The sequence below is a fragment of the Papio anubis genome, chromosome 4 (genome assembly GCF_008728515.1).
Source record: "Papio anubis isolate 15944 chromosome 4, Panubis1.0, whole genome shotgun sequence".
NCBI lineage: Eukaryota > Metazoa > Chordata > Mammalia > Primates > Cercopithecidae > Papio > Papio anubis.
This window is the reverse complement of record NC_044979.1, coordinates 115,638,290-115,710,378: the sequence shown is the minus strand read 5'-3', so window position 1 is coordinate 115,710,378 and position 72,089 is coordinate 115,638,290. Positions and strand designations below refer to the sequence as shown.

Sequence of the window (72,089 nt, the reverse complement as noted above, 5' to 3'; positions counted from 1 at the left end):
CTTCTTCTCCTGGTTGAGCAGGGCAACAGTCATCTGTAGCTCCAGGCATCTACACACTATCGTTAGTGTAGACTTCTGCAGGAGCATCCATCCAGGTAAGAGGTCAAATAAGTGGAGGAAAAGGTACATAAGCCAAATAAGAATAATTATGTGTAGCAGGTAAATCAGTGTGAGAGGAAACTGGTGAGACAGAACGTATAAGGAGGAGAATCATTAAATAAAACCCATTGTAAGCGAGATTGAGTGCTGAAGGAAGAAGAGAAAAACAGAGGGATGTTATTTTCAGGCTAATATAAATGGTGAGATTTTTAGGTTTGTAAAGAGAAAAAGAAAGGTAATTAGAAGTGAGATTAGTTAGATGGATCTCCATCGCTACCAGGGAGGACTGAATCAAACCCGTGTGCCAGCTTCTAAGGAGTTGGCATAGATCTCACCACGTCTGAGGGCAGTCTCTGACACAGATGTCTTTTCCCTGTGGCTTTCTTTTGATGCTCTCCTGGTGAAACACAAGCATATCCTCTTCCCCACATTAAGTAGAATTAGAGACAATATTTAAAGGTTTGGGGAAATCCTGTAAGGCAGTAATCACAGCAATTAACTCTGCCTTCTGAGCAGAAGTATAAGAGGTAGAAATAAGCTTGTCTGTAGGACCTACATAGCCAGCATTGCCATTACTGGAGCCGTCAGTGAACAATGTAACAGCCTCAGGAATGGACTGATCTTTGGTTAATCGAGGGACCACCCAAGACGTCATTTTTATAAAATCAAACAATGTGTTTTTTGAATAATGATTGTCAATAACGCTAATAAAATCAGCCAAGTGAATTTGCCACAGTACCGAATGTTGAAAGGCAGCCTGAACTTCAAGCCGGTTTAACGGAACTACAATTAAATTTGGATCAAATCCAGAAATTTGAAGTATTCTACACCGAGCCTGGCCAATTACTATGGCTATTTGGTCCAGATAAACAGACAAAGTTTTTGATGCAGAATGAGGAAGAAAACACCACTCTACTAAATCATTATGTTGAACTATTAGTCCAGTAGGGGAGTGTAAAGAAGCGAAAACCAGAAGCTGAAAAGGCTGAAACGGCTGTACTCTAGATAACTGGGTGGTCTGGATTCTTTCCTCTATGAATTCCAGTTCTAGTAAAGCCTCAGGGGTGAAAGTCCTGGGACTGTGGAAATTGGAATCTCCCCGCAGGGTAGAAAACAAGTTAGCGCATAGGTCAGAATACCTAAAGTGGGTCTTAAATACTTAATGTTACCCAAAAGTTTTTGGAGGTCATTTAAAGTTTTTAAGGAATTTCTCGTAATTTGAACTTCTTAAGGTTGAATGCATTGTTTATCAACCATCATTCCTAAATATTGAACAGGAGTGGTCTGTTGAATTTTATCCTGAGCAATGTGTAATCCAGCCCCTGTAACACAGCGGCTCAAAATTTGATAACAGTCAATCAATTCTTTATCAGTGGGGGCAGCAATTAAAATATTATCAATATAACAAAAGAATATAGGCCTGGGGAAATTGGGCTCAAACTGGTGAAAGCTTACTTGTCCAACATAAAGCTGGCAGATTGTGTGGGCTATTCAGCATTCCCTGAGGAAGTACTCCGTGAAAATGAGCTGCAAGTGACGGTATGATGAAACTCAAGCCTGTAATCCCAGCACTTTGGGAGGCCAGTAGTGGGATCGAGGTCAGGAGATGAGACCATCCTGGCCAACATGGAGTGGCTCAAAATCTCTACTAAAGCTCTAAAAAACAGCAGGCCTTGATGTGGCGCCTGTAGTCCCAGCTACTCGGAGGCTGAGGCAGGAGAATGGCCCTGAACCTGGGGCCCAGACTTGCAGTGAGCGAGATCCTTCCTTCCTACCTCCCAACCCTGAAGCGACACAGCATGAACTCCGTCTCAAAAAATGAGTACAGGCTCCTGATTATTGACAAAGATGGTTTGTGAGTGTTTTTCTAACCAGTTATGTAAAGCAATATGAAAAAAATCTTTAAGATCAATAACTATGAGAGGCCAATTTTCAGGTATTAAAGCAGGGGCAGGCATGCCAGGTTGGACGACCCCATAGGTTTAATTACAGCATTAATGGCCCTTAAATTCGTTACCATCCACCATTTGCCTGATTTCCTTTTTACTAGAAACACAGGAGAATTCCAGGAGGAAAGGGAAGGTTCCACATTTCCAAGTTGTAACTGTTCAGCAACCAATTGAGGTAAAGTCTCCAGTTTTTCTTTAGAAAGTGACCACTGCTGAATCCACATGGATGTGTCAGATTTTCATTGTAAAGGGATAGGATCAGGAGGCATGGCAGTGGCCACCACTAAAAAGGATAACCTAAACCTGCCCTGTTTTCTTTTATAGTAACTGGGAGGGGTTTAGTAATTCCTTCATGCTTTGGACCAAGACCAAGCCCAGGAACAAACCCCATGTTTTCCATCATATGCTGACTGGGAGCACTATAAGAGTTATGCGGAATATTAATTTCAGTCTCAGTATCTACTAGGCCCTCAAAATTTTTTTCCTTGAATGTGTACGGTGTAGGTAGGCTGTTGTTTAGAAATTACATTAATCCAAGAAGCAACCTTTTCACCGCCAGAGCCCATCCCAGGGCCATGTGTCTTATCTCCTTTGTTTAAAACGATATTAGGTAGTAAAAGCAATTAAGCTTAACAGTAGTAAAAGAAACAGGAGCTTGGCCTGGGGCATATAATTTATCCCAAGCTCTCATACACACCTTTGTTACTTGTTTTGTGGTAAGAGTATCAAAGCCTAACTGGGCATAAGTATCAGAGAAACTATTGGAGCCTGTGAGCTAAGCCTGAGTAATTAGAATGCCATTAGTCCGAGGTAGTTGAGCCTGCAGACAGGCCTCCTGTGCCCACCATGCTGAGATGGGGTTAGAACAGCTTTTGCCAAAAGGTGCCAGTCTAAAGGAAGCAAAATGACCTCAGTACAAAAAGTTTGTAATACCATTTTAACATAAGGAGAAGTAGGACCATGCTGAGTACAGGCATCCTTAAATTCTTTTAAAAAAGTAAGATTGAGCAGCGCATATCAACGCAGATCAGAATGAGTGTGAGAAAGGGGAATTGAAGGAGTAGAAGAAGCAGAAGTCTACTGGTGATTATGGCATCCGTGTGTACAGAAGGGTACAGAGAAGTAGGCTGAATGGATGGCAAAGTGACCAGTTGAGGAACCAAAAACGACAGGAGGGTGATGAGCTGAAGTGGATGGGGGAAGGCCTGCAGAATTACAGGTAAATTGTAGTTTGGTCCCAGAGCCATTAGGTGACACCCAGTGGCAAATGCTGCAAAGGTTTGAAGAGGGAAGAATTAGCACATCTATGGTCCCCGGGCTGTGTGAGTTGCAGCTGCAGGAGCTTATTTCATCCCTTCAGCTTCAACCATAAAAGACGTCGCCCCCATGGGGGCCATTCATAGGCCTACCATCAGGGGCGCATTCTCTTTCGCAGGGATGTTCCTTGCTAAGAAAAAGAATTCAGCGATATTTCTCCTATTTGCCTTTGAAAGAAGAGAAATATGGCTCTGTTCTGTCTGGCTCAACCACAGTCAGACTCCAAAGTCTTATCTCCCTTGTTCCCTGTACATTGCTGTTATCCTGTTCTTTTTTCAAGGTGCCCAGATTTCATATTGTTCAAACACACATGCTCTACAATTTGTAGAGTTAACGCAATCATCACAGGGTCCTGAGGTGACATACATCCTCTTCAGCTTATGAAGATGATGGGATTAAGAGATTAAAGTAAAGACAGACATAGGAAATCATGAGGGTATTGATTGGGGAAGTGGTAAGTGTCCATGAAATCTTCACAATTTGTGTTCAGAGATTGCAGTAAAGACGGGCATAAGGAATTTAAAAAGCATTAATTTGGGGAACTAATAAATGTCCATGAAATCTTCACAATTTGTGTTCTTCTGCTGCAGCTTCAGCCGGTCCCTCCATTCGGGGTCCCTGACTTCCCGCAACAGTAATTTGAGTCTTTTAAGAAATCAGTACATTTCATCTGAGTTATCAGATTTATGGCATGTAGATCAATAGTGATGATGTGTTTTACTCCTCATGTTGGAGATTTATATACTTTGTTTTTTCTTGATTAGTTTGGCAAAAGTTTTATCATGCTTATTGATGTTTTCAAATAACTTGGTTTTTAAGAATTTTCTCTTTATTCCTGTTTTGTGTCATTGATTTCTGCTCTAATTTTTATCATTTCCCTTTTTCTGTTGCTGTAGGTTTAATTTTACCCTTCATTCTCTGTTATCCTAAGATGGGTGCTTACGTTATCAATTTATATATGTCTTCTTTTTTAATATATTCATGTAATGCTATACATTTCCCTTTAAACCCTGCTTTAGGTGTAGTCCACAAATTTTGATAAGTTGTACTTTCCTTTTAATTTAGTCAAAATATTTTAAATTTGATACTTCATTAATTTATGTTATTTTAAAATGTGTGTTTTATTTTCCAAATTCAGCTAAATTTCTGTTCTTAATTTCCAGTGTGTTCTAAGAACAAAAGTTGTATGATTTCTATTCATTACATTTGCTAAGTTGTATTTTTGTAGTCCAAAATGTGGTCTATCTTGATGAATGTTTTACTTGTGTGTGAGAAGAAAGTCTATTCTGCCCTTTGATAGAGTATTCCCTGAATGTTAGGTCTCACATAGGATTTGAATAGAGTCTTGCTGGGGTTTTTGGATACTACTCACACCTACAGATCATTACTCATCTTTCAATTATTCCTGGTAAGGTTTCTGTAATGAGGGCTGTGGATAGGTGTTTCAGGACAGCAGTTATTCCTACTGGTTCAAAGTGAATTTCCAAGTTATGTTTCTGTGAGTTATAATTCCTAGTATCCACCATGCTAACCAAGATAGTTAACTTCAAGGTTAGTTTTAAATCAGAGTGGTACCGCTCTCCCCTATCCTTTCTTATTTGACTGCTCTTCACAATGATAACATTTCAGCTACCATTATCTCTTCTCCTCATGTCATTATCTCTTCTACTCTGCCTCTGCAGGCCACCTAGCAGTGCTTAGAGAAGATCAGAACACCAAGTCACATAATGTTTTGTCACTCCAGGTGCTAGCATACTTGAAGAATTATAGCCTGGATGTTCTTCTTTAAAACTGTGATCATCAGAGTCCTCTTTAGACATGTTCCTGCATTCCTGTTGGGGATCACATTGTTTTGATCTTTCTTCATGTTTTAGGGTATTTTTTTTAAAGAGAAGAAGATCTTCTATTTAGCTACTTTTGCTATCTAAAGAGCCTGGGAACTCAAGTCTGAACCCTGACAGAGGCCAACAGCTAGGGGAATGTGGAATAAACAGAGCTTTTGGTCCTTGAGAATGAAATGATGCAATTGTTGGCTGGAGGAACCTCAAACCTGATCTCTTCTTCAAGAATCTTACCAAAGCATGAAACTGTACACATTGAGAAGCTAAATAACTAAATTAAAGTTATTTAGCTATTCTAATCTTTCAAAATTATACTGGATATTCTCACAATGTCTTCTTCCTGAAGGGGACAATGGCATGCCAACCTCTCGATTGATAGCTCAAGAGGTCCACAATCTGGAATTAAAGTATACCAAAGGAAGACTGATGCTTCCCACAGCTGCAATCCAACCTTCACTTTGTCTCCTCTATGATTTAATTAAGGTAATCAGGGAAATGGAAAAGTTATTTCTAGTAGATTATACCGTGATCTGGAACCGCTACAGTTTTTTTTTCTCTTAATATATATAAAATGTTTAGGTTTCAACAGAAAATTACCAGTCATGTGGGAGAAGAAAGGGGTATAGGTGAAAAAGGAGACATCAGAAGCACACCTGAAAGTGATATAGATATTGAAGATATAAAATAACTATGATAAATGTTTATTAAGATAGAGGAAAAGCAGGACAAATAGATGAAAAGTAAAATGCTTCATAAAAAAAGAATCTACAAAGAAAGAGAGGTAATTTGACATTCTAAAAATGAACAATACAGTACCCCAAATCATTAATTGGATATAACTTAAGATAGAAATAGTAAACTGGAAAAAGGGACAATATGAAACACCCAAATAAAGTGATAGGTAGAAGAAAGAATGGTCAGGGAGTGGGGAGTAGGGGAATTAGAAACCTGTGGGATGTAGTAAAAATATTCAATACAAATATTATTGGAATCCCAGTAGGAGAGATCAGAAAAGAAGAAATACGTGAAGATCTGATGCTCAGTAATTTTATAAATGATGAAAGTCATAAACCTAAAACATTCAGTGATACTGAAGAAGTAACAAACACAATGCAACTAAACTGAGACATATCATAGTCAATTTGGTAAAATTCAAAGATAAAAAGTTGTTGCAGAGAAAAAAGTACTGCCTTCAAAGGAGTGGCAAGAAGAATAATAACTGTCTTTGCAATAGCAACAATGGAAGCCAAAATCAGAATCCATTCATAGATCTCTGTGACTATGAGTGAGTTAGCTCTGCTACTTAGGAATCTGTAAAGCACTTGCTATCAGTCATGATTATTTGGAATAAAATATTCAAGGCACAGAAATTAACATCTATATGTTAATTTTTACCTTTTCTTTTATTGCTTGTTTTTGTTGAATCTACATTACTAATGATCCCATTCTCCCTCTTTTTAATCCAATTTCTCAAACATCCTCATAAACTGTCTCTGTTTATTTTTGAAATACAATGTGAGCATTCTTCCTTTTGGGAGGAAAAATATACAGTCTTCTAGTATTTCCTAGGATAAAGTTATCTGGCCAGCCAAAATCCAGCTTACTGGTTTTCTGAGCAGTGTCTGAAGATAAATGTGTCTGTTTTTAGAAACCTTTGAGTGCTCTCCTTCTACTCCATCTGTAGCAGATACTTTTGAGAAATTATCTCTTTTACTTCAGAACTAAGGCTTTACAGTACCAAGGCAATTTGTGGACAGAATTGCTCATGGGAATAAAACCTACAAATTATTTATTTTTCTTGCAATGTTGCTACTAAAGCTGTATTTATCTCTTATGAGAACAAAATCTTCAACACCCATGATAAGATGCTGATGTTTAAATATTTTGCACACTACCCATAAAGCATACACGGAGTTTTATAGACTCATGAAATATGTGTTTTGAAAAATATTTGTGGAATTATGAAGTTCAATCATTAACTACAGGGTGGATCCCCTCCAGCACTCCCTTTGCATGTGGTTATTAGTCATATCCATACACATTGTCAGTGATGAGGAACTTAATACTTATATTTTTAAAAGAGCTTTATTTAGGTATAATTTATATACCATAAAATGCCCCCAATTTAAGTGTACAATTCAGAGATTTTTCATAAATTTAAAGAATTATGCAACCATTGTTCAGTTTTAGGACACTCCTATTACCCCAGAGAGATCATTCACTCACATTAGTATTCATTCTCATTCCCTCTTCGAGCACCAGATCACCACTAATTTACTTTCTTTCTCCATAGATTTGCCTTTTCTGGATATTTCATATAAATGGAATCACACAATACATGGTCTTTTGTGCCTGACTTATTTACTTAGCATGTTTTGGGGGCTGTCTTTCTTGGTGGATGCACCATTTTACATTCCCACCAACAATGTATGAAGACTCCAGTTTCTCCATATTCTCAGCAACACTTCTTATTGTCTTTGTTTTTGATTACCAACATTATAGTGGGTGAACCAGTATTTCATTACGGTTTTAATTATAGTGTTCCTAATTACTAATGTTGTAGAGCACACCCCATGTGCCTTACTTTTTAGATATCGTGTCTCTTATTTTGTGAAATGTATTTTGAATTTTGTTAATTTGCTCATTTAACCATACATAGTTGTTATATGACAATTATCCTTTATTGCATTTGTGATTTGCAAGTATATGGCTTGTCTTTTCACTTTCTCAGTGTTTTTGTTTTTTTTTTTTTTTTTTAAGTTCAAAAGATTTTCATTCTTTAAAAGTTTTATATTTGTACTCTTACATATGGGTTGAGATCTATTTGAGTAAATTTTTGTGTATGATACATCTTTTTGAGTGTAAATGCAAAATTGTTCCAATACATTACACATAGAAAAGACTATTCGTTTAACTATTAAATCACCTTAATACTTTGGCAAAGATAAATTGACTGAAATGTAAGGATTTCCATATGAACTCTAAACTTTATTCCATTGACCTATACGTATGTCTATCCCTAATAATACATTTTGAAAGTGCAAATTCTTCAACTTTGTTCTTCTGTCACAAAACTCTCTAGCTATTCTGGGTTCTTTGTATTTCTATACATTCTCATGGGGTTTTTTTATAGAGATTGCATTCGATCAATAGTCGGATTTGTCATCTTAACAGTATTGAATATTTCAGTTAACAACATGGTCCATGTTTTCATTTTTTAGATTTTATTTTATCTCTGCAGTGTTTTGTTTCTTTATTTGTTTGTTTGTTTGTTTGAGACGGAGTCTCACTCTATAGCCCAGGGTGGAGTGCAGTGACACAATCTTGGCTCACTGCAACCTCTGCCTCCCAGGTTCAAGCAATTCTCCTGTCTCAGCCTTGCAAGTAGCTGAGATTACAGGCACGTGCCACCACACCCAGCTAATTTTTGTATTATTAGTAGACACGGAGTTTCACCATGTTGGTCACACTGGTCTCAAACTCCTAACCTCAGGTGATCCACCCACCTTGGCCTCCCAGAGTGCTGGGATTACAGGTGTGAGCCACCACGTTTGGCCTGCAGTGTTTCCTGGTTTTCAGTGTGCATGACTTGTAATTCTCTTATTTTCTAATTCCTTCATTCAATTTGATGCTGTCATGAATACATTATTTTTTCAATTCCATTTTCATATTGCTCATTGCTGCTGTTACATAGAAAGGTAATTGGTATTTATACATTGATTCTGTATATTCTAACCTTACTGAAGTTGTTTATTAGTTCCAGTAGTGTTTCAAAAATTCTTTAGTTCAACCACTGTGGAAAGCAATGTGGTAATTCCTCAAAGAGCTGAAAATAGAACTACCATTTGACCCAGCAATCCCATTACTGGGTAAATATCCAGAGGAATATAAATCATTCCACCATAAAGACACATGCACACGAGTGTTCATTTCAGCACTATTTATAATAGCAAGGACATGGAATCAACCTAAATGCTCATCAATGACAGATTGGATAAAGAAAATGTAGTACATATACACTACACTACACCATGGAATACTATGCATCTGTAAAAAAAAAAAAAAAAAAAAAAAAAGTTCATGTCTTTTGTGGGCATGGATGAAGCTGAAGGGCATTATCTTTAGCCAACTAATGAACTAATGCAGGAACAGAAAACCAAATACTGCATGTTCTCACTTATAAGTGGGAACTAAATGATGAGAACTCATGAACACAAAGAAAGGAATAACTAGACACTTGGGCCTACTTGAGAATAGAGAATAGGAGGAGGCAGGGGAACAGGAAAAAAATTAACAATTGGGTACTAAGCTTAGTACCTGGGTGATTAAATAATCTGTACAAGAAACCCCTATGTTAGTTTACCCATATAGCAAACCTGCATATATACTCCTGAACCTAAAATAAACATTTTAAAGTAAATAAATAAATAAATATAGGGGAAACTATGTATGAGGTATATGGGAATTCTGTACTATCTTTGGAATATTGCTGTAAATCTACAACTGCTATAAACTTTTTTTTAGTTTTTTTAAAAGAAAGAAGAAAAGCCTTGACTTTTCAAAATTTTTAAAAGGGTTTTCTGTGTAGAAAATTATGTAATAAATAAATAAAATCAGTTTTAATTTCTGTTTCTCAATCAAGATGCCATTTATGTCTTTTTCTTGCTCAACTGCACTCACTGGAAGCTCTGGCACAATATTTAATAGGGGTGACAAGGCAGGCATCCATGTATATTCCCCAGTCTTTGGGGGAAAACATTCAATTTTTTGCCACTAAGAAGTTAGGTATTGGTTTTTCACAGATACTCTTTATCAGTTTAAGACAGTTTCCCTTTAATTCCTAGTTTGTTGAAAGTTTTAGTCATGAAGAAGTGATGAATTTTGTCAAATGTCTTCTATGTATCTATTGCAATGATTATGTGATTTTTCTACTAATGTGGTAAGTTATATTAACTGCTTTCCAGATGCTACATCACATGGACGTGGCATATAATCCTTTTACATACTGTTGGATGAGATTCTTTTATAATGTTTTGTTAAGAGTTTTTGCATTTATTTTCATGGTAGAAACTGGCATACAGTTTTCTTTTCTTGTGATATCTTCATCAGGCTTTTGCCTAAGGATAATATTGGCCTCATAGAATGAGTTGGGGTTATCTTTTTTCTTCAATTTTGTGGCAATTTGTTCAAGACTGGTGCCATTTCTTCTTTAAATGTTTGTTAGAGCTAATCAGTGCAGACATATGACCCCGGGTTTTTTCTAGTGAAAACTAATGAATTACTAATTCAATAGTTTTTTTGTTATAGAAATATTTAGGTTTGCTTTCTCTTTGGGGGTCAGTTTTATTAATTTTTATCTTTCTCAGAAATGGTGCTGTTTCATCTAAGTTGTCTAATTTGTTAGTGGAAAGTTATAAACACCTTTTTATTAGTATTCTTTTATAATGATTTGATTTCTTCCTAAAGTTTGTCATGAAGTGCCTTCTTTCATACGTGATATTGATCATTTTGTCATCCTTCATTTTCTTCAGGTTCATTTTAGATAAACAGCTGTCAATTTATATCTTTTTAAATAAATCAGTTTTAGATTTATTAATTATTGTTTTTCTGTTTTTCATTTCACTAGTTTTCACTTGAATTTGTATTATTTCCTTCTTTTTTTGGATTTATTTTATTCTTTATTTTTTAGTTTTTTAAGTTGTACATTTGTTTACCAATATATTTCTTCCTTTCTGATACTGCAGTTTATAGCTATCAATTTCAGTTTAGGTACTGATTTAATTTTGCCTTATAAATTTTGATATATTGCATATTAAATTTATTCAGCTTGAAATATTTTATGATTTCACCTGTGATTTCTTCTTTGCCACATAGGTTATATAGAGATGTGGTGTTAATGTCCAAATATTTGTGGATTTCTGAAATTTCCTTCTGTGGTTAATTTCTAATTTAATTTCATTGTAGTTGGTAATCATAGTTTGCTTGACTTTGATCCTTTGAAATTTACTAGATATTGGTTCATGGTCTAACATATGGTTTATCCTGGAGAATATACCACATGGGACTTGAAAATAATACTTATTACAGTTATTGGGTTGAATATTATAATGTTAACTAAGGATGACAGGTAAAAATGGCAGAGTAAGAACTTCTGAATATCTACTCCTTCATAAACGCATGAGAACACTGCAAAAAAAATTGTCAGAATCAACATTTTTGAAATTCTGAAATTTAATCAAAGGTTTGAAGCAATTAGGGAAAACTTATTCAAGAAAAGAACTCTCTCTAAGACGAGTAAGCAATGTAGAGTTTTAAGTTGTATTCCCATTTTACCTTCCTTGGCTTTCCCATAGTCTTGAAAACTAAGAGCTTACTACCATAGTGAAAACTATGAGCCTGGTAGCCAATAGAGAAACCAGAATAGTTCTCAAGCTCCGTCAAGGCTCTTTTACTAAAAAAACTTTCATTGTTGTACCTGTCATGGAATTCCCTGGAAGAACCCACTTAATAGGCCCTCATTATTTGACCTAATTTAAAGCTCAGCAAGGGCAAACAGACTTTTCCCCATACATTTGGCAAAAGCCATAAGAGGCAATTTTTTAATGTTTCAGCTCTCTGAAGCAACACACAACAGTTGAAGCCAACAATAGGTAAACCAAAAAGCTGAAAAAGAAAAGCTGGTGAGAACCTACAAAGAACTCAAACAAATTTACAAGAAAAAACAACCCCATCAGAAAGTGGGCAAAGGATATGAACAGACATTCATACAGTCAACAGACACATGAAAAAATGCTCATCATCACTCATCATCAGAGAAATGCAAATCAAAACCATGATGAGATACCATCTCACACCAGTTAGAATGGCAATCATTAAAAAGTCAGGAAACAACAGGTGCTGGAGAGGATGTGGAGAAACAGGAATACTTTTACACTGTTGATGGGACTGTAAACTAGTTCAACCATTGTGGAAAACAGTGTGGCAATTCCTCAAAGATCTAGAACTAGAAATACCCCTTTGACCTAGCCATCCCATTACTGGGGATATATCAAAGGATTATAAATCATGCTGCTATAAAGACACATGCACGCATTATGTTTGTGCAGCACCTATTCACAATAGCAAAGACTTGGAATCCTTTAAATGTCCATCAGTGACAGACTGGATTAAGAAAATGTGGCACATATACACTTGGAGTACTATGCAGCCATAAAAAGGATGAGTTCATGTCATGGGAACTGTGGATGCAGCTAGAGCCATCATTCTTAGCAAACTATCGCCAGAACAGAGAAACCAAACACTGCATGTTCTCCTCCTTAGGTGGGAACTGAACAATGAGATCACTAGGACACAAGAAGGGGATCATCACACACCGGGGCCTATTGTGGGGAGGGGGTAGTGGGGAGGGATAGCATTAGGAGATATACCTAATGTAAATGACGAGTTAATGTGTGCAGCACATCGACATAGCACAATAATACCTTGTAACAAACCTGCACGTTGTGCACATGTGCCCTAGAACTTAAAGTATAATTAAAAAGAAAAAGAAAAGCTGGTGAATGGAATATCCAGAGAAACCTTTAAAAAGCTTCAAAGTATTCCTGGAATCTAGAAGTCCAAACACATGTATAGAGGTATGTTCATGTCCAAGGCTTCCTGCATGCTCAGACCCAAGAAGGTCCTAAGGTCTCACCTTTTCTGTTCTTCAGGTTCTACACAAGCAGGAAGTGAAGACTAAGGTAATTTTCAACTACCTGGTTGAATATTGAAGGTGTGTCCCAACATGCACACAGAGACCCTCTGCCAAGATGGGGAGATTTATCAGTTCCAGGAAACTCTGAAAAATATCTGTCCATTGGTTAGCTACCCACTAAGCTAACCAAAGAGAGACATCAGTAGCTACATACAACAAAGAATACATATTTTAAAGAATTAGTTAAGAAAAGTCTGTAATAAACAATAGTGACAGCAATAACAAATGACAATAATAACAAACCATGGGGAAAGGAGAGAATCTGATTTTCAGAGTTGAAATATTATATTATTTAAAATGTTCATTTTTCAACATAAACTGTGTGAAATAAAAAAATATATGACCCATTAACAAAGAAAAATGCAGCCAATAGAAACTGTTCTTGAGAGAGCACAAACTTTGAACTTATTAGACAAATACTTTGCACCAATTATATTTTATATTGTTCAAAAATTAAGGGAGACCAGGTACAGTGCACACTTGTAATTTCAGCATTTTGGGAGGCCAAGGCAGGAGGATCGATGGAGCCCAGAAGTTCAAGACCAGCTTGGACAACATAGTAAGACTCTGTCTGTAGAAAAAAAATTAAAAATTAGCCTGATGCAGTGTTATGTGCCTGTGATCCTAGCTACTCAGGAAACTGAGTCAGGAAGATCACTGGAGCCCAAAAGGTCAAGTCGGTAGTGAATTTTGATTGCGCCACTGCACTCCAGCCTGGGTGGCAGAGTGAGACCCCTGGATGACAGAGCAAGCATCTGACTCAGAAAAAAAAAAAGAAAGCAAAAAAACAGGAAATTGTAATATAACAAACTAAAGGTATAAGAATCTCTGAGACAGAGCTGAAGCAGTGTTAAGAGGTAAGTTTACAGCACCTAACATCTGCACCAAAAAGTTACAAAGATCTCAAATTAACAACCTAAGATCACACCTAGAAGAACTAGAGAAACAACGCAATCTAACTCCAAAGCTAGCAGAAGACAAAAAATAACCAAAATTAGAGCTGAAGTAAACAAAAGTGAGACACAAAAGACCATACAAAAGATAAACGAATCCAGGAGTTGGTTTTTTGAAAGAATAGATAAGATTGATAGGCTACTAGCTAGACTAATAAAAGAAGAGAGAATATACAAATAAATGCAATCAGAGATGGCAAAGGAGACATACCACTGATCCCACAGAAATACAAAAAAACCTTCAGAGACTATTATTAACAACCCTATGCACCAAACTAGAATGCCTAAAAGAAATAGACAAATTGCTGGAAACATAAAACCTCCCAAGATTGAACCAAGAAGAAATTGAATTCCTGAATAGACCAGTAGTGAGTCTGAATCCCTTGAATCAGTAATAAAAAGCCTATCAACCAGAAAGACAGATTCACAAACAAACTTTACCAGAGGTATAAAGAGTTGGTGTCATTCCTACTGAAACTATTCCAGAAAATCGGGAAGGGACTCCTTCCTAACTCATTCTATGAAGCCATCATCACCTTGATTCCAAAACCTGCCAGAAAACACACACACTCTCTCTCACACACACAAACACACACACACGCACACACACACACAAACTTCAAGCAAATAACCTTGATGAGCATGGATGCAAAACGCCTCAATGAAATACTAGCAAACTGAATCTGGCAACAACATGTAAAAGTAAATCCACCACAATCAAGTAGGCTTTATCCCTGGGATAAAAGGTTGGTTCAACATAGGTAAATAAATGCAATTCACCACATAAACAGAACTAAAAACAAAAACCACATGATCATCTGAATAAATACAGAAAAGGCTTTCAATAAAATTCAATATTGCTTCATGTTAAAAACCCTCAACAAGCTAGGCATTGAAGAAACATACTTCAAAATAATAAGAGCTATCTGGGACAAACCCACAGACAACATCTTATTGAATGTGCAAAAACTGGAAGCTTTCCTCTTCAGAACCAAAACAAGACAAGGATGCCTACTCTCACCACTCCTACTCAACAGAGCAATCAGGCAAGATAAAGAAATAAAAGATATCCAAATAGGAAGAGAAGAAGTCAAACTATCTCTGTTTGCAGATGATATGATCCTATACCTATAAATCCCCATAGTCTCCGGCCAAAAGTTCCTAGATCTGATAAACAACTTCAGCAAAGTATCAGGATACAAAATAAATGTTCAAAACTTAGTAACATTTCTATACACTAACAACATGCAAGCTGAGAGCCAAAACAAAATGTAATCTTTTTCACAATAACCACAAAAAGAATAAAATAACTAAGAATTCAGGTAACCACGGAGATAAAAGATCTCTACAATGAGAATTACAAACTACTGCTCAAAGAAGTCCAAAATGAAACAAACAAATGGGAAAACTTCCCATGTTAACAGATAGGAGGAATCAATACTGTTAAAAGGGCCATACTGCCCAAAGCAATTTACAGATTCAGTGCTATTTCTATCAAACTAACAAAGTCATTTTTTATAGAATTATGCAAAAACTATTCTAAAATTAACCTAGAAACAAAATGCTTCCCAAGGAATCAGACAAAACCATCTTAAAATTCACATGAAACCACAAAAGAGCTCAAATAGCCAAGGCAATTCTAAGTAAAAAGAACAAAGCTGGAGGCATTATGTTCCCCAACTTAAAACTATACACAAAGACTACAGTAACCAAAACCAGCATGATACTATTACAAAAACAGACACATAGATGAATAGAACAGAGCAAACAGCTCAGAAATAAAGACACACACCTACAACTATCTGATCTTCAACAAGGGTGACAAAAACAGACAATGGGAGAAGGACTCCCTATTCAATCAATGGTGTTGGCATAACTGCCTAGCCATATGCAAAACATTGAAATTGTACCCTTTCCTTACACCATACACAAAAATCAACTCAAGATGAATTAAAGATTTAAAAGTAAAATCTAAAAGTACAAAAACTGGAAGATAACCTATTAAATACCATTCTAATGAACATGCCAAAAGCAACTGCAACAAAAACAAAAATTGACAAATGAAACCTCATTAAACTAAAGAGATTTTGCACAGCAAAAGAAATTAGCAGCAGAGTAAAAAGATAAGCTACTGAATGGGAGAAAATGTTTGCAAACTATACACCCAACAGAGGTCTAATATCCAGAGTCAATAAGGAACTTAAACAAATTAACAAGCAAAAAACAAACAACCCCATTCAAAAGTGGGCAAAGGACATGACCACTTTTCAAAAGAAGACATGCATGTGACCAAAAAGCATATGAAAACATGTTCAATATTACTAATTATTAGAGAAATGCAAATAGAAACCACAATGAGACACCATTTCACACCAATCAGAATGGCTATTATTAAAAAGTCAAAAAATAATGATTGCTGGTGAGGTTGTAGAGAAAAGGGAATGCTTATACACTGCTGAGGGGAATAAAACTTAGTTTAGCTATTGTGGAAAGCAGTTAGGAAATGGCTTAAAGAACTTAAAAGAGAATTACCATTTGACCTAGCCATCCCATTACTGAATATATACTCAAAGGAAGGCAAATCATTCTACCATAAAGATGCATGCATATGTTCATCACAGCACTATTCACAATTGCAAAGACATGGAATAAACCTAAGTGCCCATCAATGATGGACTAGATAAAGAAAATGTAGTTATATATATGCCTTGTAATACTACACAGCCATAAAAAGAATGAGATCATGTTCTTTGCAGCAACATGGATGAAGCTGGGGGCCATTATTCTAAGCGAACTAATGCAGGAACAGAAATTAAATCCTGCATATTTTCACTTAAAAGTGGGAACTAAACATTGAGTACAGAAGGACACAAAGAAGGGAACAACAGGCACTGGAGCCTACTTGATAGTGGAGGGTGGGAAGAGGGAGAGGATCAAAAATCTACCTATCAGGTGCTATGTTTATTACCTGGGTGAAATAGTAATGTGTGCCCAAACTATCATGACACACAATTTACCTGTATAAGAAACCTGCACATGCATCCCTGAATCTAAAATGAGAGTTAAAAATAAATAAAAATAATTTTAGGCCGGGCGCGGTGGCTCAAGCCTGTAATCCCAACACTTTGGGAGGCTGAGACAGGCAGATCACGAGGTCAGGAGATCAAGACCATCCTGGCTAACACAGTGAAACCCCGTCTCTACTAAAAAAATACAAAAAAAACTAGCCAGGCATGGTGGTGGGCACCTGTACTCCCAGCTATTTGGGAGGCTAAGGCAGGAGAATGGCGTGAACCCAGGAGGCGGAGCTTGCAGTGAGCTGAGATCCGGCCACTGCACTCCAGCCTGGGCGACAGAGCGAGACTCCATCTCAAAATAATAATAATAATTATAATTATAAATATTATTATAATACAATAAAATTATAATATAATATTATAAAAATAAAATAGGAAAAAAGAGCGCATCTGTTGAAAACAAAACTAAAAGGAAGTATAAGAATGATAAGAATATCCTTCCAAATAGAGACTATCAAAAAAGCTATTTTATTTCAATTCTATATATAGTCCACAATATGATAATAAATATATATTCTATTTCTATTGAATGGGGTGTATGTATGTGTGTTTGAAAATTCTGGAATTGAAAAGTATAATAACTGAGATAAAAATTTTATCAGAAGCACTTAATGGATTTGAGCTGGCAGAATCAGCAAATGGGAAGATACGTCCATTGAGATGGTGCAATCTGAGAAAATATAACAAAGAAAATGAAAAGAGACTCAAGAGTACATTTTTTTTTTTATTCTTGTTATAATTTTTAATAACAAAATATTGCAAGGAATAACTGAAAACTATAGGTCCTATTAATGCCTAGGAGATACTAATATTTTTCTACATTTGGCTCAATTTCCTCTATTTTTTTTTAAATTTATTTATTATTATTATACTTTAAGTTGTAGGGTACATGTGCATAATGTGCAGGTTTGTTACATATGTATACTTGTGCCATGTTGGTGTGCTGCACCCATCAACTCATCATTTACATCAGCTATAACTCCCAATGCAATCCCTCCCCCCACCGCCCTCCCCATGATAGGCCCCGGTGTGTGATGTTCCCCTTCCTGAGTCCAAGTGATCTCATTGTTCAGTTCCCACCTATGAGTGAGAACATGCGGTGTTTGGTTTTCTGTTCTTGTGATAGTTTGCTAAGAATGATGGTTTCCAGCTGCATCCATGTCCCTACAAAGGACACAAACTCATCCTTTTTTATGGCTGCATAGTATTCCATGGTGTATATGTGCCACATTTTCTTAATCCAATCTGTCACTGATGGACATTTGGGTTGATTCCAAGTCTTTGCTATTGTGAATAGTGCTGCAATAAACATACGTGTGCATGTGTCTTTATAGCAGCATAATTTATAATCCTTTGGGTATATACCCAGTAATGGGATGGCTGGGTCATATGGTACAAAGAGTACATCATAAAGAAAACCAATATGTGTGCAATATGAGTCACACCATGAGAAAAGAGAGATGAGATATAAAGACTCAGAAAGAATATTTGAAAAAATAGTGGCCAAAATTTTCCAAATTTGATAAAAAATCATTAATCAAAAAACCGTAAAAATTTACTCTCCAAGTAAAATAAACTCAAAGACATACACATCTACATGTATCATAACAAAACTATCAACAATGACAAGGAGAGACTCTTGGGATCAGCAAGAAAGGTGACGCTTCACATATAAGGTATCCTCAATAAGACAGTTTATTGCTTATCACAGACAGTGGAGGCCAGAAGGCAGTGGGTACATATTTAAAGTGTTGAAAGGGTCGCTTCCAAAATGGCCAAATAGGAACAGCTGCAGTCAGCAGCTCCCAGCAAGATTGACACAGAAGATGGGTGATTTCTACATTTCCAACTGAGGTACCTGGTTCATCTCACTGGGACTGGTTGAGCAGTGGGTGTAGCCCACGGAGGAAGAGCTGAAGCACAGTGGGGTGTCGCCTCACCCAGGAAGCACAAGGAGTCAGGGGATTTCCCTTTCCTAGCCAAGGGAAGCCATGACAGACTGTACCTGGAGAAACAGTACACTTCTGATCAAATATTGCACTTTTCCCACAGTCTTAGCAACTAGCAGATGAGGAGATATCCATTCATGCTTGGCTCGGTGTGTCCCACGCCCACGAAGCCTTGCTCACTGCTAGCGCAGCAGTCTGAGATCAACCTGTGACACTGCAGCTTGACACAGGGAGGGGCATCCTCCATTGCTGAGGCTTGAGTAGCTCACAGTGTACACAAAGAGGCCGGGAAGCACGAACTGGGTGGAGCCCACTGCAGCTCAGCAAGGCCTACTGCCTCTATAGATTCCATCTCTGGGGGCAGGGCATAGTAGAACAAAAAGCAGGAGACAGCTTCTGCAGACTCAAATGTCCCGTCTGACAGCTCTAAAGAGAGCAGTGGTTTTCTCAGCAGGGTGTTCCAGCTCTGAGAATGAACCGACTGCCTCCTCAAGTGGGTCCCTGACCCTCGTGTAGCCTGACTGGGAAACACTTCCCAGTAGGGGCTGACAGACACCTCAAATAGGTGGGTGCCTCTCTGTGACAAAGCTTCCAGAGGAGGATCAGGCAGCAATACTTGCTGTTCTACAGCCTCCATGGGTGATACCCAGGCAAACAGGGTCTGGAGTGGACTTCTAGCAAACTTGAACAGACCTGCAGCTGAGAGGTCTGACTGTTAGAAGGAAAACTAACAAACAGAAAGGAATAGCATCAACATCAACCAAAAGGACATCCACACCAAAACCCCATCTGTAGGTCACCAACATCAAAAACCAAAGGTACATAAAACCATAAAGATGGGGAGAAACCAGAGCAGAAAAGTTGAAAATACCAAAAAAACAGAGCACCTCTTCTCCTCCAAAGGATTGTAGCTCCTTGCTAGCCAGGGAACAAAGCTGGATGGAGAATGAGTTTGACAAGTTGATAGAAGTACGTTTCAAAGGTCGGTAATAACAAACTTCTCTGAGCTAAAGGAGCATGTTCTAACCCATCACAGGAAGCTAAAAATCTTGAAAAAAAGGTTAGACAAATGGCTAACTAGAATAAACAGTGTAGAGAATACCTTAAATGACCTGATGGAGCTGAAAACCATGGCACAAGAACTTTGTGACACATACACAAGCTTCAATAGCCAATTCTATCAAGTGGAAGAAAGGATATCAGTGATTTAAGATCAAATTAATGAAATAAAGTGAGAAGACAAGATTAGAGAAAAAGAGTGAAAAGAAATTAACAAAGCTTCCAAGATATATGGGACTATATGAAAAGACCAAATCTACGTTTGATTGGTGTACTGGAAAGTGACAGGGAGAATGGAACCAAGTTAGAAAACACTCTTCAGGATATTATACAGAACTCCCCTAGCCTAGCAAGGCAGGCCAACATTCAAATTCAGGAAATACAGAGAACACTACAAAGATACACCTCAAGAAGAGCAGCCCCCAAGACACATAACTGTCAGGTTCACCAAGGCTGAAATGAAGGAAAACATGTTAAGGGCAGCCAGAGAGAAACATCAGGTTACCCACAAAGGGAAGCCCATCAGACTAACAGTGGATATCTCAGCAGAAACCCTACAAGCCAGAAGAGAGTGGGGACCAATATTCAACATTCTTAAAGAAAAGAATTTTCACCCCAGAATCTCACATCCAGCCAAACTAAGCTTCATAAATGAAGGAGAAATAAAATACTTTACAGACAGGTAAATGCTGAGAGATTTGTCACTGACAGGCCTGCCTTACAAGAGCTCCTGAAGGAAGCACTAAACATGGAAAGGAACAACTGGTACCAGCCACTGCAAAAACATGCCAAATTGTAAAGATCATTGACACTATGAAGAAACTGCATCAATTAACAGGCAAAATAACCAACTATCATCAAAATGATGGGATCAAATTCAAAGATAACAATATTAGCCTTAAATGTAAATGGGCTAAATGCCCCAATTAAAAGACACAGACTGGCAAATTGGATAAAGAGTCAAGACCCATTGGTGTGCTGTATTCAAGAGACCCATCTGAAATGCAAAGATGCACATAGGCTCAAAATAAAGGGATGGAGGAAGATCTACCAAGCAAATAGGAAGCAATAAAAAGCACGGGTTACAATCCTAGTCTCTGATAAAACAGGCTTTAAACCAACAAAGATCAAAAGAGACAAAGAAGGCCACTACATAATAGTAAAGGGATTTGCAAATCAATAAACATAATCCGTCATATAAATGGAACCAATGACAAAAACCACATGATTATTTTAATAGATGCAGAAAAGGCCTTTGAACAAAATTCAACAGAGCTTCATGTTTAAAAAAACTGTCAATAAACTAGGTATTGATGGAATGTATCTCAAAATAATAAGAGCTATTTATGACAAACCCACAGCCAATATCATACTGAATGGACAAAAACTGGAAGCATTCCCTTTGAAAACTGGCACAAGACAAGGATGCCCTCTCTCACCACTCCTATTCAACATAGGGTTGGAAGTTCTGGCTAGGGCAGTCAGGCAAGAGAAGGAAATAAAGGGTATTCAATTAGGAAAAGAGGAAGTCAAATTGTCTCTGTTTGCAGGTGACATGATTGTATATTTAGAAAACCCTATCGTCTCAGCCCAAAATCTCCTTAATCTGTTAAGCAACTTCAGTGAAGAGTCAGGATACAAAACCAATGTGCAAAATCACAAGTATTCCTATACATCAATAATAGACAAACAGAAAGCCAAATCATGAGTGAACTCCCATTCACAATTACTTCAAAGATAATAAAATACTTAGGAATTTAACTTACAAGGAATGTGAAGGACATCTTCAAGGAGAACTACAAACCACTGCTCCATGAAATAAAAGAGAACACAAACGAATGGAAGAACATTCCATGCTCATGGATGGGAAGAATCACTATCGTGAAAATGGCCATACTGCCCAAGGTAATTTACAGATTCAATGCTATCCCCATCCAGCTACCACTGACTTTCTTCACAGAATTGGAAACAACTACTTTAAAGTTCATGTGGAACCAAAAAAGAGCCAGCATAGCCAAGGCAATCCTAAGCAAAAAGAACAAAGCTGGGGACATCATGCTACCTGACTTCAAACTATACTACAAGACTACAGTAACCAAGAGAGCATGGTACTGGTACCAAAACAGATATATAGACCAATGGAACAGAACAGAGGCCTCAGAAATAACACCACACATCTACAACCATCTGATTTTTGATAAACCTGAAAAATCAAGAAATGGGGAAAGGATTCCCTGTTTAATAAACGGTGCTGGGAAAATTGGCTAGCCATATGTAGAAACTTGAAACTGGATCCCTTCCTTACACCATATACAAAAATTAACTCAAGATGGATAAAATACTTAAATGTAACACCTAAACCATAAAAAAATCTAGAAGAAAACCTAGGCAATACCATTCAGGACATAGGCTTGTGCAAAGACTTCAAGACTAAAACACCAAAACCAATGGCAACAAAAGCCAAAATAGACAAATAGAATCTAATTAAACTAAAGAGCTTCTGCACAGAGAAAGAAACTATCATCAGCTTGAACAGGCAACCTACAGAATGGGAGAAAATCTTTGCAATCTATCCATCTGACAAATGGCTAATATCCAGAATCTACAAAGAACTTAAACAAATTTACAAGAAAAAAACAAACAACCCCATCAAAAAGTGAGTAAAGGATATGAACAGACACTTTTTCAAAAGAAGACATTTATGTAGCCAACAGACATATGAAAAAATGCTCATCATCACTGATCATCAGAGAAATGCAAATAAAAACTATGATGAGATACCATCTCACGCCACTTAGAATGGTGATCATTAAAAAGTCAAGAAACAACAGATACTGGAGAAGATGTGGAGAAATAGGAATACTTTTACACTGCTGATGGGAGTGTAAATTAGTTCAACCGTTGTGGAAGACTGTGTGGCGATTCCTCAAGGATCTAGAACTAGAAATGCCATTTGACCCAGCGATCCCATTACTCGGTATATACCCAAAGGATTACAAATCATGCTACTATAAAGACACATGCACACGTATGTTTATTGCAGCACTATTCACAATAGCAAAGACTTGGAACCAACCAAATGTCCATCAATGATAGACTGGATTAAGAAAATGTGGCACATATATACCATTGAATACTATGCAGCCATAAAAAAGGATGAGCTCATGTCCTTTGCAGGGACATGGATGAAGGTGGAAACCATCATTCTAAGCAAACTATCACAAGGACAGAAAACCAAACATCGCATGTTCTCACTCATAGATGGGAGTTGACAACAAGAACACATGGACACAGGGTGAGGAAAATCACACACCGGGGCTTGTCAGTGGGTTGTGGGCTGGGGGAGGGATAGCAGTAGGAGAAATGCCTAATGTAAATGGCAAGTTGATGCGTGCAGCACACCAACATGGCATATGTATACCTAGGTAACAAACCTGCACGTTGTGCACGTGTGCACACCCTAGAACTTAAAGTGTAATTTAAAATTTTTTTAAAATAATGTTGAAAGAAAGTATTGTCAAGCAAAAATTCTATGGCTAGCAAAACTATCCTTCAAAAATGAAAGAGAAGTAAGATGTTTCCACATAAACGAAAACTGACAGAATTCTTCACTAGCAGATTTTGCCTAAAAGAAATAATAATAGGTGACTTTCATGATAAAAATGGAAGAACACTAGGCTAACTTAAATTCATATTAAGAAATAAAAAGTACCGTCTGGGCGTGGTGGCTCACTCCTGTAGTCCCAGCACGTTGGGAGGCTGAAGCGGACACATCAGGAGATCAGGAGATTGAGATCATCCTGGCTAACACAGTGAAAGCCCATCTCTACTAAAAATACAAAAACTTAGCCAGGCGTGGTGGTGGACACCTGTAGTCCCAGCTACTTAGGAGGCTAAGGCAGGAGAATGGCGTGAACCCAGGAGACGGAGCTTGCAGTGAACCGAGATCACGCCACTGCACTCCAGCCTGGGCAACAGAGTAAGACGTAAAGCTGGCCTCACGGGTAAATATGAAGGACAGTATATAGGTGTATTTTTTGTTTTTTATAATTTTTTTCTGCTACCTGATTTAAAAGATAATTGCATAAAGATAAATGCATAAAAGATAATTGCATAAAGCAATAGTTATAAATTTGTGCTGGGGGGCATAAAATCTATGAAGATGTAATTTGTACAATAATGAGAGCACAAAGGAGAGGGTATGAAGAATGAAGGTATATTGGATAAATTTATACATTCCCAGTTGAAATTAAGTTGATATTAATTATACTATATATATAACTATATTGTTAAAAGTTGTGACCTGTTATCTCCAAGGCAATCACTAAGGAAATAATTTTAAATATAGTGAAACAACAGAAAAACTAAAGTTGTACAATACAAAACATCAATGTTTACCAAAGAAGGTACTAACAAAGGAATAAAGAAACAAAAAGACTTAAGACATATAGAAAACAAATAATAAAGTTGCAGTTGTCAATCCTTCATATCAGTAACTACATGAAATGTAAATGGATTAAAAAATCAATCATATGACATATGCACATGACAGATGTATTGAAAGAATGAAATTTTTTAAATAATCCCACTAAATGCTTTTTATAAAACACACTTTAGATTCAAAGACACAAATAGGTTAAAAATAAAATGATAGAAAGGATATTATCCTGAAAACAGTCAAAAAAAGAAAGATGATGCATCTATACTAATGTCAGACAAAATAGTTTAAGACGAAATGATTAGTCAACACGAAGAAGTAGGTTTTATAATAATAAACATGTAAATTCATCAGGAAGACGTAAGAATTGTATACATATGTTGATCTAACAACATAGTTGCAAATTACATAAAGCAAAACTACTATAATTGAAGGGAAAATACAATATAAACAATAATAGATGCATATGCTGATACAATACTCTCAATAATAATACAGAACAACTAAAATTGTAAAAAATCAGCAAGTATATAAGACTTGAAAAATATTGACTAACTTGACTCAACTGATGCATTTTACTGAAATATGATTCACATGCCACAACATTTATTCTTTTAAAATATATAGTTCTTAGTTGTTTTTGTAAATTCACAAAATTGTGCAATCACTACCACTATCTAATTCTGAAATGTTTTATCACCTCAGAAAGAAACCCTGTACCTATGAGCAGTCAGGTCCTATTCCTCCCTTCCTTCACTCCAACCCCAGGAAAATACTAATCTGTTTTCTGTAACTGTGGATAAACCTATTTTGGGCAGTTCATATTAATGGAATGAGGCAATACGTAGCCTTTGTGTCTGGCATTGCTAACAATGTTCTCAAAGTTTATCTAGTTGTGGCATAAATCAAGACTTCCCTCATTTTAATGGCTGAATAATATTTCATTGTGTTTACCTGTTACTAGGTTGTTGTACATATGGGTTGTTTCAACTTTGGGGCTATAGTTAATGATGCTGATATGAACATTCATGTATAAGAAAATCAATTTCAGTAAAATGTAGAAATTAAACTCCAATATAGCTGAATTTCTTTCATTATTCTTATGCTATCATTGTTATATATGCTACATATTTATATGTACATACATATTTCATAATTCATATTTTATAAACTTAGCCATATGTTTATCATCATTATCATATGAATTGTCTTTCTAATAAGTTAAAATAACAGAAGAGAAAATACGTTTATACTGTCTCTTCTATTTACCCAAATAGTTATTTGGCCATGTTCGCTATTTCTTTTTGTGGATTCAAGTTAACAGTGGTGTCATTTCCTTTCTAATTTCCTTGTTATTTCTTGTAAGGTAGGTCAGTTATCACTAAATTCTCTAAATCTCTGTTTACTTTGAAATAGCTTTATTTTGCCTTCAATTTTGGTGAGTAATTTTGCTAGAAATAAAATTTTTGGTTGACAAGAGTGTTTGCTGCTACTGTTTTAACCTTTTGGGCATGTTATCTGATCTGTCCACCACCTCCTGGCTTTTGGTAAAAAAAATCAGCTATTGATCTTTGAGGTTCCTCTATATGGAATGAACATGATTTGCTTTCTCCTAGCTTGTTCAGATTATTTCTTCGTCTTTGGCTATCGGTGTTTTGATTATAGTACATCTCAGTATGAATCCCTTTCTGTTTGTTCTACTCAGAATTTGTTTAGGTTCTTAGATATGTTGGCAAAAGTTTCCCATGCTTTATGGTATTCTACAAGTCTTTGAGACTTTGTTTGTTTTTTATTTCTTTTTCTTTCTGTTCTACAGGTTGCATAATTTTTGTTTGTCTATATTCAAGTTTGCTTGTTTTGCCAGCTCAAATCTGTTCTTGAGTCCCTTTAGTAACAATTTCACTTCAGCTGTTATCCATTTAAACTTTAAAGTTTCTGCTTGATTTTTAAAATAATTTTTGTCGAATTGATAGTCTCTTTGATAGATAATTATCATAGATAGATATGAAGCCATATCTTCATTAAACATGGCTTTCTTTGATGCTTTGAACATATTTATAGCAACTTATCTGCTAAATATAACATCTGGCTCCCTAGTGCTCAACCATTTTCCAGTGATGTGTCACAGTGTCCTGTGCCTTTGAGTGTCTCATATTTTGTTGCTGTTCTTGAAAACTGGACATCGTAAATAATATATGGCAGCAACCCTGTATTCTCATTCCCCTCTGGAAGCTTGTTGCTCTTATGGCTTATTTGCTTATTGACTTCCCCAGACCAAATCTATAGAATCTCTCTTTGCTGCTGTGTGTGGTCACTGATGTATCTGCCCAGGGCTTTTTAAATTCTGTGTTTTTGTGGGGGGTGGGGGTGAGGGATTGTTGTTGTTGTTGTTGTTTTGAGCCCAGCCTTGTAGGAGCGGGCCCTGAGTTAACAAAGCTTTCTTGCCAGAAGTTTTGCTGAAACACATTGAACCGGTTCAACTTCTACTTTTTCCTGGTGGATCTATGTTTGGTTTGGGAAATACATTCTAAGTCTGTGAAGTTTACGTATCTGCCCAGCTTTTGCTTTCTGCATGTGCCAGATCTCACATTCATCCAGGGATGTTAAGACTTTCTTTGTCTTTCCAGAACATGTGTAAAATCTTGCACATGTATGTCACCCTAATACCATCTATGGTATGACTATAAAGTTGCTTATCAAAGTCCACTTTCACTATCTTATTTCCCAGAAGTCCTTGCTATATTTCTTGCTGTTCTGCCAGTTTGCTGCATGTCCTAATCATTTTTGCAACCACAAAATTTTGTTTATTGGTTACCTTTGAGATTTATATCATTTTCTGACAATGCCCCTGGGGACTTGGATATTTTCAAGTCTTCCTCCTGTGGCAGCAAGGCTGCCAGTCCTCCATGGGATGCCCCAACACTTGTTGTAACTTATGCCATGAACTGTGGGTGAGGGTGGGGGAAATGGTTGCAGCCCCAGGCTAAACAAGTGGGTCCAGTTGTATCACTGCTTTTTGTGAAGGAGCTAGTCCAAGCTCCTTACTCAGCTATTCCAGATGTTAGCACCTATCAATATTTTATTCCATTTTGAAATTGCTCCCAAAATAAGAAGTGTTTTACAGATCTTCATTTTTCAGTGCCTATTCTAAGGCTTGATACACATTAGAATATCTATAAATTATCTTGAGTAAATAATAAAAAGCCTATTTTAAGAAGTCAGCATAAAGGACAGGACTTTGAATAGCCATCAGTTTAAAGTATTTCTTTACTTGTATCATAGAATTATTTCTCTTGTAAAACAACCAGATGATCATACTATGAACTCTTCCAATTTCAGGCAAGCACAGAAACAAAGATTTATAAATATCAACTGAGAAATGCAGATTCAGAAAGGAATAATTAAATTTCCTAGAGCTAAAAATCTTGTAAGAATAAAAACAAACATGGTCCACTTTAGGGATTGTGAGTTCGATGTTACAATTACACAAATAATAATAATAATATGCCAGTATATTTTATTATTTTAGAAGAAAGGACTTCCATATTCTAATAATAGTAATAATGGCAATAATAATAATAATAATGAAAAATACTGTTTTCAGAAAGTGGAATATTAAAACCACTCATTACGATGAGTGACTCATCATAATTTTCAGCCCTTGGACCTTGTGTATGAGCTACAATTTTACACACGCATCCAATAATTCATTTAATAAATAAAACATGTGTGCCAGGTTCTGAAGGCACAAAGATGAGTCATCTCCACTTTGCCTTCAGGATATCACAGCCCAGGGAAAAACACAGATCTGTAAGTGGGTAATTACCATAAAAAGTAGTACTAAAAATAAGTAGAAGGAGGATTTAATAGGCCAACCTATTAATTATGATAATATAAAGTGAAATGAGTTAGTATTTGTAAACTATAGACCACTGTCCAGTACTAGCAAGTGACAAATGGATGTTTGTGTCTTAGGAAAAAAAAAGGATTCAGCGTGGAAACAGCTCTGGATACTCCTCATTCTTCACCTTGCCCACAATAAGTACTCAGTCAATATCTAAATGGGTGAACAAGTTTACCTTTTTAGATGTTAGATCAGGAAAAGAGAAGACATTTTCCTACTCTTCGATGGGTTGAATATACTAGTACTAGCTTAAACCAATATTTGGTAGACAAGATAGGGTGCGTTCAGGGTGGTATGGCTGTAGACTAGTATTTGGTAGAAAATCCACACATTAACTTTGCAATTTCTAATTTCCCTTTTGATTTCTTCTTTAACAATGTATTACTGATTTGTTTGGTTGGATGGTTTGGTTGGCTTCCAATATTTGGGCATTTTAAATGTATTGGTATCTAATGTATTTCTATCTTTGTTAGGGAACTTGTTTGTATAATGTGAAGTTTTCTATATTTACTTATGGCTCTGAAGGTGTTCCATCTTGGTTTATGTCCATATGCACTTGAACATAGTGTTTTCTACTGTCATTGGGCAAAATGTTCTATAAATGTCAATAAGGTCACGTTGGTTGATAGCTTAATCCAAGTATTCTATCTTCTTAATGATTTTCTCTCTCTCTCTCTCTTTTTTTTTTTTTTTTTTTTTGAGACAGAGTCTCACTCCATTGCCCAGGCTGCAGTGCAATGGCACTATCTCGGCTCACTGCAACCTCCACCTCCCGGGTTCAAGCAATTCTCCTGCCTCAGCCTCCTGAGTAGCTGGGATTACAGGCACCAGCCCCCACCCCAGCTAATTTTTTTTTTTTTTTTTGTATTTTTAGTAGAGATGAGGTTTCACCATGTTGGCCAGCCTAGTCTCAAACTCCTGACCTCAGATGATCCACCCACCTTAGCCTCCCAAAGTGCTGGGATTACAGGCATGAGCCACCGCACCTGGCCTTTTGTCTTCTTGATCTATCAGTTATAGAGAGAAAAAATCTGAAAATTTCTGATGTTAATTATACATTTGAAGTAAGACAGGTTCCCAGATGATCTTGGCCAATCCAGTTCTTCCCCCCAGCCTCCTTATAGTTCTCAAGATAACTATAGAATGTACTGAGAATGTAGTGCCCTGAGATAAGAAGAAACTGTCCAGAACAGACTGGGCTTTGTCCTTGTCCAACCCAGAGCAGAATGTCCTGCAAAAATTTAGCTTTGTGGCCCAGTTACCCTCGGGGTATAAAACCCAGAGTGGAATGCTTCCAGTGTCTCCCAGCTGTGGTGCAAAGTGGGACATGCACGTATGAGACTCCATCTGCCCTGTGCAACTCTCCCAAGACTTAGGGTCTGGCTGGCCATGATTCCAGGATTCTGTCAATCCTTGCTGTCTATATTTGAGAAATAAAGTTGCTTTTCATAACTTGCGTGAGTGTTCTGTCTCACCAGACTCACACTATGGCAGTTGGACTTGTGCAATATCTCTAGCAGACGGGTTCGTGCAAGACCTGCCAGATACAGGGTGCTTACCAGAAATTGGCATGTTTAGGGTCCTCTTTTGGGATTGATAATCAGTGCATGATACTCTGCTGAACAACATCCATCTATTTCTCCTTACAGTTCTCATCAGTTTTGCTTCTATGCTTTGAAGCACTGTTGTTAATAGCACAAACATTTAAGATTGCTGATTCCTCTTGACAAACTGACCCCTGTTATAATTTGAATGTGTCTCTTTCAGATTTCAAGTGTTGCCAATATAATAGTAATAAAAGGAGGGGCCTTGAAGAAGTAATTAGGCCATGAGGGCTCTTTTCTCACAACCTTACTCCTATGGGCTATGAAGATATGGGATGAAGGCCTGTATAAAAGAAGCTTCATGCAGTTTTTGGCTCTCTTGCGCCTTCTGCCACATGAGGACTCAGCATCTCTCCTCTCAGGAGGATGCAGCAACAAGGTGCCATCTTAGAAGAAGAAAGCCACCCTCACCAGACAACCAAGCCTGATGGAACTTTGATTTCAGATTTCCAACCTCCAGAACTGTGAGAAAATAAATGTCTGTTCTTTATGAATCACCCAGTCTAACATATTTTGTTATAGCAGCACAAACAAATACAACCCTTTTATAATCATTAAATAACTGTTTAAAATTTCTCACGGTATTCCTTTCTCTAATGTCCACCTGATATTAACATAGCTAACACAATATTCTTTTGATTAGTGTTTGTTTGGTATGTTTTTCATCTCTTTACTTTTAATCTATCCGGGAAGTTATATTTGAAATGAGTTGGTACAGAGAGCATATTGTTGGATCTTGCTTTTTGCATGCAATTTGACAATCTTTGTCTTTTAATAGGGCTGTTGAGGATATTTATATTTAATGTGATTTTTAATACAGTTTTGTTTAACCTAGCAATTGCTATGTTTCCCTTTTTCCATCTCTTGTTTGCTCCTGTTTTCCCTCTTTCCTGAGTCTTATTGTGTTAATCAAGTACTTCTTTTCTACTTTTTTTTTAATACTTTAAGTTCTAGGGTACATGTGCACAACGTGCAGGTTTGTTACATATGTATACATGTGCAGTGTTGGTGTGCTGCACCCATTAACTCGTCATTTACGTTAGGTATATCTCCTAATACTAACCCTTCCCCTTACCCCCTCCCCACAATAGGACCCGGTGTGTGACGCTACCCTTCCTGTGTCCAAGTGATCTCATTGTTCAATTCCCACCTATGAGTGAGAACATGCGGTATTTGGTTTTCTGTTCTAATTTTATTTTAACTCCATTATAGGCTCATTAGTATGCATGCTCTCTCTCTCTTTTTTTTTTTTTTTTTTTTTTTTTTTTTTGTCCTCTCTCTTTTTTCCCCTCTCTTTTTAAAAGCTTTTCTAGGCTTAACAATGTACATCTTAAACTTATCACAGACTCTCTTCTATGCTGTGCTGTTTCATATACAGTCTGAGAATTTTACAAAAGTGTACTTTCATGTCCTTCAAGGCCTCTCTAATAGCACAAATTTTATTTAAAATATATTATATTTCTTTACTGTACAATGTTAATTAGCACTTAAAGAAATTTTAAAATGAGAAAAAAGTGGTTTTTTATCCCCCCTCCAGCATATTTCTAGTTTCCAATGTCTTCATTTATTTCTGTGTACTCTAATTTCCATCTGGAACCATTTTCCTTCTGTGTAAAGAACATCTTTAATATTTTTTGTAATGTTGGTTGACTGGCAGGGACTTCTGGAAGTTTCTGAACGCCTGGGAAGAAAAGGATACTTATTTTGCCTTCAATTTAGGAAAAAAAGTGTTTGTAGTTGTAGGATTATAAGCTTGACAACTTTTTTCTTTCAGTGCTTTAAAGATGTGGGCTCCATTGTTTCTGGTATTCATTCTCATTTTTATATGTGTTTCTCTATACATAATGTGTCTTCTTTCCTCTGGCTGCCTTTAATACATTCTCTTTATCACTGACTTACAGCAAATTGATTGTGATGCTGCCTAGTATAATTTTTCTCTTCTTTATTCTGCTTGAAGTTTGCTGAGCTTTCTGGAATTAGACTATAGTTTTCACTGAATTTGGAAAAATTTCAACTACTCTTTCTTCAGTTTTTTGTTTGTTTGTTTCTCTGTTATTTTTCTTTCCTTCTGGGAATTTGATGACACATTTTTTTAGATGCCTTATTCAATAGCTCATTGTTACTTTATGTTTTAAGGCTTTCCTTTCTCTGTGTGTGTTTCATTTTAGATAGTTTCTATTGCTATTCCTTTAAGCCCATTAAACTTTTTTCTTCCTCAGTGTCTAATATGTTTTAATTCCATTCAGTGTAACTTTCCTATTTAGAAATTTACTAGTTTATCTCCAAAAGTTTTATGAGAATATTTTTACAGCTTCCATTTCTTTCATCATCAGACTTATGTTTATTTTGATTCTTGAACATTTGCAGTGTATTTATATTTGCTATTTTCATGTTCTTGTTTACTAATGCAATCATCAATGTTATTTCTTTATCTGTTTCTATTGATTGATGGGTTTTGTTTTGTTTTGTTTTCGCCCCGATCCATTTGTGCCTGGTAATTTTTTATCGGATATTATACATTTTACATTTTTGGATGATGAATATCTTCATATTGTTTTAAATGTCTTGGGGCTGTGCTCTGCAACACAATTTACTTGGAGCTGAAGTTACTTAGAAACCTTTTGAGCTTTGCTTTTGATCTTGGTTAGGGAAGATCCAGAAGAGCCTTTCGTTTAGGGTTAATTTGGTCGCCTTACTGAGAAAATGCCTTTCTAAGAACTCTACACATGGGACATTATTAGGAAATATTTCTACTCTATCTGGTGGGGTCACAAACTATTCTGTCTTGTGTAAACTCTAGACATGTTCCCAGCTGGTTTCTTCCCTGTCCTTTGGAGTTTCTTCACACATATTCACAGACCAGGACTCAGCCAGAAGTGAGCCTGTTGATCTCCAATGCTCACTGTCTCTCTCTCAATCTCTCTCTCTCTCTCTTTCTCTCTCTTCCTCGTGTGTGTGTGTGTGTGTGTGTGCAGTTCCTTCTTGGCTTAGACAATCTACATCACAAACTCACAAACTCTCCTGTGATTCTTCACCTAAAACCCTGATCTCTGCCTCCTTAAATCAGCAAAAATGTTTGGCTGTGTTTGGGTGGTCCCTTTCCATCCTGTGGCCAGGAAGCTCTTTTCAAATACTTAATGGGGCACTCATGAGGCTCAACTCACCTTCTTTTGGGGATACATTTCTGGAGCTGCCTATTTTCCATTATCTGAAAACCATTTGTTTTATATAATTTGGCTGGTTTTGTAGGTGCTTTATGGCAGGATGGTAAATCTCGTCCTTTTTATTATGAAGAAAAATTTATGAACTACCATATGAGTTTTTATTCTTGAAGTGGTATCTCTTTATCATTCCCTCACTGGAAGATGAGCACTAAGAATATTAACATACGCTGTCTTTTCTCTTCTGCCTCCAAATCCCTTCCCAGGAAACTGCACCCTTATCTTCCATCCAAGACTGGCAGGCTTGCAGTGAGGTATTTTCTTGGTGAGCCTTATTTGAAGCTAAGATCTTGCTAAGGGAGAGAAAGTGATGTACATTCAGCTGTCTAATCCCATAACCTCATCTACATAAGATCCAGAAGTCATGCAGAAAAATATTTTATTCTTATTTGAATTCTGACATGGACTGACTTGAGATCTATTGGCAAGAGAGTAAATTTCAAATGACTCACCACAAAAAATAGAAACATAAGTGAGGTGATAGATATGTCTTTTAACTTGTTCTAATTATTTCACACTGAATACATATATGAAAACATCATGTTGTATCTCATTCTTGTATACAATTATGATTTGCCAGTTAAACAAAAAAATAAATAATTTTAAACATTAAATAAAAATAATTTTACTTAAAACGCTGAGTTTTTTTTTTCTGTTGGAAAATTCTATTAGATCTTATTAAATAATTTAAGAAAAATCAAACCATTCACAATGTGATGTTAGCATCCATCCATCTGGTGGCCAGTGTAAAAAAATCAATATTGTGATTCACATGCTGTGTCTTAGTAGGTAGATAGATAGATACTTAAGAGTAATATGAATTATTTAATAATTTAAAATGTTCCTTGATTCCATGTGCAACTGTTCCGAATCCCACAGTCATTCATATGCCTCCAAAGGTGGGAATTCGAAGGAGAAGGAGAGCAAGATAACAGGCATTGAGCACTGTGGGGAAATGCAACTTGATGATACAAGAATCCATGGCATCTCCACTACCTCAGCAAGGCATCTGCACCCTGGGGTGCATCAGCCCCCGGACTTCTGCACAGCGTGTCTTTGTCTCCTTGGTCCCGGGAAGTTGCCCCTTTTCTCTGGAGGACACCAGGAAGGAGAGGGGCCATAGCACATCCCTGAAAGCTGCAGGAGCTGCCAGCCTGGCCACTCAGGGTCCTTCAAGGAATTTATATTCTGGAGGGTCTGTGACATGAGGCGCTCTTTATTTTTGAGATGTCAGCACTCTGTGGTCAGCTTGCAAGGAAATAAGCGCAAGAATGGAAGGTGAACCCTTAGAAAATTGAGTATGACTTACCAGTGGAATTTATGGCTGTTGAATCTAAAAAATCAAAAACAAAAACAAATCAATAGCAAGGCTTGCATCCTTTATGTCTTTTCATTTCTTTGTTCTAGTAATTTATTTTTATTATGTCTTATAGAAGTTTGGGGCTACCACAGACTAAAGGGAAAACAATATACTGACTTTTTCCCATAGAAATCTGAGAAATTCTCTAAATGTGGGCCTGAGTCTACAGCAGAACTCAGCTGGGGAAAAGACCACTTCTATAGAGTATTAGAAATTGTCTTCCCATTGACTCATTACATTCTCAAGTTCTCAATCGGAACCACTGGAGAGCAGATTGATTTTACTTGGAGCAAAGTGTGTATTTTTTCCTCCAGTTTATTGAGATACAATTGACAAACATTATATATATTTAAGGTATACCACTTGATGTTTTGATACAGGCATACATTATTAATTCATCACCACAATCAAGGTAACAAGCGCATCTATCACCTCACATAGTTATCAAATTTATTTTGGTTTGGGGGAACACTTAAGATCTACCCTCTTAGCACATTTCAAGCATATAATACAGTATTGTTTAATATATTCCTATTACTGTACATTAGCTTTCCAGAACCCATTCATCCTGTCTAACTGAAACCATAAGACCTTTGGCCAACAACTCCACATTCTTTCCAACATACCTCCAGTCCCTGGCAGCCATAATTCTACACTCTACTTCTATAATTTCAACTATTTCAGATTAACTGTAGAAGTGAGATCATGCTGTTTTTGTCCTCCCTTGCCTGGCTTGTTTCACTCAGCATCACATCCTCCAGGTTCAGCCATGTTGTCACAAATGGCAAATTCGCTTTGTTTTTAAGGACAAATAATATTTCATTGTACGTATATACTACAATTTATGTATCCATTCATCCAGTAATGGACATTTAGGACATATCTACATCTAGGCTATTGTGAATTATAAAGTATGTCTTTTCTGTTTATGGATTTACTAGCTATCCTTTTACACAGGTCTGGATCACCACAGAAAATGGACAAGAAAATTTGGACGCGAAGATCAGATCCTTGCCATGCCCTGATGGTAAGATCAGAATGGGAAATTCACCTTTATCCAAATTGCCACTTCTTTACCCATCTGAAAAAACAACGATCCATGTTACTAAAACTGCCAAAGATCCCTCACCATATTCCCGTTTGCCTACTGCTGTGAGTCATGAAAATAACCACTGAAATGATTTTTCTCAAAAGTAAAGGACAATATCTCTGCCATTAAATGTGAAGTGTGGTGAGTTATGGAGCATGCAGCTATACAGGCAAAGTCACCCCAGTGCTGTCGCAGATACACACATAGCGCAGCAGCCTGAAAGGTTGGAGTCAGGTGGCATTCTCCCTCTTGAAGGGGTTTTAAAGTGAAATGTGGGAGCTAGAGTCAATAATCCTTATCATCAATAACAGCCACAGTGGTCAAATATCTCCTCTAAGGTAGCCTGGCAATGGAGAGTTCACTTGTATTAATTCATTTAATAGTCACAGAAATTACAAAGTCTGTCCTATTATCATTTTACAGAGAAGGAAATGAAAACACAAGAAGTTTGTGTAGCTTATGTGAGGTTTCACGGTTATACCAGTGCCTGTTCTCTCTGGGCTACTTATTAGACAAAACTGCTTCACCTTATTTTGTTTGTCCATTTTTAAATCTCAATAAAGACAAAATGTTTTTCTTTGGCCTTTAAACAACATCAGCTCAAATAAATTTTCTAGAATGAGTTTGTTGTTGTTTTATACTGCTTCATGTTCAAGGACTCAAAATTTGAAAGAGCTGGTGGAGTGAAATTCAGCTAGATTCAACGTTTCTATCCCACAGAAGTTTTTAAAAACTTGAGTTTAGAATGTTGACCTTATCAGTGGCACACACTGATGTGCCCAACGTCACACCACAAGTTAGTGGCAGGGAGACTCAGTGATGTGCTAGAGCTGCTTTGTTACAACTCAAGAGAGCCCACTGTTAAATACTTGGGAATTTTGCTAGTCAGTTGTGAAACCTTTGGTATCTTGAAATCTTGAAATCAGTCATGATGGAGTACTTATACCAGGCAAATTGCCAAACACAACAGAAACAAAACAAAAGAGAAAACAAAACAAAGCTTGCTTGCTTGATTGATTATTTTCCAGAGAACAAGTTTAACATCACATCGCTACTTGCTTTCCAGTATCCAGAATGAAATCTTACAGCCTCCTTCTTAGAACTTGGCAAATATTTAATGAGAGAAAATGTGAAACTGACTAGGTTGCATATTTTTATCTATCTTCTAATGGTATGGCTATAGGCACAAACCTATGAAAGTTTGCAGTCACTTCCTGGTTGGTTTGGCTTTAATGATCTATACTGAAGAGACTCCCCTAAATAGTAGCTCTATCTAAAATATCTTCAGAACTAAAAAGTTAAAGGAAAAGAACTAACATCAACCTATTAAGGACTTCAATTTCCCATTGGAAAGATAAAGGAAACTGGCTTCGTTGAATATTTCTTTAACCAAATTTACTACAGAATAATTAAAAATATCTGAATTATTCTCCAATATGGAAGTCACAGGAGTGAAGGAGAAGAGTACTGTGGTTTGGGAGAGAGTTGGATATTAGGAAGAACCCCTCAATTTTCATGGACTAGAGAGCTGGCAACCTGGACGATCTGGTCTCCCTCTAGTCCAGGCTGAGTATGACCGACTGGCTATGTGAACTTAGGAATCACGTCAATGAAGATACCTGACAAGAACATTTTAGTTTCACAGACTTAAATATGATATGGTTTGTACATAGGTCCATGGAGACATGAACTTAAATCCCCTGCTGTAACTCCAACGAGAGATGTGCACCTACCCAGAATTGTGTGTGTCATCACTGGGACATGCAGAACTGCAAACATTTCACCTAACTCAGCCTTCTCCTAATGTGCAGGTGTTTTAATGGTGTTATAAGTATATTTTACATGAATAAATGTGACTTTTGTGGCTCATAGTCATGTAGCTTCCATGAATAGCACCCAGGACCCTGGTACCATCTCCAAACTCACTGCTTTGGCTTTGATTTTCTCCTCAACAACCCTTCTAAGCACCCTTCACTCTGCCCATCATTCTATGATCATGGTGCTGGCAGACGCTGGATCTGGAGAGACCTGCCTTCTAGTTCATAGATGGTGCCTTCTTGCTGTATCCTCACATGTTGGAAGGGGCAAGAGAGCTCACTAAGGTCCCTTTTATAAGGGCACTAATCTTATTCATAAGGGTTCCACGTCTATGACTTAATCTCCTCCCAATGGCCTCACCTTCTGATACCATCACATTGAAGGTTAGGATTTCAACATATCAATTTTATGGGAACACAAATGTTCAGTTAATAAAATTTCACCCACAGGCCCCCAAATTCATCTCTTTCTCACATGCAAAGTATGTTCACTCCATCTCAACAACCCCAAAAGCCTTAGCTTGTTTCAACATCAACTCTAAATTCTAAAGTCTGAGGTTTATCTATTTAAGTTCAGATATGGATGAGGCTTGAAGTATGATTCATCCTGAGGCAAATTCCTCTCCAGCCGTGAACCTGTGAAACCAGACAAGTTGTGTGCTTCCAGAGTATAATGATGGAACAGGCATAAAATAGACCTTCCCATACCAGAAGGAGAAAGAGCAAGGAAAAGAGAGATAGTTGGTCTCAATGAAGTCCAAAACCTAACAAGGCAAACAACACTGAATCTTAAGTTTCAAGAATAATTCTTTGGCTTGATGTTCTGCCTTCTGGACGCACTGGGGCAGCCGTGTCTCACTCACAGCTTGACAGGGTGCTGCCCACTCTGTGGCTCTCAGTCAGGGACCTTCAGCTCTCCTGGAGTGTGGACTCCGGGTGACTGCATCCTATGTAAACAACAAACATCATGTTGGGGGATTAGGATTGCAGCACTTGAATTTGGGGAAATGCAGAAACGTTGAGTCCATAATGTGCAGCTGCTGTGTTTAGCCACACCCCTCGTTATTGGAAGCCTAGCAGTGACTCAGGGGCTTTGCCCTCATGAGGCTTACGTTCAAGCCATATTTACATCTAAATCACTAAATCTACTAATAGGAAAAAGTGGCTGACCTCCACAACTAGGAAGGAGTCCAGCTTGCTGGCTTTCCCCAAGGACAATAGCTTGTAATTTTTAGAAAGAGGCTTGAATATGAACCACGAAACCACAATTCTCAACTTCCAGGAATTCTAAAGGCTCAATGCACTTTCATAATGGAAAAGTGATTCTCACAAAATTGTCTTCTAGGCAATTATATTGGTTTTTATTAACAATTCTGAGAGCAGAGGACCTACCATGTGCAAAATCTCAGATGGATTACACAATACGATTTACAATTGCTCCAAAGAAAGCTATATATTCAGGTATAATTCTACCAAGACATACAGAATCATATGTGGAAAATTTTAACTCCTAATTTTTAGATTAAAAATTACCTAAATAAATTGAGAGATATCCATAGAATGGATAAGATACTATCCAGGGATAAGAGACTCAATATAGAAATATGTCAATTCTCTTCAAATTGACCAATGAATTTAATACAATTCCTATAAAAATCCCAGCAAATTTTTTTTACGGATATAGACAAGCTCATTCTTACATTCATATGGAGAGGACAGAGCCTACAATAGCAAAAACATTTCATAAAACAAGAATTAACTGAGAGGAATCACTCAATCTGCTGTTAAAGCTTACTATATAGCTATAGTAATCAAGACAGTATAGTATTGCTGGAGTCAGAGACACATAAAATGGAACAGAATTAAGAACTCAGAAATAAATGCACATACATATGTCATATGTCCAATTGATTTTTAATGGACTTTTTTTAGCGCAGTTCACAGCAAAATTGAATGAAAGGTACAGAGACTTTCCATATACCCCCTACCAGCACACAGGCACAGCCTCCCTCATTGTCAATATTCCCCCGCCAGAATGGTACATTTGGTGCAATCAATGAACCTACATTGACACATCGTCATTATTCAGAACCTACAGTTTCCATTAGTGTTCACTCTTGGTGGTGTAAATTCTGTGAGTTAGAATAAAATATGTAATAACATATATCCAACATTAAAGTATCATCCAGTAGAGTTTCACTGTCCTATAAAAACCTCTGTGTTCCATCTATTCATCCCTCCCTCTCCACTAACCCCTGGCAACCAATAATCTTTTCACTGTCTACATACTTTTGTTTTTACCAAAATATAATTCGTTGGCATCGTACGGTATGTAGCCTTTTCAGATTGGCTTCTTTCACTCAGTAACATGAAATTAAGCTCTCTCCAAGTCTTTTCATGGTAAATAGTATTGCATACTATTTTGTTGTCTGATGTAACACAGTTTGTTCATCCATTCACCTACCAAAGGACTCCTTGGCTGCTTCTAAGTGTTCGCAATTATGAATAAAGCTGTGTGAACATCCAATGTAGGCTTTGGGTAGACATAAGTTTTCAATTCCTCTGGATAAATACTAAGAAGCATGACTGCTGGATCATATAGTAAAAGTATGTTTAGTTTGTAAGAAACCACCTATCTGTCTACAACACGGCTGTACCATTTTGCATTCCCCCCAGCAATGAATACGCGTTCCTGTTGCTCCACATCCTCACCAGAATTTGTTTTGTCCTGTCAATTGATTCTTGACAGAGGTACAAAGATAATTCAATGGAAGAAGAGCAACCATTGCAATAAATGGGTGTTGGAGCAATTGGACATCTAGAGGGAAAAATAACAACAAAAATAAGAATCTCATCCTAAACCTCATATCTTATATGAAAATTAACTCAAAATGAATTACAGACTTAAAAGTAAAAAACTTTTACAAAAGAAAATGAAGAAAATTTTTAGGTCTAGGACTTGCCAGAAGGTCTCAGACTTGGCACCAAAAATATGATCCATAAAATGAAAATTTTATAAGTTGGACTTCATCAAAATTAAAAACTTTTGCCTGGCAAAAGGCCCTATTAAAAGAGGTGACAGAAAAGCTACAAACCAGGAGAATATATTTGAACACCACATATCCACCAAAGATCTTTTGTCTAGAATATATAAAGAGTTCTCAAAATGAAGTAGTAAAAATCATTCAATCAAACTAGAAAATGAGACAATGAAAGGAACCAATGTTTCACTAAAGAGGTTCACTAAACAGGATATACAGGTGACATTCGAGTACATGAAAAGATGTTCAACATCATTAAACATGAAGGAAACGAAAACTAAAACCACGAAGAGTTATCACTACACACCTATCAAAACGGCTAAAATATAAAAATAGTGGGAGTGCCACATGCTGACAAGGATGTGAGAGAAGTGAACCACACATACATCACCAGTAGGAATGTAAAATAGCGCTATCACTCTGCACATAGTTTGTCAGTTTCTTAACAAAACCAAAAATGCACTCGCCATACATCTCAGCAACTGCACCCTTGGCATTTATTACAAAGAAGCAAGAACTTAAACGCTTACACAAAAATCTGTACACAAATGGTCATAGCAGCTTTATTTGTAATAGAAAAAATTAGAACCAAGCAAAATATCCCACAACGGGTAAATGCTTAAACAAATAGTTTTTAAAAATCTATACCATGGAATATTATCCAACAAGGAAAAAAAAAATAAGGAATTATCGATATACACAATTGGGATGGGTCTCAAGATATTGAGTGAAAAAAAGGTCAATCTCAAATGGTCACATATTAAATGATTCAACTTATATAAAATTATTGAAATAAAAACATTACAGAGATGGAGAACTAATTAGCGTTTGTCAGGGGTTAGGGATGGGCATCACGAAAGGGTGGTGGCTATGGCTCTGAGAGAGTAGCATGATGAACCCTTGTTTCCGACTTGTTCTGTGTGATAATATTGCACATGACTAAATACACACAGGCAAAATGAATTCATGTCAAACTAGTGAAATATGGATAGGTCAGTGTCAATTTCCCAGTCCTGACACTGCACTACGGTTATGCAAGATGTTACTTTTGGAGGCAAGTGAGTGAAGGTTACATGGGACCTCTCCATATTAATTCCTACAACTGCGTGGGAATTCACAAGTATCTGAATTTTAACGCTTAATTCAAAGAAATCATCTATTCAGAAAATAAAAACTCATTGCTGCACGCTCCCCCCGCTCAAAACATCTAAGTTCCTGTAGAAAAATGTAATTCCAGGTATAAAGCAGGGCATTTAAAATATGGCCCTTAATTCTAATACGAAGCAAAGCAGCTGCTGCAGGCCAATGAGGTCATGTCAGGAAGATTCAGGAGCCACCTGGCAGTAATTCCTATTGCCAAAGTTGGGACAATCCAAGCACCAATGAGGATAAAGACTAAAATAAATTAAAATACATTGAGTATGTTTAAACCCATGCAATCTAAATAATTTTTGAAAAGCAAAACCCTCATTGGTCACTTTGGGATGATGCTAGGTAACCAGTTATTCATTTTGAAAATTAGGATACAAAGGGGGAAAATCAACCATTCATGTTGCTTTATTTTAAAGGAACATAACTCAGGATAATAAAACTTATATAGATAAGATTATCTTCAGAATATTTAGCTAAATCAGAATAATAGAAAGAAAATACATTTTGCAATCTCTACTGATATAAAAGATTTATGCAATAGGCTGGGCACAGTGGCTCACACCTGTAAACCCAACACTTCCAGAGGCCGAGGAAGGTGGATCACAAGATCAGGCCTGACCAACATCGTGAAATTCAGTCTCTACTAACAATACAAAAATTAGCTGGGCATGGTGGCGCACACCTGTAATCCCAGCTACTCAGGAGGCTGAGGCAGGAGAATCACTTGAACCCAGGAGGCAGAAGTTGCAGTGAGCCAAGATCGCGCCATTGCACTCTGGCTTGGGTGACAGAGACTCTGTCCTAAAAAAAAAAAAAAAAAAAAAAAAGGTATGCAATATTCTTCAGGAGAGCTCACTTCTCACAAACACTACAGATATTTTGTGCCTCCTTCTGTACGCTCATGAGACAATGTTACAAGATTCTTCCCACAAAATCGAATTCGCATCTGATAAAGTCTCTATTTGGCCATCAGACAGGAGATATAGGAAACAAAAGGAGCATATTAAATTACAGCAAGGAGACCCAGTCAGCAAAATCCAGTGCGGGGAATTCTATAGGACAATGTAGTTTCTTTATCAAATAAACTAAGGAAAAACAGAAGAAGAAAAGGAAGGAGGAGGAGGAGGAAAAGGGGATGGGGGATGAGGAAAAGAGATGAAGAACGGGGAGGGAGAGGAACAGAGAAGTGGCCCTGAAAGTTTATGAAGACAAAATATCAACCAAAATAAATATATCTATATCTATCTATTTATGTCTTTATATATGAGTTAATTTTTAAAGATACATTAAGAAATATGCATGAGTAAAATGATATCTGGGATTCCTGAGATGTCTGAGATTGCTTCAAAATAATTCAGGGATAGGTAAGTGGCTAAGAAGATGGGCCATAAATTAACAATTGCTGAAGCAAAATAATAGGTCTAGGAAGGATATTAACTTTACTCTTCTTCATATGGAAAAGAGTAAATATATAGAGAGTAAATATGGAAAGAGTAAATATACATAAGAGTAAATATACATCTTCTCCAAATATGTGTGTGTGTGTGTGTGTATATATATATATATATATATATATGATATTTTTCATTAAAAAATAGCTTGAGTGTAGACTATGGGGAGCCCATTTATATTCTCCCAATTCCCTGGGATTTCTTCTAGGGATGTCTGCCATTATGCTTTCTTGTGTAGAGCCATTAGGAAAAGTAAACACAGTCATCTGTGGTCAAAGTTTTGTGCTCACTTACAGTAAAAAATATAACCCACTGCACAATGATTCTCCACACACAGTAAATTATTTGTGTCACAGACAATTACATAATTATGGAAATAGAATAAAAGGTCACCAGCTGGAAATGTGGCCATTTAGTTGGGTTCAGAAACCACAGGAAAAGAAGCAATATCCTAAGCTTCCTCCATGAGACTTCACTGAGCCTTTCTGTCAGATTCACTGCTAGAATCTGGTACTCTTCCTGTTTATTCTTTTTGTAAGAATTTTATTTTGTGCTTTGTTTTGATTTAACTTTATTTTTATGTCTATTTTTTGGAAAGAAAAGCTAAGACAAAATGTTGTTGAGGGTTTTCTTTGTGTTGCTTTGTTTTCTTATTTTTTGTACATCTCCACCTCAATATTTCTACATTATTAACATGTATTAAATAACACTGACTAGAAGAGGTTTAGAAATGCCAGTGGAAAATAGTGGCATGCATATTTCTAGAATGTCAATCAATTAAACATTTTTAGGGAAAAAGCATGCATTGTGCCTTTATGCATTGTGCTAAATTACGGAAATCATACTATATCAATGTATCCCTACCACGAATGCTTGCCCATTTTAGTTAAGAAAACTGCACCTCAGGAAACCAAGTAAAGTTCTCTAAGTTGTATAAATAAAAAGTGAAAAAGAATGGAGCCAAGCTTATTTATTTATAAAGTATATGCTTTTATATATTTACAATGTCCAAGCCTTTAAAAATTTATGCCATATATATTTATATAAATAGAATAAAATAAAAAGAGCATAATCTGATGTGCTGCAGTAGGAAATAAAACAAGATGAACCATATCTCAAAGAGTCAAGCTACAGAGAGGAAGGTAAATAGGGATAACCTTTCCATGTAAAAATTTATTCCCCGCGTTTTTTGGGAAATTGTTGTTTCAAATCCAGAATCTCAAGAAAAATAATTTGAAAAATTGAAAAGTTTGTTCATTCTTCTGAGTAACTTAAAGCTCAACAATCATCATAGAGACGGTGGTGGGTGAAAAAGATCCACCAATGGCCAGTCAAAAGCAGGAGCAGGAAATGTGGACATGAGGAATCGAAGGTTAAGGGGAGCACAGGACAGAAACTTCTGTAATCTAATTAGCCTGTGTTTCTCCTAGTTGTTGCTACACCATTAGTGTGTTCACAGCCCTGTCTGCTGCTAACAGTAAGTCATTCTGAAATAAGTATAAATACGTTTATATGCATCGTGTATTTTATAGAAACCCTGCAAGTGATGTTATAAGAAATAAGTTTTAAAAACAAAATAATTCTTTAACTTCACAATTTTACACATAATTCTATATAGCACTGTTAACTTTGGTAGCTGACCTAGGTATTAAATACTACCCAATAATATTTGCTCATGTTTTCCTGGGTTTGCATATTCACTGTTTGTTAGAGACTATGTCATAGTACTAGACTGTAATTTATTATTTATTAGGTAATTTTGAGATATCCATAATAAAGAGTACGAAAATGTTGAAAGCATAAGAGAGATAAGAAATACATCATAACCAGATATATTTAAATCACTGCAAAGCAAAGCATCATCTACTTCAGCACCTTGGAAATTGTCATAGCATTATTGACAAAATAAAGCTCTGAAAATAATACTCATAAGCTGATGCCAACTACTCTTAAGGAACAATACAGTAGGGGTGGAAAGGGTAGTGTGCAACATTTGCCAAATCCCACATGTAGCTATATCCTCCACAGCGGCCAACCATAAGCTACCAACATGATGTCACTGACTGCGGAGTTGCGAAGAGATGACGTGAGTTGGTTCACAAGCTGATCCCAGCACACCATTGAAAAAGACAAGATTTGGAGAAAAAAAAACATGAAACTAAATTTATTAGAGCAAGTTTCTTAAGCAGGGGACTGCAATGCCAAAATGTCCATCATCAATTATTGCATTAATACATAACTTTTACAATACAACGGAACAACTGCACATCCATTTGGCACTTTCAAATGTGAAAATAAGAAAATAATCATTTAGGTAGATGAGTGGCCAGTTATCAGAATCAAAGATACATGAATGTTCCTGCATGCTACATTGAAACTTCAGTGACTCTTGGTTTAATAAGAATTCATGGGAACTATTCTGGAGAAAAACTGTTGCCTTTACTTGAGAAAAGATTAGAAACTTTTGAAGTAAAACTTGAAGCAGATGCTGTGTGGTAGGCAGTGTCTAAAAGAGCTTCCAGTGATCCCCTTCCTTTGAGGGTGGGCCAGATTTAGTGACAAGCTTTAAACCAATGGCCAATGTGATGGGTGGTCACTCCCAAAAAGAGGTTATAAAAAAAAAGACTGCAGCTTCAATTTTGGGTTGTCTTTCTTGCTCTCTCTTGGATCACTAGCTCTGGGGAAGCGAGTTGCCACGTTGTTAGAGAATCCTGTGCAAAGGCACAATGTGGGTGACCCTAGAAGCTCATCTTCTGAGACCGCCAACAAGCACATGAGGGAGCCTGGAAGCAGGTCCTCTCCCAGTTGAGCCTTAAGATGCCTCCCCTCCCACCCAGCCAAAGCTTGACTGCAGTCCCTTGAGAGACTTGAGCCAGAACCACTTAGAACACAGAAACTGTGAGATAATAAATGTTTGTTTGTTTGTTTGTTTGTTTAACTGTTAGGTTTTGGAGTAATTTGTTACACAGTCATAGATTACTAACACCGGTTACCAGCACAAGTGATGGTGAGGCAATCACAGACAAATTCAGAAAGTTATCACTGATGAACATGCCTTTCACCTTGTGACTAAAGTATCTTACATCACAAGGGGTTGATGGACAAAACATGAAAAACTAACAGCAGAAGTGAATGCAGTACAACTTTGAAATCCCAGAATGGTGAAAACAATAATTCTGCTCAGGTTATGGGGTCAAATCTAAGCAGTATCACCTGTAAAATGCCTCTGCCACAATTTTTAAATATAAGAAAAATTATAAAGCTGTTTAAATCATTCTCCCATGAGAACTGGTTTTTGTTTGTTTGTTTGTTTGTTTTTGCAGAAAGAAATACTCAAGAATGTAAAAAATAAAATTATAAGTCATTTTGGATAGTAGATGGATATAGTATAAAAAATGATCCAAAGGCTTTTTAAAAGTCCATATGAATAAAATTGCTTTGTGGCAGCTGAAGGTCAGTCATTTATAGAAAGGGGAACTTTATGAAGTTGTGAGTGATACATGAACTTGTCTTAAGCTTGCTATGTATATGAAGCGAGAAAGGACAACTTTTTTGCAGTCAAAAATGAAATTGTTGATTTAGCAAAATCGCCAGTGGATAGATTTTTAAGAGAAAATGTGCTTCAGTGGAAGAAATTTATGGAGAAAACGTGACGGTTGCTGTGAAATGCTCTCTCATGAGATAAGAGTGAATCAGCAACTGAAGTAGCAGGAGCAAAATCAAAGTCGATGGTAAAACCAAAACCAGGGCAAGCAAGCGTAAAAAAAAAAAAAAAAGAAAGGAAAAGGACTTGGCAGAGGCAATATGCACCAAAGGCCCAACTTGAAAATATATTTCAAACAATTCAAGCAGTGGCAATGAAAACTGAAAGACATTTTTCTATGTCTGACCTATTTGTCATGAAAGATTAAAGCTTGCAAATAGTGCAATGCCTGATTTGTGAGTCTTCAGCCTCCACTGCAGAAATGATAAATGTTCGTATTAAATAAGTGTGGTGTCATTGTTCAAATTTTTAGCATTATTTGGCATTTACCTTGTGTTAATATTCCCTTCTTTGATCTTTTTTTAATTAAATGGGTATATCATATAGCAATCACATTGATATGTTGCTGAATATGTAAACATGTCACAATATAATAGTTCATCATAATATAAAACCATGCTTTGCATTTATTGTTCTATCTTTTTATATTTCATAAAATCTCTGAAATTTGTAGTGTAACATTATCACAAAAAAATGGATTCACTGTTTAGCCACTCATTATTTTAAAACATACAGAGTGCTATGAAAAACACGATATAATTTATGTTCCAACTATCTTGTAATTATCCATGAACATCACTCATGGCTGCCATGTGTGCACATGCATGTATACATGTGTATTCACATTCGTGTGCCCCTTTCTGTAACAACGACAGAACTTTTGCTATATTATATTCTTATTTAAAAACAAAGAAACTGGCCAGGTGCAGTGGCTCACGCCTGTAATCCCAGCACTTTGGGAGGCTGAGGCAGGTGGATCACCTGGGGTCAGGAGTTCGAGACCAGCCTGACCAACATGGAGAAACCCCATCTCTACTAAAAATGCAAAATTAGCCGGGTGTGGAGGCGCACGCCTGTAATCCCAGCTACTCGGAAGGCTGAGGCAGGAGAATTGCTTGAACCCGGGAGGCGGAGGTTGCAGTGAGCCGAAATCGTGCCATTGTACTCCAGCCTGGGCAACAAGAGCAAAACTCCATCTCAAAAAGAAAAAGAAAAAAGAAAAAAAAAAGGAACTAAGGCCCATAAAATCCTCATCACCTGAGAAATGAAAATAAAAAAGATGTTTACGTCCCATGACTATTGCAATGATAACACAACAACCTGTACAGAAAATGTGCAAATGATATCTGGCATTTGGTAAATGCTGAATGAATGTTAGCTATTAAAGTAACTACTTGGGGCTGGGTGTGGTGGCTCATGCCTGTAATCCTCGCACTTGCGGAAGCCAAGGTGGGCAGACCACCTGAGGTCAGAAGTTCGAGACCAGCCTGGCCAACATGGCACTGTCTCTACTAAAAAATACAAAATTTAGCTGGATGCAGAGGCAGGTGCCTGTAATCCCAGTTACTCGGGAGGCTGAGGCAGGAGAATTGCTTGAACCCACGAGGCAGAGCTTGCAGTGAGCTGAGATTGCGCCATTGCACAGAGCAAGACTCCATCCCCCCTCCAAAAACAAAAATCTAGTTGGCTTTCAATAATATTAAATTAAACATACAGAATTCTGTATCTTTAAAGTTTTCTCTTTTTGAAGGAAAAAAACTATGTTTCCATATAAAGGAATAGATGTTTTAAATCTCCTTTTCAGGTCGTACTAAGACTCGAGGAGAGCCACGCCTGGTCTGGGGCTTGCGTGCTAGGGCTCGGAGCCAACAGGCAGAGGAAAGGCAGGCTGCTGCTCTAGCACTGGCTGCTGGCCCCTGTGGCCTGGACAGAGGATAAGCAGCTCCCAGCTTCCCGCACTCCTCACCCCCAGTCCCCTTCTCCACCAAGCCAGTGGGTTCTTCCAAAATTCTGTGGAATCATAACATTCCTCATTAGCTCACCAGGCCTCAATGCGTCCCCAGTGCGTTAGAATAAAATTCAGATGCCTCACCATGGCCCGCAGGCCCCTGGGAACCCAGCTCCCTTCACTTCTCCACCCTCGCCTCACAGTTTGCTTCTCCTTTCTCTGAGGCCAGACACAGGCCATTCCCCCAGCAGCTCCAATACAGCAAGCCCTTCACCACCCCAGACTCTTTGCACGTCTGGTCTCTCTGCCTGGGAGACTCTTGCCCTGCTCTTCACAAGGCCCTTCCAGTCCTCAGGCTACACTTGAGATCGTGCTCCCTAGGGACTCTGCCCTGATCAGCCACAAGGACCCCTAAACATACTCTCTGCTGGCTCAGCCCACTTCTTTGTGTCTTTCCCAGGAATCCCTTTCATCTTGACTATGTCTTCCCTCATTGTTAATGTGCTGACTCTTGGGCTCCCAACTGGACCATCATGTCTCTGAGGACCCAACTCAGACTCTATTTCCACATCTATTCCACATTGCAGAATAAATATTTGACAAATGAATTGATTAATCCATCCTGTCTGGTTATGCAGACTCTGGCTTTACCTGTGACTATCTCCTCTGACATAAATGACTATGTTCTAGTAATTCTCAATGTATAGCCTTGTGTGCCCCTTAGCCCACAGGTCCATGGCAAAGAGAATGCCTTGCTGACCCCAAGGGTACAGCTTGTGCATAGGATGAATCTGAGAGAACACACTAGAGCAAGTTCCTGAGGATGGCTGACACTACAGTGTTCCCTGGGCCTGCAGCAGTGTCAGGCACAGAGGACTGTATCAGCCTGCTTGGCTGCCATAACAAACACTGCACAACCTGGGTAGCTTAAACCACAAAATCATATTCTCTACCCTGGAGGCTGGAAGTCCAAGGTCAGCGTGTTGGCAGGCTTGGTTTCTCCTGTGGCTTCTTTCCTGGGTGTGTAGATAGCCATCTCCTGCCTGTATCTTCACATGCTTTTCCGTGCGTGTGTGTGTGTGTGTGTGTGTGTGTGTGTGTGTGTGTCCTAACTTCCTCTTCTTATAAGGACCCCAGTCATATTTGATCAGGGCCCATCCCAATTATCCCACTTAAATGTAATAATTTGTTTAAATAACTCATCTCCAAATACAGTCATATTGAGAGGTGCAAGGGGTTGAGAAAGGGTCATAATTCAGTCATAACAGGGCCCAAATACATATTGTTTGAAAATTGAATATTGTTTTCTAAAATTGCAAATAAGTGAGTTAACATCATGGCTAACCATTTTATTAGCTTGATAACATGAGGTTTGGGGCTAATCTTTAAAGCCTTTCTACCTCCAAGCATCTTCTAAGTGTGTCCAGATAATGCAAATGTCCTTGGAGCCCAGGGGTGGGTCCACGACTTGACAAAATAAAACACCTACAACAGAAGGACCGACATCAACTCAATGCACCCCACACCCCACGGCTTATTTCAGGATGGGGTCCACAGTCATTGCTTCATTATCATCGTCACTAATGGATTTAGGGGTAAGTCTTGTGCTTTCACAATGGGAAGTAGAAACCACAGAGAGAAATACATGTTGTCTTGGAGCTAGGGACAGCACCCCAGAAGACTCCAAGGCAAAGAGGGTGTTGGGGAGAAGCAGGACACAGAGAGATGCCTGGGGAGATTCAGCCTGGAGACTGAGCAGTGGGGTGCCAACAGCCTCACGCAGGGCAGTCTGAGCTCCTTTGCAAAGTCACCTTAATGAAATTCCAACCAAGAAATATTGCTAATAGGACTAGAATTGTTCCCCAAAATAAATTATTTTCAAACTCTGATTGTTTACCTAAAAGAGCTCCAGCAAAATAATTTAGAAAAGGTATATGAAGCAAAAGCATTAAAATAACTTTTTCATCAACTCAAACTCCAATTTATCCTTTCAGTGAAGCCTAATGTGAAGGGCTTGGACCCCAGAGATGTGGAGACAGAATGTGATTACTGTTCTTAGAAAACCTTTCATTCATGGGATCAACATGTGTTTATTGCTATCAAAGATATACAATAATTTTCATTCCAAAAATTATCATTTATATCTCAACTGATACATCTATACAAACTTATCCAGCTCTAGTAGCAATGCAAATGAACACATTTCTTAAAGTTACTGGATTTAGATGTAAATTGTTTATTCAAGGAATATAAGAAAATGTAAAGTATTCTAACTACCATTTGGGCTGATACTAATATACAAAAAATCTGATTATTATTTTTCCCTGAGGAATGAAGTAGACACCCAAGAACCTCTAATCCCATCATCTCTAAGCATCTCCTTCCTGAACTCACTCTAGACGTGGGGTCCACAAAATGTGTTCCAGGAGCCTCTGTGGAGATCAAAGTAAACCTTTAAGGGGTCCACTAAATCAGAACTATTTTTGTGATAATAATGAGACATTATTTGCTTTGTTCAGTCTTACTAACTCAGGAGTGTACAGTGGAGGTTTCTACAAGCTACCTGAATCGACATCACAGAAGATGAATGCAGAAACAGGTATGAGAATGTGTCTCCTATATAACCAAACATTAAAGAGACTTGCAAAAAATAAAAAACAAAGCCACTTGTCACTATGTTTTTCAGAAAATGTATTTGTATTAATAATACATTATGTATGTAAGTGTTTAATAGAAAAACAGAACTGTTTTCTCTTATTATGCACTCAACACAGAACACTCTGGTCACCAAAATGGGGGGATAGGGGTGGGGTTTCTCACATTAAACCAGCTGCATGTCATACAATTCAATTCAGCTCTGACCCTGAGTGAGCGCTGACTCCATAGGTCAAGAGCCCGATCCCATAAGACTGCCCCTCACCCCAGATGCCAGTCATAAGCCCCAGGTTGAGACCATGTACTTCCGACCCACCAGCTGTAGATCGGGGTTCCCACAGCCTCCTCCTCAGGTTTGGTAATTTTCCAGGATGACTCACAAAACTCAGGGAAACACTTTCCTTATGTTTACTGGTTTATTATGAAGGCTACGATAAAGGACATAGATGACTAGCCAGACAAAGACATGCACAGAGCATGGTCCAGAAGGCTCCTGGGCACAGGAGCTTCTGTCCCCATGGAGTTGGGGTGCACCAGCTTCCCCGCACATTGGTGTTTTCATCAACCTGGAAGCTCCCTGAACCCCATCATTCAGGGATTTTTATGGAAGCTTCATCAAATAGACAAAATAAAACACCTAATTATTAACTCAATCTTCGGCCCCTTTCCCCTTCCCAGAGGTTGGGGGATATGGCTGAAAATTCCAAGCTTCTAATCATGTGTTGGTCTTTCTGGTTACCAGACCCCATCCAGGAGCCCACCAAGAGTCACCTCAGTAGAAAAAAAGATTATATCACCCAGGAAATTACAAGAGTTTTAGGAGCTAAATGCCAGAAACTGGGAACAGAGATCAAATATATATTTAATATTATTTCACAGTATGTGCTACTAAATGTATTGTTACTTTTATTAATAATTTTAAAATCGGGTTTTAATTTTTGTGATGGTAAATATCCAAAGATATAATGCACTTAAATACAAGCTCTTTGAGGTTTTCAATCATTTCTAAGAATATAAAGGAATTCTGAGACCAAAACATTTGAGAACTGCTGCTTTGAGCGCAGACATTACCCTGTTTCTGGACAGAAGAGGACTCACCAGCTTCTGAAGCAGCCAGACTGTCATCGAGCTGCTGTGACTTTAATGGAGATCATTTTTCTTTTTGTTGAGAACAAAATTAAACATGTTCTATCCTCAATCATGTGAGTAAGTTGGGGGGCTGCTTAATAACTTTCCTAACCTTCGACATTATTTATACTTTCTAGCCGGAGCGTTCTGTCCCTTCACCAAGAATATGAGGATGAGACAGATTCAAGTTTCTTTTCTCTTGTGTTTTCCTCTTGATAGATAGAGAAAAAGAGACATACATAAATAGAATTAAGATATATACTGATATTTACATTTAAACTAACCTGAACTATTCCACAAATTCTAAGTAACACTTAATTTTGGGGAAAAAGACTCTGGTTTAGGGACAAGTTTAAAACTTGTACAGTTCATATTATCTAAACACATGCATGCTATTGTCATGTATAGTTATGTGGGTGCTGAAATTGTGGATGCTTTTGTTTTTAATGTTTAAAAATATATATTTTTAGTTACAGTGAATTAAATGTTTCCAATCTTACAAAATAACCCCAGGGGTCCAATTTGCATTAAAAGTTGCATTAGTCAAGAATTTTCTAATTCTCCTGCCTTTTGTTTATGTCCTTTGAAGGCAAGGACTGTATTTTTTTATCTCATTTGGAGACTCCACACTTGTCAATGAATGCTAATAAAATTAATGAATATACACACAAACAGCTTTAAGACAGAAATAACCCAAGAAGACTACACCTGTGTAGCCCCATGTCCTGATAATCAATTTAATGCTCTTGGTAAATTATGGGCTCTGGTAGTTTTTATGACAATGAATATCAACACAGCAAAGTAGACAGAGAAATAACTTCCTTTGATTTATTAATAGTCCTTTTTGCAATTACCATATGTTTCCAATTATAAAGTAATGCATCTTGTGATGGACTTCCAGAACAGAGGAGTGAAGACTCGATGAATGTGTATTTCATGAACAAAACAAACTAACGGCCAAAGAAATAAAATTAACCATTTCAGAATGCTGGCCATTAAATAAGCTTCAGAACATAATGAAAATCGTTCATCAAAGAGAAGCCACTGGCCCTCAGTGAGACAACAGTGTCTGTGACATTTTAACTTGAGGTTTTTCTCATTTCTCTCCCTCTCCAGAACAGTAGTGAGGTAGCCAAAACCTAGAGGCATTGCAGACTAAGGACGGCTCTGACCTCTTTGGAGCTTCTTGAAAAGTACTATTCCAAGATCACAATTAGTATTTTGTCTGAATTTGCAGCTCCCTTGATAATCCATGTGTTTCAAGTGCGATGGGTATTTGATTTGACCTGGAGCTCAGTTCAGCAGAGGTGAGGGACCCGCTCACAGGATATTACTGAAACAAGGGTAGCTACTGGAGACATGTTAACTGCCTAAGGCCATGACTTAAATTGGGGCAAACAAAAGCCTGGCTGGGAATCTTAAAACAAATCTTGGAAACCAGATGACCACTGGAAACTTTGACAAGTGCAACATATTCTTAGTTATCTAGGCTACGTGTATGACCGGGGAAATCCTGGGAAAGGAAAAGGCACCACCTCTGGCTGACCTTGAGGCTCTATAACAACAGGAAGTGACAGCTAATGCTGTCTTGGAAAATGCCTGAAGTCTGAAGGCCTTTGCACACAGACCCCCTTGGCAAAGTTTAGAAAAAACATAGGCAAAGCATTTAAGGAAATAGGACCAATCATCGACCGACCACTAAATCATATTAACCCCAGTGTGACTCCTAGAAAGCTAGTCTTATTTTTTTTTAAGAAATTTAAAAATAAAAGATAGTGAAAAACTCAGTGGTCCCACACTGCAAGAAATATAGAGTCTATGAAATTAGTCCAGGAAAGTCACTAAACAAATAGGTAGCAACAAGAAAAACAACTAAACTAAACAACTAAACTAAAAGCAGCTACAAAAAACCAACCACGAAGGAGTGGAAAAATCGGATACACAGTCTTTAAGTTGTTATAACACAATTGTTAAATTGCTGTCACATCCAAAATTCCCAGTCTTCATAACATATATGAGACATGCAAAAAAAACAGGGAAGTATTCTAACTACGTGGAAAAATATTACAAACAGAAAATATCCCCAAGGGCACCTACAGTTAAGACTTAGTGTACAAAGACTTAAAGTAAGCTATTATAAATATTTCCAAATAACTAAAAGAAATCATACTTAAAGAAATAAGGTAAAATACGAAAGTAATGCCTCACCAAATAGAGGCATTACTTTACATCAACAAAGAGACCGAAATTATAACATGGAACCAAATAGAAATTCTGTAGCTAAAAAGTGCAATATCTCAAATATAAAATTCACTATAGAGGTTCAACAGCAAAACAGAGCAGGCAGAAGAAGAAACAGCAAACTTGAAGAAAAGTCCAATGAGGTTTTCCAGACTGAGGAGCAGAAAGAAAAAGAATGAAGAAAAATAAACAGATCCTAAGAGGCGCGCAGGACACCAGCAAGCATACAAACATATGAATAATGAAGGTTCCAGAAAAAGAAAAGAGAAAGGATAAACACTTGAAGAAATAATGGTTGAAATCTTCCCAAATTTTATGAAAAATATTAACCTACATATTCAAGGAGCTTAACAAACTACAAGTAAAATAAACTCAGAGAGACCTATGCCTATTCATACCATAGTCATACTGACAAAATTGACCGAAGACACAGAAAGAATCTTGAAAGCAGCAAGAGAAGAGAGAACAGCCATGGACAAAGGATTTCAATCAGACAGCCAATTCTCATAGAAGCCATGGAGTTCAGAAGACAATGGATGGCATCTTCCAAGTGTTGTAATAAAAAGACTATCAACTAGGAATTCTACATCCAGATAAACTGTCTTTTAAAAATGAAGACATTAAGCCATTTCCAGATAAACAAAAAAATGAGAGAATGTGTTACTATCACATACTAAATAGTAGCCTTTAAGCTAAAATGAAAGAAGTCTGAAAAATAGTTCAAATACACACATAAAAATTATGAGCACTGTTAACGATAAGTACACAGTTATTATGAAAGACAGCATAAGCATATTTTTGTTTATAACTCTTCTCCTTTTTTAAAAGACAAAAGCATAAGGCAGTATTATAAAACTGTATTGAAGACTTTATTAAGACGTCATTTATGAGAATAATAGCACAAAGCACAAGAGATGAGACAGACATATATTGAAGCAAACTTTCTGAATACCCTTGTAATTATTATTAACTTAAGTTACTAACCAAATTATATTGAGTCTAATTATAATTCCAAAAGTGACCACAAAGAAAATAACTCAAAAACTACAATAAAAGAAGCAACAAGGAAATTTAAAATGTACATTAGAAAATATTTAGCACAAAGGAAGGTAAGAATCAAGGAATAAAGGAACAAAAAAGACATGGAATATAAAAAACAAAGACCAAATGGCAAAATTAAATTCTACCTTATCAGTAATATCACTCAGTGTTAATAAATTAAACATTCTAAACAAAATAAAGAAATTTGCAGTATTTTTTTTTTTATTTTTATTTTTTGAGATGGAATCTAGCTCTGTCGCCCAGGCTGGAGTGCAGTGGCACCATCTCGGCTCACTGCAAGCTCTGCCTTTCGGGTTCACGCCATTCTCCTGCCTCAGCCTCCCAAGTAGTTGGGACTACAGGCGCCCACCAACATGCCTGGCTAATTTTTTGTATTTTTAGTAAAGATGGGGTTTCACTGTGTTAGCCAGGATGGTCTTGATCTCCTGACCTCGTGATCCACCCACCTTAGCCTCCCAAAGTGCTGGGATTACGGGCATGAGCCACCATGCCCGGCCAGCAGTATAGATTTCTTAAAGGCTCTTAATATATGCTATCTAAAAGAAAAATACTTTAAAGACACGAGTAGGTTAAAAATAAAAGAATGGAAAAAGATGAGCCATAGAAGCAACAGCCAAAAGAAAGCTAGAGTGACTTTACCAATAAATTTCAAGACAAACGTTCTCACTAGAGACAAAGAAGGTCATTTATGTGCTAAACGTGTCAATCCATCAGAAGATACAATCATTATAAACATACATACCCCTGAAAACTGAATACTCAGGTGCATGAAGCAAAACTGACAGGAATGAAGGGAAAAATAAACAATTCAACAATAATAGTGCATTTTCAGCACCCCACTTTCAATAATGGACAGAATACTAGTCAGATGATCCAGGAGACTCGAAACAACACTATCAACCTAATAGGCATATGCAGAATATACCACAGAACAAGAGAATACACATTCTTCTTACATGCTCATGAAGTATTCTCCAGGATAGATCATATGCTCCGCCATGAAACACGTCTAAGTGAATTTAAACGGACTTGAATCACAGGAAGCATGTTTTCCAACCACAATGGAATTAAGTTAAAAAATAAATAATGGAAGGAAATTTGAGAAATTTGCATATGAGTGGAAATGCAATAGCATATGTATATTTTTTTCCTCATTAAATTTTTTTAATGGGTCTCAAAATTCTGTGACAAATTTTTGGTCAAGTTGTTTCCATTAAAAAGTACTGATTTTAAAAACTAATAACTTACAACTGCCACACGCAAAAAAGAAAACCAAAGTGGTCCACAAAACATTCTCCTTTCCTTCTGAAGATTTTACGATGCATTGTTATCATTAACCAGTCTTTTACTACTAAACTTAAATGGCCAATTGAAACAAACAGTTCTGAGATCTTTCTTCCACCACTGATTAAGAGTGGGGTGGAAGGTTTTAGGGATAATATTCATTTAGGCTTCTGAGCCTTCTGGGCAGACTTAGTGACCTTGCCAGCTCCAGCAGCCTTCTTGTCCACTGCTTTGATGACACCCACCGCAACTGTCTGTCTCATATCACAAACAGCAAAGTGACCCAAAGGTGGATAGTCTGAGAAGTTCTCAACACACGTGGGCTTCCCAGGAACCTTATCAACAATGGCAGCATCACCAGACTTCAAGAATTTAGGGCCATCTTCCAGCTTTTTACCAGAATGGCAATCAATCTTTTCCTTCAGCTCAGCAAACTTGCATGCAATGTGAGCTGTGTGGCAATCCAATACAGGGGCATAGCCAGCACTTATTTGGCCTGGATGGTTCAGGATAATCACCTGAGCAGTGAAGTCAGCTGCTTCCATTGGTGGGGTTTTTTGCTGTCACCAGCCACATTGCCACGATGAACATTCTTGACAGACACATTCTTGACATTGAAGCCCACACTGACCCCAGGAAGAGCTTCACTCAAAGCTTCATGGTGCATTTCGACAGATTTTGCTTCAGTTGTAATGTTGACTGGAGCAAAGGTGACCACCATACCGGGTTTGAGAGCACCAGTCTCCACTCGGCCAACAGGAAGAGTACCAATACCACCAATTTTGTAGACATCCTGGAGAGGCAGGCAAAAGGGCTTGTCAGTTGGACGAGTTGGTGGTAGGATGCAGTCCAGAGCCTCAAGCAGCGTGGTTCCACTGGCATTGCTATCCTTACGGGTGACCTTCCATCCCTTGAACTAAGGCGTGTTAGCATTGGGTCCAGCATGTTGTCACCGTTCCAACCAGAAATTGGCACAAATGCTACTGTGTCGGGGTTGTAGCCAATTTTCTTAATGTAAGTGCTGACTTCCTTAACAATTTCCTCATATCTCTTCTGGCTGTGGGGTGGCTCAGTAGAATCCGTTTTGTTAACACCAACAATTAGTTGTTTCACACCCAGTGTGTAAGCCAGAAGGGCATGCTCTCGGGTCTGCCCACTCTTGGAGATACTAGCTTCAAATTCACCAACACTACCAGCAACAATCAGGACAGCACAGTCAGCCTGAGATGTCCCTGTAATCATGTTTTTGATGAAGTCTCTGTGTCCTGGGGCACCAATGATAGTCACATAGTACTTGCTGGTCTCAAATTTCCACAAGGAGATATCAATGCTGATACCATGTTCACGCTCAGCTTTCAGTTTATCCAAGACCCAGGCATACTTGAAGGAGCCCTTTCCCATCTCAGCAGCCTCCTTCTCAAATTTTTCAATGGTTCTGTTGTTGATGCCACCGCATTTGTAGATCAAATGGTCAGTAGTGGTGGACTTGCCTGAATCTACATGTCCAATGATGACAATGTTGATATGAGTCTTTTCCTTACCCATTTTGGCTTTTAGGGGTAGTTTTCATGACATCTGTGTTCTGGCAGCAAACCCGTTGCGAAAAAAAAGCTGCAATAACATATTCGCAAATCACAATGGGTCAAAAAAAATCTCAAGGGAAATTCGAAAATATTTTGAGATTAATTAAAACAAAAACACAACATGCCAAAATTTATGGCTGCAGTGAAAGCAGTGCTTAAAAGGAAATTTATACCTGATTTCCTTTTATTTTACCCATAATATATTTTTGTTCTTTCTTACTTCTCAATAAAAGGAAATTAAATAAACTTTGTGTATTTTACTGCATATCATTAATTTTTTAAAAAGTTGAGACTATATTTCTCTGATTTAGTGCTCGTTATTCAGGGTAAGTGGCAAGGGCGAAAACTCCTTCCCCTTATATGGAGAATAATTTAATCTTTTGTATTATATCCTTTCTGTGTAACATTAGAAATTGAGAATGTTTTCCAGTTTCTAAATTTCAATACTTATTGGTATAATACAGAATTTTGGACCACTATTAATATGTTTACATTACATATACCTTCTATTTCAAAAAATATTTTGAAAAAATGTTTTAACTCTTAATACTTTTAGTACTTAACTTCAATTATTATATTTTCTGTAGTATTGAATCTGCTATGCACTGCCTCGCTCATTTTTTAGGATCTCAATCCATCTTTCCTAATCTCATCTTCTAATTTTTGAATTCTAATTTTTACTCTTAATTCTTTTAAATTCCCTAATTTTTTTTAACTAGGATTTTTAACTTGAAGTACTCTAAAAATTTCTATACTTTCTTTTAGTAAATCAATGTTTATGGAAACATCTCCTCTGATACTAAAGTGGATTTTTATCGGTTCTGTGGCTTTTCTCTTTTGGTTCCTTCCTAGAGATGTGGTTCCATGGTCATGATCAAGGGGGAGATAAAGAGTTAGTGGGCCGGTGCAGTGCCTCACACCTGTAATCCCAGCACTTTGAGAGGCCAAGACGGGTGGATCACCTGAAGTCAGGAGTTCGAGACCAGCCTGACTAACATGGTGAAACCCCATCTCTACTAAAAATACAAAAATTAGCCATACAAAAATTAGCCAGTCATGGTGGCACATGCCTGTAATCCCAGCTACTTGGGAGGCTGAGGCAGGAGAATCACTTGAACAGGGAGGTGGAGGTTGCAGTGAGCTGAGATAGCGCCATTGCACGCCAGCCTAGGCAACAAGAGCAAAACTCTGTCAAAAAGGAAAAAAAAAAAAAACTTATCAGTTGGCAAGAGGCCCTGCCAAGCCCAGATGGACAAGAAGCTGACACTCCCATCCCCTGTTAGATGGGCTTCTACTCCAGGGAACTCTTTCATCTGACCTTCCTGCTTGCCTTTCTCTCTGCACTAGCACTGAGGAGGTCAGAGATACCATGGAAACATCACCACTGTTTTCCTTGTAAAAGGCTCTGTTGTAGATAGGAAGTTGTCAGTCTTTGGTCACCCTCCACGTGCTCTCGATCAGCTGAAATTACTTAGTTCACAGCAGCCTGTGGTTGTTACTAAAAATCTGTTTCAAATGTGTTTCATATGAATTATATGTCTGAGGAAACAAGAAGAGATTCTATACTATTCCCCAACTTTGGAGTGGGATTAACATAAATAGGAAATAATTGCAGGGTAACAGAGGAGTGGGATCAGAACCCAGGAGCCTGGGCTGAGGTACTACTTTACAATGTGAACCCAAGGGAGTCAATTTCCTTCTCCAGATTTTCATTTTGAATGTGAATTTCATTTTCCAGATTTTCACTCACCATCTCCCATTTGACAAATTCAAAACGAAAATCGAGGAAAAAAGCTCTCCGGGTTTTTACTCACATGGATCTAAGCAGTTCAGACAGAACAAACCAACAATTGAACAAAAATCTTTTCAAGTGTTTTCCCTCATCTCATTTACTCTAGCCTCTGGGGGAGACTTCAGTCAGTTGTTGGTTCGTTGTATATGAACTAGATAGATCCGTGTGAATAAAAACCCAGAGCACTTTTTTCCTAGTGCTTCTGTCCTTATATGCCTCTGTGGCACCAATAGACGCCTCGGGCCAGGCCTTTGTTTCCAGCCTGTCACATAATCAAGCTCGTTATGAGTTGCCATTTGGACCTCACTACATATTTTCCAAAGTCTTTGAAGCCGTGAGTTCATTCATTTGGAGTTGCATCTCTAATTAAACTTTCAAAAGAGTCTACTGAAAAAAAGCATCCATGTATAATTGGAATTGAGCATTACTCGAAAGAGAATTCCAAGAAAGCCAGCTCAAGGGAAACACATTTTTATGCTCCACATATGGGCTTAAATTAAAGGACATGTTTCATTTTCCAAACCAATGGAAACCATATTTTGGCTTTAGAGATACATCAATGGCTTTTCACACGCTTACACAGTTGGATGATTTCAGACAGTTGTGACAGGAGAAAGAAATTTGTAAGAGAAATTCAAGTTGTAGCTGTAAATTATGACATTAAAACAGAAGTAAAACTATTTTAAAATTACATTTTAGGCAAAACATATAGTTTAAAGTGATATTAAAGTGGCTAAAGGAATAGACAGTTGTGTCAGGAGCCTTGGGTCCTCTGGACAGCTTGTGAGTGAGGATGTGGGCATATTTCTCAGCCCCTGCAGGCATTGATGTCCACGGGGTAGGAGCAAGATTTTCCTAAAGATGTCATAGGTAAGTTTTAAGGATCACATAGATAATATTTAAGTGAACATGTTTTGTTTTCCCTGTAGAAGGAACCAGGAGCTGCAGGCTCATCTCTTGTTTGGTCTCTGCCCAGGTTGCCTCACTCTATACCAATTTCCTTACCTGTGAATGGGGTATTGGATGAAACCATCCTTGAGCTTTTCCCACTTGAAAATCTGTGACTGTAAATCTAATCCAGGACAAAAGTCTCTTCTCCTCATTCTAAGATGAAGATATGAGTGAACAATTCTAAATTTGATTTTTATACATATGATTAGTGTCAAAGTAGCCATTTGCACTCTTAAGTACATCACCCCAGCCCAAGGCAGAGGAAAAGAAAGAGTTCTAGGCCTGGCAGCTCCAGCAGCCAATGTCATAGATTTCCAAATGATGCCAGTAAAAGCTGGAAATCCCCATAGAAATTATGTGGTTCAATTCTTTCACTCTGCAGATGAGGAAGCTAAGATACTAAACGCAGCAGAGATTTGTTCGAATTCATGTAGATGGTATGTGGGATAGCCGGGTCGGCCCCGAGGTTTTAAGATGCCAAACCCACCTACCACAGCCACCTCCCCTGGTATAAATGCCTGAAAAGGCCCATAGAGCGGGATGCAGGTCTGGTCCATATCTCTAAGCAAAAACCCTTATTCGTAATGGCAAATCTGAGAGGTTCCAGGCTAGCCCTAGAGAGAAAGAGACTTGACTCCTTCCAGACACCCATACCCTCCTGGCTCAGTCCCACCCAGCATCTAGACTCAGCTTAGAAGGCACTTTATCCAAGAAGATTTCTTGGCCCTAAATCTGAGATGGGTGAACTTTCATTGTGCATCAAGAATTCTTCAGTTTTCTGTATGTCACTCAATACACAGGTGATAACATATCTTCTTTTTTTTTTTTTTTTTTAACTTATTAGCACTAGCCACTAGACTGAACGCAAGCTCCTGGGTGGAATGGACAAAACAACTTTTAACTCCTTGCACCACCTGCACTTACACAGTTAAGTAAACACAAGTTAAAGGATAACTGACTTTAAAATGTATCCTGAAGGACACAGGCATGGACTGGGATGCTGGTAGAGTGGTTAGGAATGTGCTTTAGAAACACAACTTCTAAATACTCATGTTAGGAGGCGGAGAGCCAGGGAGGGCTTCGTTCTTAGAGCCATGGACTATTCCCGGAAGCCACGCTGCCACTGCCTCACTGCATTTTGGTCACCCTCATATATTCTGACATTTTGCTGAGAACCTCTTCCTGCCCCAAAACTTCAATCTCTGATAGGAATTGAGTTTATAAAACTAATTCTCAAGAAATGCATTTTGGAAAAATAGTTTGATTCACTGATTGCTTTTGGCCTCTGAGGAGCTACAGCAGACTGAGACTGTGCGTTAGTGTCCTTCTCTTTACAGGGCTGGATTCATCTTGACATTTTCTTTTTTTTTTTTTTTTTTGAGGCGGAGTCTCGCTCTGCCGCCCAGGCTGGAGTGCCTTCTTGACAAGAAAGAAACTGCACCATCTACTCATCCAAGAAACGCTTTCTGAGCACCTGGCTGCCACACAGCAGCCCTGTAAAAGTGATCTGGAAAAAGTAAATGCCATTAATGCTCTTCTTAGATCAATCCTTAGACGAGGGTCTGACCTAGCTTCAGACGTGAAACATTCCAGACCTGGAACAGTCAGCACACACTCGTGAGGGTAAAGATCAATGATTCCAGGTCCCCGTGTCTCACTGAGGCTCCGCTGTTTCTTTAAAGTCGATTCAAAGTCATGAGCTGTTTTCCCTTTGCATTTCAGTTACCCTGGTGATTCATATGTTGTGCTGTACGTTAGTGTATGGAAATGTCATTGCTAATGAACCTGGAAACAAAAACAATGGAGACAGGCCAAGCTCCAGTCGGAGCTACTGCCCAGGCATTTGTAGACGCACATGGAATAAATTCAGAAAAGGGAGCCATGGAGTTTACGTTGTGTTACTTCCTGAAAGAACTGCAAGACTGGCTCCCTGGATGGGCAGCTCTGGAGAGACCCCAGATGCCACATGCACTAAGTGTAGAACCTGCTTCTCCAGGTGTGATTCTGACTCCTAAAGATGAATAATGGATGCTGCAGCTTAGAGACACAGACTCAGAAGAATGAAGCCTCGAGAATAATTTTTGGCATGTATTTTGGCAGCTTGATATATTACTACAGAAGAAATTTCCAGAAAAAAACAATAAAGCATAATCAAACCGGGTGGTTTGGAGTGCTCTCCAGTGAAAAATTGCAGCAGTTAGGGCTTCAGCTGACAAAGGCAGTATAAAATGTTGCTGCTATTGGTAGCAGGTAGGACCTTATGAAAGCAAGATTGTGATTTTGTTTGTTTCCTTATTGCACCAGGAAAACTAGGGAATATCCATTATTAGTGAAAAATCATTTTTATGCTGCATTTCAATTGGCTTTGAAGTCAAGTAAATTTCTTAGAGCAAAATGATCAACCAATCTCGTAAATTGTGTGCATGAATGTGTGTGTATAACCCATCGAATCAATCAAAGACACAAAATTATCTGCCCAAAATAGCATGGGAAACGGGCCTTCACTGGCAGCAAGCACACCTTGTCTTTGGTCTTTGAGCTGGTTGATGGCCAGTGGAGAGGCAGCCACTCCAGTAACAAGAGAAGAACATTGCGTTGCAAGGCCAGGACAGCATTGCCAGCTCTCCCCTACTCTTTCCTCTATCTGCAAAAGGGCCTTGCTCAATTGCATCCAGAGACTTTATAAACTAAACTTTATAAACTATACATAAATTGTATTTGATATAGTATTTTATAACCAGGTAAAATCTTATTTATGCAAGTTTTATTCATTCATTCATTCTTCCTATCGTCATCTAAAGAAAACTTCCTCTGAGCCACTGCTGTACTAGAGGCTGAGGAAGAGATAACAAAACAAGGGTCCTTATTCTGCTTCAACAAATGTTTTATTTTTAAAACCCCTAATGTGATATCTGTCCATGTGTGTGTATATGTATACAGATATGCAATATCTCCATATCTATATATAGCTACACACACATACACATGCAAGCCAAACCTGAGAATAAAAGTTTCACTCTTATTCTACTGTTTCAGATATTCCCCCATCCTACCTGCACCCCCCATAGGATTCTGCTCTGTTGATGAAGTTCTTTGGTGAAACAGTTTGAGAACTGACAGCCACAATCTGTTCATTGAGAGCAATTTTCTGCTCAGCAAAGCACATCTTGCAGGATCTCTGGTCGACAACATGTTCAAATAGAAATGATCTTCTTTTCACTAATAACAAACCAGATCTACTATTTCCACAAGAAGTATTTTTCCCACTTAAAAAGCATCTGATCTGTTTGATAGGAGTGTGGGGTCTTCAGTTTAATGGAGTTGCATCAAATAACCTAAGGGCATAAAAGTTTGACTTATTTTATTAATAACCAACTAATGGTGTCAAACTTTTCTTGTAGCAGATGTTTATAAAGTCCAAAGACGTGTGATTCAAAAGCAACTCATGACAATCTATTAGAACTTTTCTCACGCATTATTATTCAAGCTTATGATTATAATAAAATAATTGAGTAATTTTAACAAATAGTCAGATGGCTTTTTAAAATTATTCTATATGGACTGAGAAATGCCTTCTGAAGCATTTTTGCAAAAGGGACAAAATGTTACATATTGCCAAAGTAGCAAAATTAAAACAGAAAACAAAAAGAAAATAAGTTTGTGATGCAGATTTGTGATAAACGTTTGATGTAAAAAAGCTCTCACAAATCAAGAAGGGAAAGATAACTGTCCTAGCAGAATCATAGGCGAAGTGTAGAAATAGGCTGTCCACATGGCCAGCACACATTGGAGAAATTGAGGCCCACTTATTATCAAAGATGCACATAAAAATGAAATCTTTTTTATTTAGCTAAGCAAATTGGTATAGAGTGAAAAAGGAATAAAGTCTAACGTATGAAAACAAAAATGCATTCTCGGATACTACGTGTTTAAAGGGACACAAATTGGCACAGGCTTTCTGGGTGGACATTTGTTAATGCAGCATCTGAAACCTTAAATTCAAGTGTACTTTCTCATTGCAAATTTACATTTTTGGAAGTTTTCCTAAAGATATATTCAGAAGTGTTCATAAAAGTACAGCAGTACATTTAGGCAAAAATTTACTATTTATAATTTTAATAGAAAAAAATGACAACATAAATTTTCCAAATGAAAAAGCAATGTTAAATTATGATATGGTAAGTGTCAAAGTAGCAGATACGCATTCTCAGTCTATGAATGCATATACAAAAATATGCACACACATCAGGGGGTGCATGAATCCTCGAGTGTCTGTTCAATCCCCAAATCCCAAAAATATTTATCGACTTTGGAAGAAGTATATAATATATTGCTAAATAAAAAATAAAATCAAGCTAAAAAAGAATATGTTGGCATGATACAAGTTCATAAAATACCTATATCTATATAAGTGTGTGCAGAAAATTTCAGTGGCAGATTCCTAAGAACCCAGCTCAAGCTGTTGTATAAAACAGAGACTCTCAGGGCATTAACCGCAAGTCCAGAGCCACGAGTGGATTGAGAACTGTTGGTCCAGGAACTCAAGAGATTTTTAAAGATTCCGGTTTTGGTAACTTCCAGCATTGCTGCACATAATGTCAGACTCATCGCTAGATACCAAACAAGTTGTAGAATTCCCAGTGTTGTTTTTATTCCTTCATATGCAGAGGGAAAAGTGAGCATGCCTTCATTCAACACCTGCCAAGTGCAAGCTAAGTAGGTATGTCACTTGCCCAGCCAAGAACCGTAGACTCAGGGAAAGCCACGCTCTGCTAAGCATTTGCCTGGTCCTTGAGCTTCCCACTGGCATGGGATGGCATTATGGGTTGACTTGTGTCCCCTCCAGCTCCAGAAGTCCTAACCCCCAGTGTGACCTTATTTAGAAATAGATTGTTGCAGACGTAATTAGTTAAGAAAAAAATCATGAAGGTAGCCACTAATCTATCGTGACTGTGTCCTTATGAAATGGAAAAACCTGGACCCAGGCACACTTAAAGGAAGGCCATGAGAAGAGACACAGGGAGAAGATGGCCACCTACAAGCCAAGAAGAGAAGCCTGGAACAGATCCTTCCCTCAGTCTCACAAGAAACCAGTTCTGCCAACATCTTGATCTCAGACTTCCGGCCTCCACAACTGGGAGAGAATACGTATTTCTTCTGAAGCTGTTCCGTCTGTGGTAGTTTGTTCTGGCAGCCCCGAGAAATGAATGCGGCTGGGATCACTGTGATTACCTGAGGTCAGACTGTGTGCTCCAAGTTGCACATGCACAGGCATCACCTCACGAGTTTGACAGAGTGCAGATTGCTGGGTCCCACCCGCAAAGTGTCAGATTCCCAGTGCAGGGGGAGGTGGAGAGCCTGCATTTCTAACAAGTTCCCTGTTGATGCTGCTGCCGCTGCCTTCAATTCAATGCAGCCTATCCCAGGAGTGGAGTCAATGCCAGAGGATGGGTGTGTCAAGAGCAACATCACCCACCCTGGTGTGGATGACAGGCACAGATATGGCTATAAACACCGCTTAACAGAGGCAGGCAGGTTGCCGTTATTTGGAGGCTTTCCCATTTTGTGCACGTGTTCTTTTTTTCCTCCATGTTTAATATACAGTTTTCAATTTAAAAATTAAACTAATATAACAAAAAGTGCATAATTGTTAAAGAAAGTAAGCAAACTCTTCAATCTAAATCAATATGAGAAAATTAAGAAACTAATGATAGACTAGACTTACCTCTCCTTTCCCAGTGTCTCCTTTAGAAGGGAAGCCAAGGGGCATGGTATCTTCATTTTCTAATCTCTCTCAATGAACAGTGAATTCAGTGGGGTGGAATTCACTGGGGTGGCAGCTCTGTAAATCTTGTTAAGAGATTTCCAGTAATGCCAGACTGAATGATTTGAACCAACTTTTTCATGGAACCAAAATAGAGAAGATAAACAGTTTTTCTTTATTTTTTGGATTTTGTCGATTTAACATATTCAAGGAAATAAATAAAACATAAGATAAAGAAAGTTGGCCAAGAAGAGAAACTTATAAAAAGAACTTAGCAGCATTCAGAGTCATTCACAGTTTAAAAGGGTTCTCTTGGCCAGCTGCAGTGGCTCACGCCTGTAATCCCAGCACTTTGGGAGGCCGAGGAGGGCAGATCACCTAAAGTCGGGAGTTTGAGACCAGCCTGACCAACATGGAGAAACACTGTCTCTACTAAAAATACAAAATTACCCAGGTGTGGTGGCGCATACCTGTAATCCCAGCTACTTGGGAGGCTGAGGCAGGAGAATCACTTGAACTCGGGAGGCGGAGGTTGCGGTGAGCCAAGATCACGCCATTGCACTCCAGCTTGGGTAACAAGAGTGAAACTCTGTCTCAAAAAAAAAAAGGGAGTTACCTTATACATCCTGAGTCTCCAGTCCCAGCAGGTTTAGGATACTGGACTGGAAAGTAAGGAAAACTGAAATGAGAAGAAAATCTCAAACTGGGTGCAGTGGCTCACACTTGTAATCCCAGCACTTTGGGAGGCTGAGGCGAGTAGACCACGAGGTCAGGAGTCCGAGACCAGCCTAGCCAAGATGGTGAAATCCCGTCTCTACTAATAATACAAAAATTAGCCAGGCACTGTGGCAGGCACCTGTAATCCCAGCTACCCAGGAAGCTGGGGCAAGAGAATCGCTTGAACCCGGGAGGCAGAGGTTGCAGTGAGCCAAAATCATGCCACTGCACTCTAGCCTGCGCGACAGAGCAAGACTCTGTTTCAAAAAAAGAAAAAGAAAATCTCTTAATGGACACACTAATTCTAAGAGTGAAAGGTACTGACACTCCAAGATTCTATGTGACTTACGCATACACATGCATATCCACAGATACTTGTTTCCCAGTGGATTCACAGCCAAGACTGCCAGAGAGGGAGAGATCAGAACCCAAGGGGCCAAGTCATAGTCTGCAAGGAGGACCCTAAGCAAGGAACCCCTCCCTACTGCTCCTCCTGCCACAGGCACTACTAGGGCCTGGCCAAGAGTATGAAGCTACAAGATGTCGTAATTCACAGGTTTCCAGCTCCAAAGAGAGAAACATAAAGACTAATATTTCATATGTGCCACACCAAGAAGAAAATAAACCTTTCACCTGGATCCCACTTCCTGGATCACAGAGGTCTGAGTCAGGCAGACCAAGGCAAACCCTGGTTCTTCTCTCACTAGCAAATTCTTCAACTTATTGGAGCCTCTGCTTGCTCAGCTCTAAAATGAGGTTTGTACTGGTCCCTAATTCACAGTGTTGGTGACAGGATTACCAATAGTATGGGGAAAAAAACAAACAGCATGGAAAGAGCTCAGCATGATGGGCACCATGGGCATATGGTGAGTTTCAGTTAAAGGTGGTTATCATGATGATAGGCAGTTCCCGACAAAGGGCAGCCACAGAGAAACAACAGTTTCAGAAAGAAGGCATCTGTGTGAAGGCTGGCATCATTGAACATCATGTGAGATACTGACTATCTTGCACATCCACCTGAATTTATCACCAGACTTGATCCCTCCATAATAAACAGAGAATTCATCATTTTTGTGGTTCCTTTGTTTCTCAAGTCCAATGAGGTTTCTCATGCTGCTACATTTTTTTTTACAAATCAAATCCTAAAATTATTTGCAGATTTGAATGAACTGTATCCAGAATTATAGCAGTTGGACCAATAAAAATGTGCACACCCTCTACCACAGTTCTTGTCTTAATTTGGTGGATTTTCCCTGGAATGTCAAAACCATTTCAATATGAGAGTTTCTTTGCATTTAGAACTGCCTTCTTTCACAGTTCTCAGGAAATATTCTGGAGAAATCAGAGGAATGTGAAACCCAAGATACCCTTGTTACACTCTCCAAAACCTACTCATTACCCATGGCAGAAATTCAAATCTACCAGACAATTTGTCTGACGGGGCATGTGTGAACTATGAGACACAGGAACAGTCCCAAGTCAAGAGTTCGTGAATTAGTCTGAAAATTTTATAAACTCATAGCAACATCATCCATTTACGAACATTTATAAACTCATAGCAACATCATCCATTTACAGAGTCATTTGCAATTCATCAAGCACTTTTGCAACATCCTAATGAAAACACTGATAATAATAAAACAACTTATTTTCACATAAACCTTTAGATTAAAAAAATCTTCCACACGATTTACCTTCTTTCATCTTCAAAATGCTGCAAATCACTTGACATTATTATCTCTATTTTTCAAATAAGAAAATGAAGACATGGAGAAGTTAAGTAATATGCCTGCAGTCTGGAGGAGGAAGTAAAGATACAATTCTAGGTTTGGCATTCCAAACACCATGCTTTTTCCTCTATGTTACATTGTCGGACATAAATTTATCTCCAGTAATCTTCAAGGGTGGGTATTAGAGCTATCCATCAGAACTCTGATGTGGAGAAGGAATATTACAGCATAAAGAGCAGAGTTTGTCAAAACAGCGTCTCTGTCAGTCCTGTCATTGAACCACATGAGAAAAACTAACCCATCAACTGGAGCTTTGCAGAAGGTCTGGTCACCTGCAGGCTGAGGTCTTAAAGAGGAAAAGTGCCCAGCCCCTGGTTGACTTAACCTTACCACACTTTGAATGTCTTGCTATTATTACACACCACGTTTGGGAGAGAAGGGAGACAGCCCCTCCCCTGCCTCACCACATGACTGTCAACGGTCCTTACACACATTTGACCAGCTGCAGGGTGCCCAGGCTCCATATGTGGTAGCTGTCCTTGGCTCATTTCTCTCCTTCACATCCCAGATCCTGTCATCAGCAAGCCCTGACACCTCTACTTCCAAGAGATAACTGAAAACAACCACATCCGCTGTTAACTACTAGCCCAACCTGTCCTAACTGCTGGCCTAAACTGCTGTGAGAGTCCCTAACCTGTCCTCCTGCTTTCTTGCTGTGAACTGTTCTCCACAAAGCACCAGGGCGCTCTCTCTAATGGCTTCCCACTTCAATCAGTAAAACCCAAACTCCTTCCTGCACAAGCCCCTCCCTCACAGGTCTCCCTACCCAATTCTCCACCTGCTCCTTCCCAGTCAGCCGAACTAGACTTCTGTGTTTTCCTCTAATCCAAGCTTCTCAGCATGTGGAGCAATGCCAGCAGAGAGTCCAACAAAGAATGTAGATTCTCGGGCCCTAACCCAGATCTGCTGAGTCTAAACCTGGGGTAGAGGTTCAGAGTTTTACCAAGGCCCCAGGGGATAATGAGGCAGCAAAGTATGAGAGTCACTGACCTTATCCAAATGTACTCTCAGTGTATTCCTGCCTCAGGGCCTTTGGTGTTTCTGTTCCCTCTACTTAAAATGCTCTTCCCACCAGTTTGGCACCTGTCTGACTTCTCTTGAGTCACTTCTGAAAATATCTTAAGTATTTACTTGGAGTTTTTTGTTGTTGTTGTTTATTTTCTGCTTTCTCACACTCAGAGAGAGCATAAACTCGATGAAAAAAGGGCCACAGTCCTGCTTGCCACTATATCCCTGGAAGAGCACAGGGCACAGAGTACACCTTCAGCACCTCACTGAGTAGACGCGTGAACATTGGAGCACCTGGTCAGCCACGTGATGGTAAGTTTCTCATTTCACAGATGAGAAAGTTAAGGTTCATAGGAAGTAACAGGTTAGTCTTTGGTCCAAGTAGAAAAGCTGGAACTTGCACATCCCATTTCCATGCACTTCCTTCTGTATCACATGAAAAAGCCACTTAAGGAGGCACCTTATCTTCTGTCCAGACTCAAAGCAGTATTATCAAGTCCGATTTCTGAAAACACTCTACATACTCTGTCATCAACAGTCTGGGTCCCGTGCTCAAGATGCACAAGTTACGAACACCTGCATGTCATAGAAAGCCCACCCCATTCCAGTTAATGGATCTGACCAAAGAGGCTAACTCTCGTGTCCTTACCCAATAAGAGCCATTCTTTTGGGTTAAACAGTATACTTTAAGTCTCTGCAAATACAGAAAGGAAACAGGAAAAACAGTTTACAAAATGGTATTGGCTAATTGGTTGGACTTGGCCCTGGCATTCAGATGAGCCAGAAGTAGCACATAAAAGGCTTTAAACATTTTTATGCTTTGATCACATTGTGATATTAACTTTGGCTTACTTTTCCATTTTTAACATCCTTATTGATCCTGCCCCATTACAACTACTATTTTTCTTTCTTAACTTTAAAAGCATTGACTCTTTTCAGGAAACAAACAAACAAACAAAATACCTAAATTAAGGTCCTTCAGAGAAAGAATTACTTAAAAAGCTAAAATTGTGCCTTGGGAACTTGCCTTTGTCCAACACTACAAACGTTTTGACGTAATCCTAATTCCCCTATAGAATTTTCCTTGGTCGTCTCAAGCTCACACTCAAATTCTGCTCTAATGAATTGAAATCTGAGAATTCAATGACTACAGATCATTTGTTCCCACACTTAAGGATTTCAAGCTCCGAACAGCTGGATTTAAATTGCCTGTGCATTTTCTTCCAATTGCATTATCTTTTTTCCTGGATCCAAGTTACTGTATGCCTTTATTTTCTACACTTGAATACAAATTAACAAAATAATAATAATTAGTGGTACCAACAGGGACTAAAATTTGAAATGACATTTTTATCTAATTATGGCTCACTAGAGTTTACAAAAGGAGAATCATATATTTACAATCTTATTCATTGATTTTATGGCCTAATTTTCTCTAGCTATTTCAGAGACCCTGAAAAAATCATATAAAGCATATGTAGAAAAAGTGTATACATGTTTAGCAAAGAAAATTAAGTCTGCATGTTGTTATGTGGTCTGGCCAAGGA

General features: G+C 38.0%; 1 pseudogene across 1 annotated transcript; it reads right to left on the bottom strand.

Annotated features, from left to right (window-relative positions):
- Positions 1 to 56,803: 56,803 nt before the first annotated feature.
- LOC101025354 lies at positions 56,804 to 58,659 on the bottom strand (annotated as a pseudogene). The gene has a single exon (XR_160322.5). The product of XR_160322.5 is annotated as an elongation factor 1-alpha 1 pseudogene (transcript).
- Between the last annotated feature and the right edge of the window lie 13,430 nt (positions 58,660 to 72,089).